Source organism: Lygodium microphyllum, unplaced genomic scaffold, assembly GCF_053477565.2.
Source record: "Lygodium microphyllum isolate KBCC unplaced genomic scaffold, Lygodium_microphyllum_v1.1.10 scaffold_231, whole genome shotgun sequence".
Lineage (NCBI taxonomy): Eukaryota > Viridiplantae > Streptophyta > Polypodiopsida > Schizaeales > Lygodiaceae > Lygodium > Lygodium microphyllum.
The window spans coordinates 2565-74653 of NW_028229714.1; the positions used below are offsets into that span (position 1 = coordinate 2565).

The following is a 72089-nucleotide window of genomic DNA, read 5'->3' on the forward strand; positions in this document are numbered from 1 at the left end:
AGGGAGCTTTCAGGGTGAAAGCATCTGCAATTGCAGATGTATCAAAGCACTGGAAGGGTAAAATTTTAGCTCTCATACAAAGGAATGTTGATTCTCACCTTGTAACAGAGGTGTTTGTACAACATGTATTCATGCAAAAACAAATGCACATTGCGCCCACTGTGTCCTTTCAATGAAACATTGCAAACAATAAGTATTTGCAACTCATTGAGAATGAGAACTTTCATGATACCTATGTAACAACTTGTCTTGTATTTACAGAAGTATACCCTTTGGATTGCTGCGAGTGGGAAAATGTTGAGAGTTTCAAAGGTTCTTTTAAGTGTTACCACCTCGAAATTGGTAGATTGCTATTTGAGGAGCGTACAGCTAAGCAGCTCGCAGAGGATCTTGTTTTTTTCTATGACTCCAAGTACATATTACCCAAGGGGAGTCAAGAATATGGAACCCTTGAGTATATGCACATATTGAATCTCAATAGCATAGAATGGCCATTGTGTAGTAGCGACATTTTACACATGTGTAGCACAAAAATTTCAGTATACATATTGAATTCTATGAAGCCAAGCACCGGCTCAAAGAATATACATCTAAGCTAGTTTATACCGATTGCAAGTTTTGCACACATGTTCAAGGAATGTAAGGGTTTGAGACGTACCAAAAGCATGTGCATCATAAGAAATACATCAAAGGATTATGTAACAAGGATTCTAGGCAAAACTTGGACATAAAAAATAACTCACAGTCCTGACACAGTGGAGTGTCGAGTCACAACAAGGGACATGGATTTCAGGTAAAAATTTTCTCTCTTAGTTGACTGTTATCTTGCTTTGGGATGAATCGGCTAACTTTCCTTTCCAATTACAGGTACTTTGTCGCACGACAAACTTTATGCCTAGTGTTTAAGTATCGTAGATGGAGGATGCTCAAGGGTAAATGGTTGTGCCTTAATCAAAACATGCGTGAAAGTACATCTGTGGATGTTACTGTCATTTGTGAGGGCCGCAAGCCCCAAGTGTTGCAAATAGAGGATGATTGGCCCTTGAGTATAATGCACCAGGAAATTACAATGTTAATGCAGAATCCACCTGTTAGCTTCTATTTTAAACTAGATGGTAAGAAAATTAGAAGTCGAGCTCAGGATATTGTTACCAGCAGAAAGTGTGTGGCTCCTCATATTTTAGAAATTGTAGAGTCTCCCTAAAAATCCCAACACCACAAGTTGTAATATCAAACACTTGTAAATTTTTGGATTTTTTTTGCCAATAAAATATTATCTCTTATAAATTTGCAATATTTAAAAATTATGGTATTTATACAAAATCATACACTTGTTATACACTTTTCACATCAACACATTTACATATGCATGTAAACTTTACAAAGATGTAAGTAAAGCCATAGCTAAATATCGTATGCGAATAACCCTTAATGGTTTAAAACTTAAGGTTTTTAAGATAGAACTAGTTTAGTTCTTGTTTCATTATTTCATTTCACACTTTCTCTCTTCATCTCTTTATATCCACCACATCCCTCCTACCTACTACGATGGATGCTCGCACACATTTTGATGAGTGGATTCACGAGACTATCTTTGCCAACCAGGGTGACGAGATATTCCAGGTTTTCTCTAAGAACTTCAACCTAGAAAGCGTGCTCTCATCGTTGGATTCCCCCCTTTAGGTTTTGGAAGACTTTGTGAGCACCATTGCTACATACACATACTCCATCGAGGGATCCGACATGACTTGGGTGCCTTTGAAACAACTCATGGTATTTCAAGTAGGGAAGAATCACCAAAGAGTGGTGAGTAGGTGTTTGACCCATGTGGATCCTTCGCATAGAGTATGCATTGTTCCCATGGGAAGTGCACCAAGTACATCACCTTTGGATCTCGTGGAGTGTGATTGCGCATTGGCAATTTACCTCCTTGCATTGGATACACCCCTAAAGGAGGAGAGTGATGAAGATACAACTCCACAGGTTATTTCTATCACATACACGGGAGAAGAACCGATTGAAGAGCTCATAAATGTTGAAGAGAAACATCGAGTGGTGTGACAGAGCAAGGGTTAGCTCTCATGGTGCCATCTTCTTCAGAACAGCCACAAGTTGACAAACCCAACCTTGCCTCCTTGACACTCATTGAAGTAGATGGTGTACAATACTTACTTCTATCAAATGTACTGCAATACTTGGAAATGAATGAAGAAGAGTTGTATTCTATCCTAGTCACGGATTCAATGGAAGACCTAATCGATTATGATTACATGGATGTGCATGCAACAATGGCAAAGATTGGAAGATATGATGGCACAAGCTTAAATACTGTGAGTGCGATCATAGCAGTACAAGAGCATATAACCTTGGTTGAAGAAGATTACCTTATGCCCGATGCTGAATTTGAAGCACTACAGCATGATTTGTTCGGACCAAGGCCCCAACTTTCTACCAAGGAGTTTGTAGATCTCTCTACCCCAAGAGGTGCCTCCCTAACACACGAGGAAATGAAGATACAAGATGATCTGGAGAAGGTGAGATTTTTAACTACCATATATTTTTATGCAATGAAACTTGATGATAGGGTGCATCGGGTCCCCTGGAGTCCACCGGTGAAATCTTGGCAAAAAATGATTCCTACAGCTGCCCTGTCCGAAGTCTGGCGTCTCGGGCCACTTTCTGGGCTTGATGGTAGGGTGTGTTGGTTCCCCCAGAGTCCACCGGTGAAATCTTGGCCAAAAATGGTGCCTGCAGCTGCCTTGTCCAAAGTCTGGCATCTGGGGCCACTTTCTGTCCGACAACTTCATGGATCATTTTTTACCAAGATTTCACCGGTGGACTCCGGGAGACCCGACACACCCTAGTCAGAAAGTGGTCCTAGACACCAGACTTCGGATAGGGCAGGTGCAGGCATCATTTTTTGCCAAGATTTCACCGGTGGACTCCAAGGGACCCGAAGCACCCTACCATCAGGTTTCATTACTTTTTAATAACTCTAGGTTAGTCGCTAAATATATTGTTTGATTTGACTTCGTCATTCAGGACATATTGTATATAGATGACTTTGCATCAAGGCAAGGAGGAACTTGGCATGCGGACCGATGCAAGGATTCAGCTCTTAAGGAGAATATCGATAACCTTGTTATAGATTTGGTGGTCTTCCATAAGAATTTCTCACCAGGAGGACAAGAAATAATTATGAAAATTCGAGCTTTGACCAAGTTTGGACCTTTTCGAGAGATACCTGTGACATCTAGCTTAGAGAAGGTGGTGCTAATCAAGCGGTCAAAGCTTCTTTATTTGTTTGATCAAACGCGAGGTGGAGCTATGTTTGTGCTTGCGACATTAGGCTACCTCGCTAAAGTGTCGGATCCGCTTCTCTTGGAGAAAGAGGTGAAGGGGGAGCGCATCATTTTTGAAGCAAAGAAGGAGCTTCTATTTTCATCGGAAGCTGGCCCCTCCTCTCCACCAAAGAAAAAGCCAAGGAACAATTGAGAGTTCTTGTTGGCTATCGGCTTTTTGTATCTACCATCACTAACAACCATCACATGTATTTTTCTTGATGAATATAAGATACTTTACTTTGTCCCTGCAAATAAATATTTATTAAATAAATATGTGGTTCGTATAAGTGTGACGATAATGTGTGGTACGTAAATGATGCATTCGCATACGTTAACATAATTCAACACGTAGTACTACACTTGCGATTGTGTAAGTGTGATGATAATGTGTGGTATGTGAATGACACATCCGCATATATTAACATAATTCAATGTATAGTATTGTACTTGTGATTGTGCATAAGCAATAACGTAACTTATATCCATATGTATTACTACTTTTGTTGCGTTCGTATGTTAAACAAAAATTAAGAGTCATGCGTTTCAAGCAACAAAACAAAACAACTTTACTCAATTATTTGAATTCAGTACACATCGCACGAGATATTATGTATATATAAATAAATATTCCAATGTGGCAGAGTACAAATTTTTTTGGGCTTCCAAGATGTTATGGCACTGTAACACCCATTACAAACCTTGCTTCATTAATCTAGTAAACTATGGCGGGGTCCCCTTGCCGTGTCGAAGCCGAATGATAAAGTTCATATCTTTGTCTGTGATTGTAACACGCTTTGCATGGATGGCTGCAAGGTGTATATCATCGAACAAGTCGATGAGAAACCCCTCTGCAGAAGCGGTTTGTAGGGCCTCCATGGCTGCAGCAATCCACCTTCCTACTGGTGGGCCATCCCGTACTCGTGCCCAAAATCTTCCCATCCCTTTTAGCTCCAAGTCTTGCATGACTTCTCGAACAACTTTATGATAAGGACTTTTTGGGGTGAGAAGCTCATATCCGTGTTGGATTCTCCTTATCTCTCGAAGAGCGACAGTGCCCGGTTTCCATCTCCTCTTCTTCTATGGTGGTCCTTGTGCTCTATGGGAAGCACCTGTTGCCGCATTAGAGGAGGCTCCACCTTGTGCTCTAGGTGGCGGGCCTTGGCGTGATGTCTTCCCGGGGCTAAAATGGCGACATGCTTGCTTGGTCCGTGCCATGCAAGGAGGGCAAGGTGGAGAAGAGACAGAGATTGGGGATGTGAAAAAATGGAGAAAGCAAAGAAATCAAGATGTGAAAATGAAAAGAAGAATGAACTTTTAACCCATTTAAACCCCAAAACCGGGTTAATGGAGCTTCATACACACTGTCCATCGTGTGATCGTAAATCCATAACCTTGTATCAAAATGCGATGAAACTTCACACGCGCACTCATTGGGTGGCCAAGAGGCCTTTTTTTTTTGAAAAAAAAGTGCCTGCAAACCCTTGGTCCGAAGTCTGGCACACCTAGAGTCACTTTCCTGCAAACCCCTGGTCCGAAGTCTGACACCAGGTACCAAACTTCGAACTAGGTCTGCAAGCACTTTTTTTAAAAAATAATTTGGTATCTTGGCCATCCAACGAGTGTGCATGTGAATTTTTGTCGCATTCCGATACAGTTTAGTATTTTAAAAATTATCCCACATCAAAATTATAAATAGATTGATAATTGAGAAATCAACATCGCGATTATTGGCCCCTAGAAACTTCGCACCACATAAACTATACAAAGGCATTAGGAGTAAAGTCTACAATAAGAAATAGCAAATTTTTGCATGTTATTCCTATTGAAATTGACAGTGCTAACAAAACTGCAAGTAAAAATTGAAAATACAACGAAGATGCACAGTCAAAGTTGAGAGCGAATGACAAGTGTAAAATTTTAATTCATATTTTAAGGGCGCATACAATAGTTTTGCACTGGGACATAGTCATATGTCCAATGCATGAGGATAACACTATGCCAAAAAAGATAACATTGCAAACTGTGTTCATTCCATTGGAACGAATGCATCCTTCACTCCTTGAAGATTTCTTACAAGTTGGAAGTCCTTGGGAGTTACAGTGATGTGCTTCGCATGTATTGCACAACGTTGAGCATCAGTCATCAAGCCAACTAAAAAGGCCTTTGCAGCACACTGTAGAGCATGAAGACATTCTTTTATGAAGCGATCAGGTCTATCTTGACCTTATACCAAAAACCACCTCCTGCTTTCTGTGCGGTAGAGGTCTTGCATAATCTCGCGAACAAGTCTCGAGAAGCTCGCCTTCGGAATGATGAGATCAAAAGAGTGGTGATACCTTCTAATTTCTCTCAAGGCCACTGTACCTGGCTTCCACTTGCGTTTCTTGTGGGGATGCTGAGGAGGACCCTTGTGAGGGCGACTTGAGGAAGGTGGATTAGGTTGAGAAGGGGGTGCATCTAAGCTAGTAGATGCTCCAAGGGGCTAAACACGATATGGGGCTCTAAGCGGAAGCTTATTTGCAACTGCCTTAGACCTAGCCATCTTTCCTACACAAGAGATGTGAGAACTCAATGAATAAGATAGAAAGTGAAACCCTCTTTTATATAACCCTAAACTGTGAGACTCATTCACATAGGTGCACACTCTCTCTTTCTCTCTTAAACTATGAATTGCATTCACACTGACTCACATTGGTCATCTTACTATCTTAGCTCTTTTCGAACCCATTTGCTGCCTTGTCGAAGCCTTGTTTCTAGCCACTTGGCATGGTTTTCTTTGGCACTTGAGGCTTCATAACACACTCTTTTAGTGACACGAAGTGATTCCATCATGTCTGCAGCCGATTCATCAGCACTTTCATTTCCTCTCTTTTGCGAGAGTTTAGCTTCATCCGCTACTATAATCCTATACCACCAACATAGCAATTGGATCATTGGATTGCTACCATTCACCCCTCCACCATGATCAGTTTTTCTTTGGTATACACCACGCACTATCCAATGTGAATTTTCCATCCCTTGTTTGGACCAAATTCCAATGCTTCCCTTTTCTGCAAAGTATGGCCCATGTGCCTCAAGGATATGCTAAAAGACACATATCACACATGAGTAAAACTATGCTCAATAGTTTATACAATTCATACAATTTTAAAATATTAACTTAGTATGCACCATGTAATGTGTGATAGAGCTTTTGCCCCATGCTTCCACCATGTTTTCGTAGAAGCTATGCACGGCATTGATAAATTCTTGCTTATATTCATTGTTAAACACCATCTTACGAAGTAAGGGAGCCAATTTGTTAAGACTTATCCAAACCTTAGCTTTGGCCAATCTTGTTTTTCCTCCATTACTGCGATCGGGAACTGCAAAATGTAACTTTTTCCACCCATCGTAGTCGTGCGACCTACGAACCATGACATTCCCTTCCTCATTGATGGGTACTGAGAGAAACTTCCTAGCCTTTGCTCCTCCAAAGCAAGGCTTTTTTGGCAAGTTACCAGAATTTCCTGATCTCTTCTCATCTTTTTCAATTGTCACTTGATGCTTGTGTAGCCCAATTTCTAATAGCACTCGCTCCACATTCCTACACGTTGCAATGGCTTCTTTTTCTAGTTGCATCCTATAAGCAAAGAAAATGTACTCATATATAAGTTTCTCCATGATTCTGACAAAAGTATGCAATGAACAAATGTGAATACGATCCAAGGGAATGTTGAAGATGGGCTTCCAAGTGGGATCTTCTCTATTGAGCGTCGGTCCAGCACTTGTCACCTTTCGCCAATTCTTCTTTCTGTCCTTTCCTTCCACCCTCTCTGTCAAGCAATATAGGCATGGATTCTTTGTATTTGCACCATTGGAGATTCCACACATGCATTTTAAAGTTTTCAAGTCTTCTGCAAGATGCCATTCAACCAAGTATTGACCATACCCTTCAACTGAGAGCATCTCACCATGTTCTTGACGATCGATGATGCTTGGAATGCTTGTGTGCATAAAGAATAGCTGCAACACCTCAAATGTTTCCTTAGGAACTTCAAATGCAGCGAGCCACCACACATGGCACTCACATTGAACACTAAAGTTCACTGGGTTGTTCTTGTCGAATTGTAAAGCTCTATTCATCAGAGTTACACTAACTCTTTCAAGCTTTACTCCTTTGACGACCTCACTTTCATCTAATTTTATAACAAACTACAATTTACCATTACATTTCTCAACAGACATATTGTAGTACATTACCATTGCTGACTACACCTTGTTCAAATCTAAATAGTAATTATTAAGTTTGGCGAACTTCACCTCATATGCATTTTTGGTCCCAACCTTTAGTATTTCCACACATTGAACATGCATGGGACCTCCTATCAACTCCAAAACCTTTGTATTAAGTTGCGGTCAGGCCTCTATTAACTTTGAAGGTTGAGGAAGAGGCATGATTCTATTTCTCTTCAGCACACGGCCAAACCCAGCCTTCACACCTTAGAATATCTTTGAGTAAGTCGTTGTGCTAATGCCGGCCCTGTCACAAATAGATTGTGCATCCACAGCTGAGAACTCATTTGACACATCTTTTAATGTGCACTCAATCACCTTTTCCTTCACAGCCTTAAACTTACAATTTCTCAAAGCGTTTTCCAGTGTACTTGCCTTTAGCGATCTACTAATACACGATCCAACCTCACCCTCACCTAGGTTCTCTTTCTAAGCTACCTTACATGATTTGATACGTTGCTTCCACTGGCCACTATTCACAATTCACTCATTGATTGGCTTCTTCTTTCATTTGTGCTCCTGTATTAGCTTGCTGTTGATCTTTCTCAAGTCTTCTAATTGTGCCTTTGCCTCCTCATATGAGATACCAATGTCATGGATAGTGTCCTGCATTGAAATAATTTGATTGTTTTGTTGAATTACAATGTCATTCAGTTGTACCACTTGTTCTATGAGCTGTTGTATATGAAGTTGATGTGTAGCGATCACATCATGGCAATTTTTTATGGTTGCCTGGCAAGTTGTAAATACTTTGAATGCCTGATCATTGAGCCGCCTAGTATAACCAAGTAACCCATTTTCACCCTCGCACACATACTTTGGAAAATTTGTGATTCTTAAGGAAGTTGGAGGTCTATTGTTTAAGGGGTCAATTGGGTAGATTTCCCCATCAACCCACAAATCCACATGTTTCAATCCCATTTGCCTGTAACTCTGCAAAACCTGATGGTTGACACTGGTATACTAGGTTCTTTTGAATAATGGAACATATTCAATCTCTGCCTCAATATGCAGCTCCTTTCCTGTATTCATTTTACTATTAATAGAAACGGGGAGCCTACTTGGTTGTCACAAGAGGTAGAGTGGAGATACACAGAGAGGCACACAAAGGTGCCAAGGGAAAGGAGGGTGTAAGTAATTCACTATGTTAATGAAGGTTGCATAAACAAAGAGAAGAGGTCACAATAGAGCCATGAGAGAGTATAGATATGGGGGGAAATAGTAGGGATGTCCAAGACTTTTCGTATTTTAGATCTTTCTATTTTGCCTCCAAAAACATGGTTTGTTTTTTGACCAAAAGCTAGGATATAAAAAATCCCCAAAATATCTTAAAAGAAACTTTCGAAATTTTATTTTTCTTGTTCTCAATTTAAAAAACAATTACCTTGTATCTACTAATCATTTTGCATTGAAAACAAAGCACCACACTCCCGTAACTAACTCCTTTTTTAATATAAAATTTGGTTGAAAAAGACTTCTTCAATGAGAAGAGAGAAGGAATCTGAGTATATCTTTGTAGATAATATAAAAAAGGCAAAATGAGATTGCAAAAGTGGAGAGAGAGGAGGATTATTTTACTATTCTTCTCTCCTCTTTTCCTTGTTTTAAGGAGAGAGGGGGGGCAAAACTTGGAAACCATGAAGTGGTTGTTGAGAGGATTGTAATGTGGTTTCTATACTACTTTCAATCCCAAATGGGGTTCAAAGTGCAATCTAATGGCTTCAAAAGTGCTTGTATAGAATTGAATGTCTCAATTGGATAGTTAGATACCTTAGGTTCATTAGTTTTCAACAAAACAAATGTCCAAGGCTTGTAAGTATGTTCACATAATCAAGTGTCCCAAGTTTCAAGATAGACAAATAGTGTGAATACAGGCCCTAACCCTAATTTTCTTTGCAACTCAAGCTATCTTCTCTCTAAAGTGTATTTTTTAAAAATAGCTTTGGCTTAGCCTTGCCTAGACCCATTGTGCCTATAGAATCCCACGATTACTAATATATCTTGTTGCACCAAACACGCATGTGCAAAGGCTGCTTATGCTTTTTTCAAGTGTTTTAATTTCAAGCTTCATAAGAAAATAATATAAATATCTAAAACATGATAGAAATAAACAATGCATTTTGAAATTTTGTTTTTTGTCTGTGAGAAATGGACCATTGACTAGTCATTTGCAATTGACCATAGTTCCCAATGTCATAGAAATATTTTTTCCCCAACATGTGTAAGAGTTAGTCAAGGAGGTGTATATATAAATAGAGTCATTATTAAAAAGTTCTTATCTACCATACATTTAAAAAGGTATTTGAGACATGTCATGTGGTAGCAAGACAATGTTTTTACGATAAAGTGTTTCTTAAAAGGAGAAAGTTGAAGTATAAAAGACCTCTCAACAAGCTATCTAAGTTATTAATATCATTAGTTTGATAGGATATCTAGGTTATTAATATCATTAGTTTGATTGCGTTGATTGTAGTTACACAATGCTCTCAATAGAGTAGTCCTTGTTATTCCTACACAAATGCATACCATGATTTAAGCATGTATCAAAGCTCTATCTGATGCTTACCATGATGTAGAGAGCTTGTTAGATATGCATGGAGAGGACTTATCAATTAGCTCATCAATAGTATATATGAATAAAGGTAATTTATCTATGTCACATGGTAGTGAGACAATGTTTTTAAGCTAGATTTTTTCTAAAATAAGAATAGTTGAATTATTAAAAGAACCTCACAAGCATCAAATTATCTAGGCTATTAACATTATTGGTTTGATCAGCTTGGTTGTAGTGATGTAGTGCTCTTGATAGAACACTCTTTGTTACATGCCATTAAGGATTTTTGCATGTTGTGTCATCAAAGCTCTCCGAATGCTTCCCAAACATTAAGCATCCATCCTCATCTTATTGTAAATGGCCCTTTTTAAGAAAAGTGGTGGGAGTTACATGTGACATCATGAGAGAGGGAGTTTTATTACCAATGTGAAGCATTAGCCTAGGTGTAGAGCGCCTGGTGATTTATGAGAGATTGAGAGTGTAAGTTTTTGCCCATATTGCTTTTGATACTACATTTTTTTATACATTTTCCTTGCACTCTTTTATTTTTGAAAGTAATCTGCATTTGCTTTTCTTTAACAAGTTTTCCATCACTTTTCTATGTATGTTTCTGATTAATCGCCAATCCTTCTTCCATTCCATCCCTTCTATTCACCCCCTCCTCTACACAGCAAGTTTTTGCCCCCCCCCCCCCCCCCTCCCAAAAAAATATATATATTTGTTTGAGTGTATCCAAGAGTGGTGCCTTCTTTGTATGCAAATGTAATATGAACTAGCATATAGAGTGTGGAGAGATGAGGATGATGATTTGGAAGGATAAGGATCCATGTTGGCAAGTCAAACTAGACCAAATACAATGTGCTTATTTGCCTATATGAAGAGGCACAAGCAATGCAATAGGAATGAGGCTTTTTCCTTAAAATGAATGAATCGCTCACCTTTCTTCCTTAATCTTTTCATGTGGTATCAAAGCCACTCAACTCTCTCTTTCCTGTCTCCCCCTCTTCATCCTTCTCTCTCTTTTCCTTTGGGTTTTTGGCATTTGTACTGGCAAGTCGATGGTTCAATTGAGAAATTGTTTCCTTTCATTCTTGTCCAACGTTTCATCGAAGTAGAATGCAACAAACATGAGCCATGCATCACTATGAACAACTATGAAAGATAGCAATTCCTTTTGCTGCAAGCTATTGTTTTGTGTGCCTTGGCTGATCTAGAGGGTAGTGGCATCCTTAAGACTTGGGCAAAATCGACGTCATTTGAGAAAGGCAAGTGAAGGAGAAAATTAACATGTTATTACATGTTGGTTTGATCAAGCTAGTGAATGAAATGGCATGGTTTTCTCCAAATGTTGTTGTCAAGAAGAATAATGGCAAGATCATGATTTGTGTGGACTACAAGAAGTTGGATGCAATAGTATAACTCTATAGATGGATTTTTTGGACCTTATTAGATTCTTATGGCATTAAGACATAGATAAAACAACTTTTATCATAGAATGGGGTGCTTTCTTTAGTACAATTGTGAATTTTGGATTGAAGAATGGTACTTTTGAATTATAGGAGAAAGTAAAAAAGCTTTTGACCCTTACTTGACTAGCTTCATGTGGATCTTAATTGATAATTTTGTTTATTTGGGAAGACTACAAAGCATTTGTGTCATTTCATGTTGCTCTTTGAGAGTGTAGGCAACTAGAATTCCTTTGAATCCATTTTAAATAGTGTCCCCCAAAATATGATTTCTTATAGGATTTCTCGTTAGAGGAAGAAATGGCAACTAATCCGTAATATTAGTGCTATTCAAAAGGTTCATCCACTAAAGAATATCTAGGAAGTAATGAGGTTTATTAGTTAAATAAAATGGAATGGAAAGTATTTGAGATACCTTTCTAATATTCGTATTCCTTTGATCACACTCACAAATAAAGACATGCATTTTTTCTAGTGGAAGAATTAGAAGAAAGCAATTAAGGTAAGCAAAAGTGGTGTTTAAGAATAGTGCATTCAATGTTCTGTATGAAACTTTCCTAAAACCCATTTTATCACCCAAGAACAATCACTTTAAAATCCCATCACACTTTATGATATGCTTTTTCAAGATCAAAGGTGGCCAAAAAATGTTTGGAATTGTAATTAAAAGCCAAACACCCTTTTATGTTTGTATGGATGCTTTTGATGTGGTTGGAGGTGCAATCTCAATGCAAGACAAAGTGAAGGGCTAGTTTAGGCCTATGTATTATGCTAGTACAAGAGTTAGCTCAATGGAAAAGAATTACTCGATTACTAAAAGGCATGCCTTGGGATTCATGAATGATTTTTGCAATGTAGAAGTTTTGTCAATATTTGTGGTCTTAATCAAATGTGATTTCATAAGGTTCTTTTCATTTGTGATTAATAAGACTAGAATTACTAGAAGTTTAGCTCAATGGCTCCTATTCCTATAAAAATATGCTTATATAGTGGATCATACTGTAGGGAAAGACCGTGACCTAGTGGATCCTATGGATCTAGAAACCTTCTCTAATAGAGGATAATGCTCTAGCAAAGGCCATGATCTAGTGGGTTTTCTATTTATATCGAAGGCAGATGATGATCTAGTGGATTTTGTATTCATATTGAAGGCAAATGATGATATAATGGGAATTCATGACCGACTACCAAATGCCACTTTATTCAAAAGTGAAAATTTTAAATCCTAATTCCTATCATGATCAATTGCTCCATTTTCCCAGTTTGGTGATGATGCTTGAATCCATGTCCTCAGATCACTACTACAAGTTGCATTTGGACAACAAGCCCTTTTAGGTTATCATGCAGCAGTTGTATAAGTAGTGACCCAAGCATACCACAAAGGTGTGTACTTGAAGAGGAGCAATGTGTTTTTCATAATGATGTGCACACAAATTTGTCAAGACGTCGTTTTTCTAGTGACATTATTGGAAAGAAAATTTTCCAAAGTTGTAGTTTCCAACAATCCTCAAAGATGCCCATTGGTATTCAAGACTTGCTTAGTTTGCTTGAAGGTGAGTCATTTGGAATCAAGGAGTAGATGCCCAATCCTCTTCTTTCACCATTGGAGCCTTTTCAAAAGTGAGGGATTGACTTTTTTGGTATGATCTAGCCTCCAACATGACAATATGGTACATGTATATTTTGGTTTATAGAGAGGATATTGTTGCGAAGTTTTTCTAAACTAGTGTCATGATAAGACATGATTGTCCTATTGAGTTGGTGAGTAATCAAGCCAAGAATTTCCTTAATTAGGTGATCATTGAGTTGACTAGTAGAGATATGATTCTTCATACGAAGTCTACTCGTTATATGATTTGCAAGAAACTAGGCAAGAAAATAGCTCTAATAAGATTTTAATGCAAATATTGGAAATATAATGGATGAGAAGGGAAAAGATTGGAATGCAGAGCTTAATTCAACATTGTAGGCATTTAAGATGGCTTAAGAGATCACTATGTACACAAAACCATTCAAATTTGTATACGGCCCAGTAGCTGAAGGCTAAAATGACAGTTGAGATGCAAGTATTTACTCAACATAAAACTAGCACCAAAGTTGAAGGAATGCTTAATACAAGGTTGATGCTTTGTTGGAAGTGAATAGCGAATTCTTCAAGGTTTGTGTGGAAGTTGAAGAAGCAATGACCAAACATTGATTTGAGTTACAATTTGGTTGATGTCTCAATCAGGCATTGAATATTATGCTTGCAAGAATGAGTCTAATTATTCAAATGCCTTATAAAGTCTTACAAGGCTTATTTATTTCTAAACCACTTGAAGTAGTAATGAAGAACTGAGACAACTAGCTAATGCAAGTTGGTGCATTGCAAACTAATATGCAAGAGTTGAAAGACAAATTGTAGGCATCATTATAGGATAAAATTTTTGTTGAGGAGTAGTTGGCAAACATGTTGGTGCAAAAGGAGCTAATGCAAAATGAGCTATCAATTGAGCAAGATTTGTGTAGGTATTCTAGTCCTTGAGCAAGGCAACTTGAATGCTGCTCATTCAAGAAATGCAATACCCAAGAAATTTGTCATTTAAGTTGATGCCAATTAAGTTATTGTCGTTACTTTGAACTGGAACATGGCGAGAATTTCACTGTAGAATCGATCTAGAATAATGTAGTTGATGCACGCAATGGTTTTAGTGAGGGAAATGGTTAAACAACATCAAGTACCATTTTGTCTTATAGAAATTCACATTCCTTGGTTGGAAATTTTGGACTTGCTACTAGGAGATAATGTTTTCAGTTTTGCCTATTTTTTGTAGCAAACACTTTATAATTTTGAATTCAACCTAATAGTCAAGACATAATTTGGTTCGACAAAGTGACCTTGAGCTCCACAATAATCAAATGCTTCTACTTGATTCCTAGTACTAATGGTTATAGTTTCTAAAATATGATGTCCTCAATGTACAATTTTTTATAGTTGGTGATTATATTAACACTCTTCACATTTTGCATTTTACTCAACATTAGCCATCAAGTTCACTAGGACTAAGTATAGGAACTAAATCTCAATATACTTATAAAAGAAAATCACATAATGTAGTAAGTTTTAGTGAGTCATTCTTTTTTCATTCAGTATATGAAGCATCACTAAACCATTAGACAAATTACCATATGTTGTAGCCTCCTATTGATTAATCACATGGAGTCCAAACATCATACCTTCTTACATGTAATATATAGTGTACAGTTTTATTTAAATTACATTTTAACTATCAAAATTAGCTTATTTCAAGGTCAATGGCCATTATTAAACAATGGGAAGGGAGAGCCATTATCATATTGAACTAATACAAGGATATGGCTACCAACAAATTGTCACAGTTTCATATCGAAAAGTGAGTCATGACCCAATAGTCATGCTTGCAAGCTTTCACCCTCGCAAAGCCAAATGTTTCTATTTAGTAATTACTTCCAAACATAATGTGTATTGGTATAGTAAATAAATCACAACTAGCCAATCTGTTTTCATGAGGCACCCTAAACCTAGGCATTATGCTAACCCGCTACAAGTCAATGTACCGTGCCATGCTAGTCATTATGTTTTGCAAACAAAGTATACTTTATGTTTCAAAGTGAATCCTAGTTTACTAGGTAAGCTACTTATGTACTTGTACTAAAGAAACCGTCGAGTATTACCTAATTAGCCTACAAATTCCCATCCTAGTGTGTTAGCCAAGTGTATAGTTCTACACATAATACATTCTAAGCATCTTGTGTTATATGCTTGAAAAGGAGGTCCATAATCTAATTAAATTATCAAGTTTCAAACTCCTCATTATAATCATTGGGCATAGAGCAATGTAAGTTTCATTCAAAATAGCCAATAATCATAAATATGTGAACAACGTATATTTAGCATGTCTATGTGCATGTTACAAGTAACATAGCTACAACAAATACCTACCATAAAATTTTTATTTCTTAAAACCCAAAAGAAGATGTTAATGTGCAGTCCGAAACGCAAAAAGTGTCATAAAGCAAGTGTACAATCATAATTCTACAAGGTGCAATAGATCCCCTTTCTTTTGTAGGATCTCCCAATCCAAAACTTTACGTTTAGCTAGGTCCCTATTATAGAATCCACAAACTAGAGACATGAAGGCCTAGACTGGATGAATATAGATCAGTAAACATTTTTGTCCTCAAATAGAAAATTAGGCTTGCTAACACAACTACAGTATCACATGTTCAAAATGTAGGTTTGCCCATTAATCATTCCAAGGGAGTACTTTGCTTTAATATTGATGCCACATGAAAACTCAACCTGTCCAAGTTTTTGAAGGAGAAATAAACCTTAACTAACTCAAGTAGGGCAAGCTTAAACAGGGTCATGTTAGCAACCCCCTTTATACACAAAGTAGAGGTGCATTCTAATTATCTAATTATTACATATTCATAAGTCATGATATGCATGTGCATATTGGTTTATACACAACGAATGCTTGCATTTTAATTTTTAATATTCCAAAATATAAGGCATGCCATGCAACTTTATTCAAAATAATAAAGATCCAAAGGCTACAATGATTCACGTTTGCTTTCACAAAGTATATACATGTATCCACATATGCATTAGACCTCCATGTGTTGATGTAGAGAAAGGCTTGCATTTTTACCCACAAATTTAGTCAATAGAAGGCATTAAAAAAGATAAGCAATGCCTATTCATTTAGACATAGAGTAGGCCTTATCAAAAATGCAAAAAAAAAAAAAAATCAATTCAAGTAAACCATGTTTAATTCACATAGAAATATTGTCAAAGAGTTTGATATGTAAGAACTATATGTCAATGGAACCAGGGCCATGTTTATGCAGACTACTAATGTGGATCTACGTGTAGAACTTGATGAAGAATTAGTAGCAAACTTGGAAGCCAACAAAAAGAAAAGGGAAAAGCATAATAGCTTCAAAATTGCAAGCATGATTTGCAAATCTTGAATCCTTGCATAGAATCGAGGGTGAAGCGCTGCAATTTTTTGCATAATTCCATGAGAGAAAGAGGGAAAGAGAATACAATCATGGGGCAATATTTCACAATAAAGGGAGTTTAGCAAGAAGGAAAAAAACCTTCTCTTATCATACTAATGCCCATAATGGAATTTTTTGATGGGTAAATGCAATTTGTGTGTGTGCACATATGTGTTTTACATTGAAATAAACTAGAAAGTTGTGAAGGTTTAATATGTGTGATTGTGTACATGGGTGTGTTTTATTTTCCTAATTATGTGGAGATGAATGTGTGTGCATGAGTACGTGTATTTGTGTGTCCATGTTAATAATTACTTTGAATAACATGTGTGTGCATGCGTGCATGCGTTCCTAAGGGTAGGGCCACAAGGTGGAGAGTAGGCCAACCAATTGGCCCTACTCCTTTCCAAGTAACACAATGACATCTTGGATGTTAAATCTTAGCTCTAGAAAAGTTCATTTACTTAAGAATCTAGTGATACACCCCTTGATATTATGACTACAAAAGGCATTCTTCTAAAATAAGTATATGAAAGGCAATAAATCTCGACAGGCAATTGATGCAAAGGAAGCATTATACAAATTGGTAGAAATTGAGAGACATACCTTTTGGGCCATTCTCTTAGGCCTATTACTAAAATCATGAATAACTTTATACTAGGACAAGGTAGTTTATCATTTTTCCATACTGTACTTGTATGAAGTCCCCCACAATGGAGGGCCACTTGAGTTGAATTTCTATATTTAAGCACGTGGTTCTAGGAGCATTATATGTGTTTTTTATAGATATAATGTAATGGATACAAACTCAAATGGGCATCTTTAGATAAATGCCTATCAACTTTTAAAAACTCAATAATAAATGGATTATTTATTAAACATAAATCATCCATATTTCTATAAGTTAGTTTGGAAGCTAAAAGCATATCTGACTTATTAAGTTTAATTATCTTTTAAATGTATCATATTTCAAAGAAGCAAAACTATAATCAAAGTGGAGAACATGGATAAGCCATCATGATACCTTTAATTTGTTGTTTCATGGTTTTTCCAACACTAATAAACTAGTACTTGAGGGCCGCCTTATTAAGGTTAATAAAAGTTTTCAAACCAATTTGGACATTCTTGCTTTTTTTTACTAGTTTAAAAGATTTTTTAGATTTCGAAAAAACAATGTAAACAAGCTTTTTTGCAAATTCTAATAACCCTATGATTGATTCTATAAGATGCTAACGTAGAGTATGCATCATTTATAACTTGATTATCTATATGGTTTCTCTTTCTCTATCACTAACTATTCTATCAACAATTGCATTGGCAAGTGTATAATTAAAGCTGGTGAGCACAAGACTAGAAGATTGATGATGTTCCCCTATGAACAATATATCTAAGAACTCTTTGGATGTTGTTCAACAAGTTGAGAAAGTTGCAGAGAAGGGGGCACAAAAGCCCTACATACATGATATGCCACTGCATCTTAACTTACACATACACATGCGTCGAGACCACAGAAATCCAAGCTTGCTGGTTTCGCGAGAGAACCATGCCTTGATGCAAAAAAAAAAAGTATACTTTCACATAAATAATGAACCTTATTTATAAATGTAAATTGAGTAAGCTCACAAATTGGTGATATCATGCTTCTTGGAGAGGTAAGCCAGGAAAGAATCATAATGTGTCGGTCTATAAATCGTACAAGAGGGGGGAGGCGATAATAATTATTATGGCCGATAACCTTTACAACCTCAACGTGGAGAAACCAGCATGGCAGATACCATTAGAAAACAGGGTGGCTACTACTACTATTACTACACTGCCACACTGCAGCACATTTCTCCCATGAGAAAGGGAGAGGATTATAAAGCTAAGGATTTGAGTCGCGCTAGTATACAGTCGATTTACAATTACTGGCTCCTCACCGTAGACAGCCCACAACCAGATGTTGAAATATAACCAAATTGACATGATGGTGTTATAGCCACAGGTAGCCTTGCAGAAGCATATTAGTCCTTCAGAAGAATGCCTCAGGAAACTGGAGTCACAAGAATCGCCACCTCTTATGTGCAGAAAATAAAACCTGAGTACCAGTCAAAAGACATCGGAGGTGAAATTTGAACTTGCTTCAAGTTCATCCCACTCTAACGCTTCCTTTGACTCTGCATCTGGATCCTTCCCAGTGAACTCCAAAGGCGCTTCTAATGGAGGTGGAGTCTGTTGAAGAGCAACACAGTATGGCATTTGGATTGTTCCTAATGAAGTAAAACTGTGAAAACATATAAGCTGGAGCTTTGGGGTAGGGTGCTGACCATTCCTCGAACAAGAGCCCAGTTGATTCCTCGGAAAAAAGGGTGCTGTTTGATTTCATATGCTCCTTTTGTTGAACCCAACCTGTTCGCAGGATCTCTATGTAACAACCCGTTGATCAATTGTCTTGCAGCCAAGCTTGCCTGCAGTCGTACATCTCAAATTTTCAAAAACAGATTGAAGTGGGCATTTTTACAGATGAGATCCTGCTGCTGTAAACCTTTGCTCTGACACGTAGATTAAAAAAATAAAGCACAACTCTCTTACAATGAAACAGAATCTCACAATTCCCAAACTAGAGTTAGAGAAATTAGTACTGGTAACCATATAGCAGCTCATAACCTGTCTATTACCCAGCAGTTTAACACAAAACCAGGCACATGAGAGCACTAATGGTCATACAGATATTCGTGTGTTGCACACGGATGGAGGAGCCCTTGAGGAAAGGCTTGGTCAGAACAACTTCCGCAGCAGTTAGCAGTGAGCTGACCGAGTTGATTGAGGCCACTCAGACATGTCAGTCACGGGCTCATTGGTTACACACAGGCTTGAAGCTACAGGCGCATTGGTTACACACAGACATCAAGTCTGCTAAAGCAGCAGCACGATGGCATCTACAACAGTAAGACTATTTGCCAGAACTTGGGGATCCAGCCAGCCTTAAGGGTCAGACAGTCAGCCTCAAGGATAGAACCAGCTGGAGATGTCCAGCCTTTGCAAATCACATGATGATGCGTCCCTGCCCAGAATGTGAATCACAAGCAAAAGATATAAATCACTTAAACTTTTAGCTTCTTTTTTGTTTCTCAACCTGCATTTGAGCGATAGATTTATAGAGTACATGGCAATTAAGATTTCCTTATCAGTGTATGCTTCTCTACCTGTAATATAAAACAAATGGTGATCAAGATTCCCTATATCATGTTTGATCAGTTCATGGTAAAGAAGCATATCACAAATGAGGTAAAGGAAAAGAATGCAATATCAGAACTTGTCAAATTAGCAGTTGAACAATTGAGGCCCTTGAGACCTCCAATTTGTGAGATACGTACTACACGTAAATATGGTGCATCTGCCCTAACCAGTCTTATATTAACAGCTAGTAAACTTTAGCACACAATAAAATAGAGGCAAGCAACTGAGTTCTTACTGGAATACTACTTGGGAAAATAAGGTCCTTGTGAAGAACATTTGCAAAAGTTTTTTGCCTGTTTTTGCCTCGAAATGGAGTTCGTCCATATATCATCTCATATAAAAGAATGCCTGCTTGATGAAGAAATGGTAGTCAGTTATGGTATCCTTAAACTGAACCCTGATGCCACATTGCTTTATGACACACAAACTGCATGACATCTTGACTATAGAATGCAGATGAGGGATGATTTAACTGATCAAATCACACATGCGCTTTCTCAAACAGCTGAAATCTGTTTTCTTTGCTACAAATTACCCTTTCTTCCCTCTCCTTTGGTTTGAGCACACCGCCCACCCCCCCCCCCCCCCCCCCCGGCTTCAGTTTGAGCTCCAGATCGAGAGAGATAATTGGGATGACTTGAGCTGAACTCTGCAAACTAAGAGATCTTGCATTGCTTACTCAAGATCAGGGCTGCATGGGGTTCACCTGGCACAACAGGCATCTGGGAGGTACACGTCGTGCAAGCTATCTGGATAGATTCTACGCTAACTAAAGCGCATGGTGGGTATGTGGAGGATTCAAATACAGAATGTTAACCCATGTCACTGCTTCTGATCATTTGCCAATCTTATGCATTCTTAGGATTACATCTACTAGCAGTACTAATCATGGCCCCTCCCTTTCTTATTTAACACATCCTTCCTCAAGGGTGCCCAGTTTGTTGATTCACTCAAGGCAGCTTACCAGAAGGCCCATGACCATACGTTCTTCCTCAATGCGCTAAAGCTCAAGCTTAGAAAAGAGATGATTCCATATGTGGAGAATGAGCAAGGCATCCGGCATGCCGATGATGTTGGGATTGCGTCAGTATTTACTAACCACTTGTCTGCCATTGTTGGCTTGAAGCCTGATGCGCCTGATGACTATGAGGTCAAGCTTTCAAACTTCTTTCAGAGAGTCGCTACATGATTGCCATCTGAAGTGGCTCTTCAGCTGGAATGCCCCTTTTCTATGGACGAGATCAAACAGCTTGTTGATGCCATGAAACATGGCAAGTGTCACTGCATTATCTCCTGAAGTATTTCAACCCATCTGGGAGGAGTGTGCCATGGATTTGGTAGACTGCCTGAATTGGGTTAAGGAAACTGGCACCCTTCCTGAGAGCTTCAATTGTGGTATGGTCAAATTGAGTCCAAAGATTGTCGATAGGAGTAGATCAAGCCATTGGAGGCCTCTCACCATGCTCTAATTCTCGTATAAGGTGTTAGGAAGGCACTACACTAGGTTTAAGCATGTTTTGGCCCGTGTAGTACACCCCTATCAGTTCAGCTTCATCCATGGTCTTACGATTCATTTTTTTCTCAAGTAGAATGTGGCTGATTATATTACTCAAAAAAAAACTGATTACAACAGAGTGCTCATGCTCAACAGAATAAACTGGAGCTGATGCAAAGTCACCACTACATCATGTATACAAGCCTCTCAAGGCAGTCTAGGGGGGATGGGGGCAAGAAGCCATGGAGGAGGGGTATATCGCCAAACGGGACTACCTGCCTGCATCACGAAAAATAGGCCCTGGCCGCCCCAAGTACGCATGAAGTGACCACGGAGCTCCTGACAAGCCCTGGACTCACCCTGCACCTGACCCCATCGGCCGCGGAGGGAGTGAATGATGGAGGTCCATAGCTCTGCTAAGGTCGTAGGTGCTGAGAGTCTCTCACCGCCGAAGGCCACCTGGCATCGCGCCTTCCAGATATGCCATCCAGTAAGACTCCCTATGATCTCCCATATCTCTGAGCGGTCTGATGTGGGCTCCAGTACCTGTCGGATAGGTAAAGCTTCCAGACCAACCCCTGTGCATGACCCTGCCTCGATCATGAAAATCGTGTCTTGCATCCCGGCCTCATACTGAAGGTGACGGCCCTGGCTAACTGCTTGCCAACAGAAAGCTCCCCATGAAATATACCCAAGGCTAGGGGCTATACGTCGAAGGATACGGCACGCTCCTCTCCACACGAGCTGCGCCTCCTCACAAGACCAAAGGCAATGCTTTGGGGTTTCTAGAAGCTGCTGTGTGCAACACTTACAACCTCCATAGTCTACCCTCCCAGATCCAAAGTCGCCACTCCTTGAGCTCCATCCAGAAAACATAGGGGTCCAGTCGCCAAGTCTTCCCCTGAAGACCCACCACACAAATCCTCCTCCATGAAAGGATAGCAATCTCCTCATCATGTTGCCCTCAATCAAGGGCCAGACGTCTCCCCTCGTGAACGGCAAAGAAGGTCCCCTGGGGGGCGCCACCCACTCTACCTGCCACCTGAAGAGGGATGCCTGCTAGAGAGAACCTAGCTCCCCATACCTCCCCGGCCTCTATCGATTCTCATATCGGGGGGGCAAGCCACTCCGGACGTATTGCTACGTCTATCTCTCTTCTCCTCAACTCCACTCCTCTCGTGCACCCTGATACTCACTGTAGCACCTCCTTGTCTACCATCCTATACACCTCCCGCCATGTCCTAATGGAACGAGCCGGGCCGGCCTCCCACCCAGCCCACTGGATGTGGGGGCACTCACCTATCTCTACCCCTTCCCTATCTTTGACCTGGAGGTTCCAAATCACCGGCTAACGGTCTATTTCCTCCTCGCAACCCGGGGGGCTCTGGATTAGGGCCTTACGAAGGCCCTGCCACACGCAAAGTAGGCTTTGCAGGAAAGGTGATCTGGGCGGGGTAATCTGGGCTGACATAAAGATCCATCTCAAGGACGGCCTCCACTCCCCGCCAAGCCTCGGTTTACAATCCTGAAGGCCCTCCTGCAGTAAGACCTTCCAGGTCTACCCACTTGGTGTGAGACCACAGACAACTAACTTGCCCAAAAGGGCCATACTCTAATATTCTGGGTCTATGATCCCAAGCCCTCCCTCTGATCGATGTCGTATGATGGTCGCCCACGCCACCGTGGCCCTGGAGTCTCTGGAGCCATCAGACCCCAACCAAAGGAAATTCCGCACCAGGCGGCGAAGCTGCCCTACGCACGATGAGGAGAAACACCAACACAAGGCGATGTACCAGGCCGTCGCTAGGAGGACCTGGTTAACCACCAGGGCTCAACCGGCTAGTAAGAGGCGAGCCGTGCTCCCGTCGGTCAGTTTCCTCCTAATAGAATCTAAAACAGGAAGAAACTGCTGGGCAAGAGTGATTTCAATTCCCACCTGGAACCCTAGGTATCGAACGGTTTGGCCTCTGCTCACCCATCTAAATCCCAAGTGGACTCCCCACTCCGTGCTGGAGTCCGGGTCTATGAGGAAACCAACCGACTTTCACCAGTTGATTTTCACACCCGCTGCAACACAGAACACCTCAAGAGCCAGCCTCATTATTTCTAGCATCACCTCATCGTCCTCTATGTAGAGTCCTATGTCATCTGCGTACTCTGAGTCTAACAACTTAGTCTCCTCTCTCACTGGAAGTCGGAGACCGCGTAGTCCGCTCACACATGACCTAAGGAAGTGGGACATCGCCTCTGCGAAGAGTAGGAACAGGTACGGGGCCAGGGGGTAGCCTTGTCGGACCGATCTCTCCAGCCGGACCTCCTCCCCTCGCCTTCAGCCTATGAAAACCCTGCTGGTGGCTCAGGACGGAGACCCCGCGAATCCAAGTGTGGGGAAATCCTAACTTCACCATGGTACCCTCTACGAAATCCCAGTCCACCCTGTCGTAGGCTTTCTCGAAGTCCAATAGTAGTACTGCCAGTCTTTGCCCACTGTGCTGAGCCCACTCTATCGCCTCAAAGAATGTAAATACATTGTCTAGGATGCTCCTATCCTGGACAAAGCTTGTCTGTGTGTCATGAATGATGTCTGGAAGCACATGGCGTAATGATCTACCAATCATCTTTGCCAGAGCCTTATAGGCCACTGACAATAAGGTGATCGGTCTCCACTCGGATAGCTCCAACCAGTCTCCCCCTTTGAGGAGAAGACTAATAAGGCCTGCCGAGAGCCTCCCTGGCATCTATCCTGAGGTGAATATCTTCTGGAAAGCCCTCAGTAGGGGATCCTTCACCACCTCCCAGTAGGTAGTGAAGAAGGCCTTAGAGAGGCCATCCTCCCCCAGGCGTTTTTGCCCATCCTGTGTATGGAAAGCCTCCTCTAGTTCCTTCTCTATGAAGGGGACTAGGACGGCGTGTCCTGTCTCCTCTATGACAAGGGACGGGATGTAATCCCATACCTGCTGTCTGCATCTCTGTCCTCTAATTGAAGCTGTCTCCTGCTACCAGAGACGTGTGTAATAGTCGGTGGCAATCTCCATCACCTCATCAGGGCTAGAACCGATCCTCCCATACTGGTCCCTAAGGCTGCATATCTGCTCTCCCGCGGTGCGGGGCTGATGCACCTAGAAGAACTCCCTGCACATTGTGTCTCCCTTCCGCGCCCAAAAGGCTGCTGAAGTGTGGAAAGAGAACTCGGAGCGCCTATCCTCTAGGCCAGCAATGGCTGCACGCGCGCGCACCTCCTGTGCGTGGAGGATGGGGTCCCCTGGTGCCTCCTGCAACAATCTCTGCGTAGCTGCCAGGTCCCGCCAGAGTGCTCTCTCCTCCTCCCAGCACTGCTGCCTAGCCTGTAGGGCTGCCTCTTGGCAAATTCTGCTTGACTCGGCTAGGACCTCTGCAACCTCCTCTGCTATCATGTCCCTCCTAACCCACTCTCTGGTCCAAATCTGCTCTATCTATCTCGACACCTCCTCCCTCCTATATATCGAGTCAGGGATCTGACAGGATCGTGTATCTAGGGCGGATACTGGGGGATCAAGTGCCAGGAGAACCGGGCAGTGATTGGATAGTGTGGTGCCTGCCAACTGCTCAATCTGGCCTCTGCAAGAACCTCCCCACTCTCCCACATAAAACCTGTCCAACCGCTCCAGCGAGGCTCCGCCTAGCTACCTGTAACCTCAAGAAAAGTCCAACGACCTCTCCCTCCTGTGGAAGGCACAGTCTTTCCAAGCATTCCCATGCTCTAACTGCAAGCAAAAAGACCTCCCATGCCTCCTACTCCTCCCCAACCATGCCCTGGTAGTTTCTTCCTTTGCCTTGCTGGTCCTCCAAAGCCTCCAGATTGTTGAAATCTCCTCCAACAAACCAAGAGTCCACCTCTGGGAGTCCATCTACAATCTCCACCCAGAACCTGTTGCGTGCCCTAACCTCCGTAGGGGCACAGACATTGAGGACTCCAATACACAAGTCCCCAATATCCAGTCTGATCCATAGAGCTCTTCCTGCCACTATCATCCTGTGGTCTCGTACACAGGTGGTGAGACTTGGGCCAATAGAGGTGCATACGCCTCCGCTCCTGCCGTGGGCACCTATGGCTTGCTCCCAATAAGTATGCGAGCTGCCCGGCAGTTCTTCCCAATCCGCTAAGCCTGGGCAAGGGTGAGCTTGTGCTCCTACAGTAGCTAGATGTCTATCTGTCCGGCAAGGGCAGGCTGCAGCTCCTGCCGGACAATCAACTTCCTCGAGCCACGCGCCCCACTGTAGTGGAGACTGTTCACATTCCAGGATGCAAGATGTAGGCTCATGGGGAAACCTGTGACTGACCGAAAAGACATTTGTTCGGTGTGGAAACTACAGATGAGGAAGAGAGACTGCGAAGCATGCAGGTGCATTTTGCCACCGGTCTGGATGGTGAGCTCCAGTCCCCCATGGTGGCCCTTAGCCGGACCATAGGGGTGATAGATGCTCCATGTAGTACTATCAATGCATCTATCAACCATGCTGAAAACCGCAACTCTGTACACTGGTAGAAGCGGGCTGCCTGTGCCGGGGGCCACTCGATCACGTCCCTCGGTGCTCCCCACTGTGGGGGGGCTCAAAAGATAATGCTCAAAGCGGGACGTCGGTGCCAACCCACCAGTTAATGTCCATCATGCAACCTGGCCACTGTTGTGCGAACAGTGCTAGTCCTTCATCTCCCATCCACTGGGAGATGTGATCTGCCACTCGACTCTTCAATTCCTCCTCAATCTGTATAGTCGTCCACTCCTCTAAGAAAGATAACTGAAAAAATAAAGCGTAGTTTGGTCCATCCGATGATGCTAGTAGGTGGACTTTGCCCCTCCTTGACTTACGAACCACAAAGATCCCCACCTCTAGAGGTAGTGGAAACTCTCCGCGCTCCGCAACTCGCAGGTAAGACCATGGGCCACTGCAAAAAAACTCTTGTGGCAGCAGCTGTGCCTGTCTCGGGAAAGTATGGCAGGTGGCAGGGACAAATGAGCTGGTGGCTGTGTGGACGGGGGGGGGGGGGGGGGGGGGGGGGGGACTGCTAGTGTGCAGAGGAGGTAGGCATGTGTGGCTCATCACCTCCTGTGAGAGAAGGGGGAGTGGGTCTGGGGGGGCTCACCTGACCTGGGTGCGGATCAGGGGGAGTGCTCGGTAGGGGGGGTATGGGGGGGATCAGTCCTGTCGGGTGGGGCAGATAGGGGGGGCTGTGGAGTACTCTGCCGAAAGGGGGGGGGTCGTCCGCCATCACCCTGCTGACGAGGCTGGGCCTGAGGGGCTGGCTGCGCCCCCCCTTGCCGTCTCCCGCTCTGTCGCCTCTGGACCCTTGTGAAACCGTCAACGTCCACCTGCGGATCTTTGGGCAGAGCCGCCTTGGCTCCAAACCGTGTACAACCTGCTGCCTGATGCCCAAAGTCGTGGCAGCGCAAGCCCTGCCCTAGTTGCCCAATCACAATGACCTGCTGCCTAAAGAAATGCCTGCCTGCCTCAATCTCTAGGAACTGTGGGATATTCTTAACCTCCTTCACTGCCATCTGCACCTTTGGGACCCCTACCGCTGTCACTACATCCGCGAAGGATGCGGGAAGGACAGTGCCGAAGAGCCTCCCAAAGTCTTCCACCAACTGATGGTACCCAATCACCAGGCCGGGGAAGAGGAGGGTGACCGGGTGCCGAAGAAACCTATTGTGGAGTGCAAACGCCTCCACAGTGAAGCCGCTCTACCAAGGGACCATGTATATGACCCCCTTCGTGGATGCATATGGTGAACTGGCGAGTAGCTCGCGCGTCTGCTGAGGCGGACCATGAAGATCCCTTGGCCCAACAGGACCACCTCCATAATCTGCGCCGTGTTGATGCTCAGCGTGGAGTGGAGCCAGTCCCGAAGCTGGGCCCTAGCTGGGGAATGTCCTACTACCTGACCATAAATTGTTGTTTCCATTAGCTCCAGCTCCTTAGCTCGGACGGCTAAGAGCTGCTCCTCAAAGAGGACTACGCGCAAGGTGTTCGACTGGGGGGCACTCGGTGAGTACGCCGGCGTCTGACCAAAGGTTTCCATTGCCCGTCCCTTCTAGGAGAACCTACCTATCGCACTACTGTGCTGCTGTTGAATGGGGAGTTGCTGCGGGGGGGGGGGGGGGGGGGTGGGGGGGGCGCGCAAGTAACTATTGACGGGCAATCAGTCAAATGGCGCATAGTCGGGGCAGGGGGACAGCAGGGCGACGTGACGGTTTGGTTTTTTTTTGGATTAGCACAAGGATTAGTTTCGGTCATACGATTCATGACCTCATCCTCAATCTCATATGTTCCATTGATTCTGTTTTAGCATCCCAATTTGATCATCTTGCCTAATCTTGATCTAGGAAAAACTTACGATCGTGTAAGCTGGCACTTCATAATTGCCACTCTGCGCTCCTTTGCGTTTGGTCCCGTCTTGTTGGTGCCTTACTTAGTAATGTCACTGCTTCTGTTTATACCAATGGGCTGCTATCTAACCCTTTTTTCTCAAGCGGTCCATCAGGTAGCGCTGCCCACTCGCTCCCCTAATCTTCGCACTTATCACTGATCCGCTGCTAAAGGTGGATCGTGAAACCCAAGAAGGGTGCTATAGAAGGGGTAAAACTCCCTAGAGATCATCATTTTGCCTCTCAAATGTTTGTAGACAACAACACAAGCATACTGAAGGCTGAGAAAGAATCACTGAATTCCCTTCTTAGCATGTATGGGGAATTTGCATTAATATCTCCTTCCCAAATCAGCGATCCTATTCGTGAGATGGGAAGGACCCCGAGTGGATTCTCAACTATGGCTTTAGGTTGGTCAAGTTTGAGCAGGCCTTACGATACCTTAGGTGCCATGTTGGTGTCACAATAGGCAGACTGGTTCATGACCAAGTGGCAAGGAGCACTGCTCACATTGGATGGTCTTTGCCAAATTAGGTGGGATACTCTACTGTGTCTAGGTCTCCTCAAACGAATCAAAGGCGCCTAAACGTGGATGATCCCAATTCATTTCTGGCTGTCTAATGCAGTTATTGTGGGCTCCACGTGGCCAAGTGTAAGATGGCAAGATGCTTTAACAAGTTGTTGCTCCATCAGAATATTCCAGTCTCAAGTTTCTCAAGTGCTAACAAATGCATGGGCTGATCTCTTGAAGAAAACTAGCTGGTCGCCGTAAAGCTAACTCATCTTTGCTCTCCAGTTTGGCTTTTACCCTCCATACACCGTTTGCTCCTGCTAAGGAAAATGCAAAACTCTCCAGAGACCTACACATGAAATGCATAAGAAACTGGCCTAATGTCTTGGACAGGGAAGCGTATGTTCGGAAGGACCCTGCCTGGATTAAGCAGCATTTCGACCTCTCTGATAAGGAGATGGAGTGGATTAAACACACACTGCAAAGCCTCAAACCCAACTGGCCTACCTCCTAGGAACTTGGTGACTGCCAGCCGGCCAATTTACGAGGAGGTGCTGATGGGAAAAAGCTGGTCCAATGCAACAGAAGACATGACGTAATTGGTCCATCTTCCAGGGTAATTATGCAAGTCTGGTCTAAGTGTAACAAGCAGTTTCCATTGGCTAGGATGGTATCTTGGAAAAGAAGGCTCCGCAGGGTTTGGAAGGCAAAACCTACCAACAAACTGAATTTTCATCTATGAAGAGTGGTGAGTCATAAACTCCCATCCCATAGCAGACTTGCCAAGGTTTTTAATATTGCCCTTCTTTGTGCGCGCTCTGCAAAACGAGGAAGCGCTGGTCCATCTGCTATGGGATGTGTCCAAGTTTGCCCAGTTTGGAATCTGGTCAAGAGCTGGTTGAAAGCTGCTAATCTTAGGGACAATTTAAGTATGAAGACAGCTTTGTTTGGTGATGTGGCAAACCCTGATGTTCAGACCTTGAAATTGATTCGTGTGGTCAGGGCCGTGACTCTCAAATTCATCTGGAAGATCAGAAATGAAGCTTCACTGGAGGGAAGGTAATGGTGATTCCTATGGATAGGAACAGAGAGCTCAAGGATACTCTTAGGACTCTAGCCAGGAAACTTGGAACAACTCAATGGATTTTCAAGCCTTTCTTTCGTAAGAAATTGGCTAAGGCCTGATCCACGGGTTCCTTTTTATTCCTGTGCTTGTAGAATCACGAGTTTCCTTTTAAAGGTTCGGCATTACTTTACCTTCGATAATATATGATCGACTCACGTTATTAAAAAAGTCTTATAATGGTAATAATGCATTCAAAAGTGGCAAATCATTCGAGAATCAATTGTGTACCTACAGCCCACCAATCAACAGCACTACTATGACCTGCTCCTGTGATGACCTCCTGATGCATCAAAATGACAATTGTTAAAAAATGCTGCATTGATATTTAAATCCATTAAAAAAATAAAAGAAGAATATGTGACATTGTATAGCCCGATAAATAAAAGACATGAGCTGGTAATTGAAGCTGTAAAGCCTTGCACAATTTACATGCTAAATGTCCCTGCACTACATGAAATGTACACAAACACGTGCCAAACAATTTCTAAACATACTTACTGGAGCAATATACTCCTCAGTTCCCACAAAAGAATTTGAGGTGTTGATAGGCTCTGCCATAAAATATGGAGGAGGTAGAGGTTTATTCTTTCTGCGCTTTCCTGGTGGTCTGGTGGGCCTAACAAACTGCACAAGCACGTCTACATTGTAAACTCTTGTTAAGATTATAGTAGCATTCCAAGACCATCCCCACAAAGCTAAACCAATCATACGGATCAATTGGAAGGAATGGCCTATGCTGCGCTGAAGCCTAATATTATACTACAAGACTTGGATCATTCCAGCATAAGCCTAATATTATGCTACAAGACTTGGATCATTCTTCCTGTCGTTTGCGCAAGTGTACAGGACAAGTCTGGACTTTTCCCCATAAACAGTCTCAAAAAGCTTTCCTAAATCTACCCTCAGTTTGTATCATATTTCTGAACTGACCATATAAGATAGTCAAACCTCATCATGCAAATCTCCCTAACCTCTATATTGACAAGTACTTTGCAAAAATTAAAAATTCTCATACCTGCGGCTTACATGAGGTAATAAATGAAAGATCAAAATCGGTAAGAACTACGTGGCCATCCTTCTGAAGTAGTACATTTTCAGGCTTGAGATCCCGGTATACAATACCTGATTCACCCAATAATAATTACTCAAATGATGACATCCTTACTCCTGGAAGAGTATGATGAGCTGCTCTACAATACCACCTCTAAGACAAACTTACAAGTTATGACTTACCCTGACAATGCAAATATTCTATAGCGAGCACAATCTCGGCAAGATAAAACCTAGAGAAATGATACAAAGTGCAAATATCAGAATGCAAAGAGTATCAAATTCTTGCTTGTATTTATTTGAACTGTAATAGTTCCTTGCTTCTGTGGTTACAAATAAGCCCATAAATTTCCTAATAAAAAATAAGCAGATACAATTCAGTACCTTGCTGTTTCTTCACTAAACACTTTCATTGGCTGCCTGTCCAAAAGCAAGAAAAGCTCCCCACCAGGACAGAAATCCGTGATCAGGCATACATGAGTCCTTGTCTGCAAAAAAACATGCATCAGAACCTGAATTGTAAACCTTGTATTACAAGAATGAAAGAACCAAATCTCAAGTATTCCAAAAAGACAGACCCATTCAAACTTTCAAGCACATTTAGTAGTCCGAGATGGAAAGAAATCATTTAACTTTCGGTGAAGAGAGATGAATTAGTAAAAGACTAAATGTGCAAGGGCCTTCTGGCCAGTAAAACTAACCACAGACCAAAAACCTAAGAAGACAAAAAGCTACTATTTTGGGAAGACGCACAGGAGGAGGGAAAGAGAGAATGCCAAGCCATGGAGAAGTGACCTCTCAAAGCATGATAACAACAGAAACAATCGATCCAACTTGCCACAGCAACAATCCCCATACATGACCAATATGACCATGGATGTCCGTAGCTGAATCAAATATAAATGCATTTCGTGTCCTCCAAATATGTCAAAGGCCAATCAAATGCAAAAAGTGCAAGACATTGGGACATTTTGTCTGCAAGTGGAAGTTGATGGCATTTTACCCAAGTTCCAAGAACAATTGGTGGTATGCTGATGTGTTACATCCATGCACACTCAAATGAAGGATATCTCAACTGAAGCTGTCCACCATTGTCTTCTACCAGCAGGCGCTTCTTAGCCATTCCTTGCAGATTCGGACCATTTCCAGCCATCCCACCCTACCATCATCAAGATGGCTGTTTTCTGCACCTCAGAGTTTGTGTTTATCACTGCACACTCCCTGAAACTCGGCATTTGGTCCAAAAGTGCAATCACCTACAACTGGCGACCTCCAAACTACTTGTATTTTGCATCATCTGCTGCCACCCAGCCTCAAACGTCATCTTGGAGCTGTGTTTTGCCTGCTCTCCTGTCAACTAGCCTGACTGACACTCCCCAGTGCTGTGTTTTGCTGATGGAGGCACTACTAGGGTTTGCACTGAGGAAACACAAAGTGTACGACCACAAAAAAAGCACAACAAGACAAACACAGACACAAAAAACAAAACTCAAACCCTAAACGCAAAACTCAAAACTCAAACACAAACAAAAGAAGGGATAGAAAGAACACAACTTTGAAGTGAATAAATGCTGCAAATGAATGTAGGAGTATACAGTGTGCCCAAGGGTAGAGCAGTTTGTCGAACGGTGACATCCACCGAGAACGGATCCCGTGTTGTGACCACTAGTTGGAGTGACAGAGTGAGAGAAACACCAAACATTGATCACCAAAGTGTGAGGAGACTGAGGTGACTGTAGAGGATGATGCATGATGACGTGGGTGAAGCAGCAAAACATAGCAGTAGAACGCCATAGTAAAATGACGCAGTAGAACGGCAATAAAATGCAGTAGTAAAATGCTGTAGTAGAATGCCGCAATAGAACGTTGTAGTAAAACACGGCAGTAAAACACAGTAGAGGAGCAAACGAGGTGATGATAACAATCGTGAAGGATGGACTATCACATGGTGGGAGACTAATGGCTGAGATCTACACACGAGTGGAAAACCTGCATGAAAGAGATCAAACTGAATGGGGGCAGCCTGTCCATTCATAGATGAGGATGGACCCTCTCAAATTAGGGTTTCATTGAACTCTCTCGAACCGCTCCCTATTTTAGGGTTTTCACTAAATTAAGCTTGTTTTGGGACTGTCCCTCTCTCAACCTAGAATGGCAACACCGAAGGAGGAAGAGGAGCCAAATGTCGGTCTTCATGTGGTGCCGAGAACCATGATGAGAAGAAATATCCCAACTGGAAGAGAGAGGTAGAAGTCACCACCAGGATAGCATCAAGAGAGAGACTGTACAATCCACCTCAAGAGGGAAAGCCTCCATGCTGGTAGAAGAGCAAAACTCCTAGGAAGATGAAACTATGAATGAAACGGTGTGCATCCCATGTCTCTAGCCCAAAAAGGACGAGACAAGCCTATATGTTAGCCCTACATTGAAAACAAAGTCTACAAAAGAGTAAAATCTGCAATCACAGAGGTCGGTGGTGAGATGCTCTGAAAAGAAAACAAAAATGAAATGAAAAATAAACTAAATGGGCAATTGCAATAATGCAAATGTGTATGTGTGTGTAAATACAATGGAAGACTTGAAAATGAAAGGCTAAGTGTGTGGCCATCATTGCATATAGCAAGGTGGGAAAGAAGGCTTAGAAGATGCAATGGAGTTCCTAGGAATGGATGCATAAAGTGAAATAGGATCAGTGCTAGCAAACCAATCAATCAACCCCTCAAAAGTAGAGTAGGATGGCCACTGAGGTTGTCCGTGAGTCACATGTCCAACAATCGTGGGGGTTAAAGGAGCAAATGGGGCAGCAACGAGAGGCATAGCCCCACTAGACTATATAGTTGTAGTACTCTAATGTGGTTTTCAAGGAGGAAGACCTTGGGCCTTGGTATGACACTCCTCGTCCACATGGCCCAATCTCTAGTAATGTGTGCAAAATCTATTTTTCTTAGGGATTTGATGCCAAAGGGATCATGTGTCTCTATTTCCATCGAAGGAAGTAGTGTCACCCTTGCTTTGGCTTGCCTTCGCATCTTGCAAGTTCTTGCCAATGTTGGTTTTCCCTCCCAAAGAAGAGGCAACCAACCCTCGCCCCTCTGAATAGATATGACTGGAGGACTTCTTGTGGACTTGATCATGTAGCCTCGCATAGCACAAGAATTGATACTCAAACTCGTACAAGGTCAGCAATCTAGGCAGTGAGATAATGCTGGATAAAATGGTAGTTGAGCAACTTTTTAAAGAAGAACATGACTGTCTGACTTCGAAAAGCCAGTATAGCAAACTCGGCTAGTAACTGCTGATATTCAGCCAACTTAACTTTTAGATCATCCCCTTCCTTAATGAAAATTTCTTGAAGCTCAAAGTGGATGTCTATATGCTGAGTACGATCTCTAGCCGCATAGCAATCAATAAGATGACTCCAACGTTCAAATGCAAGAGGGAAGTGTTGTAACTAAGAGTGAAACTCAGGAAGCAAACCCTATATCAGCTCGACGTTGGCTATGGCATTGCGAGCTCTCCATAGATGGACATAATCAAGGTGCGATAAATGAGGGTCAAGCATAGGCTCAATACCAACAACAAGGTCCCAAAGACCCTGAGACTCGAGCACTTGTTGCATATAGTTTGACCAAGTGATGAAATTCAACCCATTGAAATGAGTCTTGCCCGTGAAGGCATTCTTGGCCAATGCAACAGGAGTGGTAGCACTCGGATAAGGTGGATAGGGTGGGTATTGTAGTGGAAAGGAGTACACTTGGGAATGGGTCCCATAGTGCCCACCAGGCATTCAAGAAGTGTGCACGATGGATCCAAATGTGTGTATGGGATGATTAGGCATGGGCATTCTTGCACATGAGGACCCCATGGTGGAGGGATAGGGATATGTGGAGCAGAGTATGGAAATCCCTGCATAGGAGTGAACCACGGAAAGTGTGACCGTGCACCATAAGCAGAGGATGGAGATCCTTGCATCTGAGAGGTCATGGTGTGGGTATAGTTGGGGGCAATGAGGGGGATGCCTATCATAGCCATCCCAAGTGGAAAAGATGTGTCTACATGAGGAAAGGTAGAGGGAAATATATTAGAGGGTAGCATTCCCTATAATGAAGTTCTATAATGCAGAATGGCTTGCGAAAAAGGGTAGGTGATAGTGTTAAGAGGTGGAATGCCCCCTAACGAGGCACAGTGATGTGAATATGGAATAGAGAATGAGAATGTGCTAGAAGTGAAGATAGAAGGTCCAATTCCCAGTGTGATAGAGGTGGATGTGGAATGTAAGCCGACATTTTGAAATGAGTGTGATATGGCTTCAAGAGAAGAGGGTAGGATGGGAGGGAGAGAAGAAGTGTAATTGACTTGCTCAAATGAAACACAAGATGTAGCTATACCTGATTATGAATGTTTGCTTCTTGAACCCCCTCTATTGAGATTTACATACATTTGACCATCTCGATCCTGCACACCAATAGGCAAAACAGGAGAGGGTTTTGATTCGAACAACTTATGCCCGTGCCTGGCCGCCCATGGGATATAATCAGCATGGATTTCATTATGGAGCTCCCCGAATCCCATGGATACACCATCATCTTTGTAGTGGTGGACTATTTCTCTAAGCAAGCTCACTTCATCCCTTCCAAAACGCCATTGAATGCCAAAGAGATAGCCCGCCTCTTCTTTACGCGTGTTCAAGCTACATGGCCTATCCTTAGCCATAGTGTCAAATAGAGATGGAAGATTCATGAGTGACATGTGGAAGGAACTCTTCAAGACCCTGGAAACACAATTGCGATTCTCATCATCCTTCCACCCCGAAATAGATGGGCAAACAGAGTGAGTCAACCAAGGCATTGAAGATTTTAAGCCTTCCCAAACAAATGGCCCTCATCATAGGCCCAGTAGCGCCTCCACTCCTCAAATGTACTTGAGTCGAGGGTGGACTCGCATGGTAACCCAAAAACAATAAGCCCCAAGAGCCCCTACCAAATCTAGATGGGTAGACACTGACCAGCTTGCTAGAAAAAGCTATGTTAAGATCCCCAAGTCCTAGTGCGATAGACACTAGCCAGTCTGATAGTGTAGACTGTGTTAAGACGCCGCGAATGTCTCACCAAGTCCTAGACCGGCAGACAATGGCCAGCTTGTTAGCAAAAGTTGTGTTAAGACCCTGGATGAGTCATATAAACGCTACCCTTAGATTGCTGAGGACAACAATCCAGTAAGCAGGGGTGAGTGTAACGGCTTTGTAACTATACCATGGCATTATCACCGAAAACACCTATATAGAGAGTAGTAGTGACTCTGAGCCCTGCTTGGTTTCCACTCTACGTGTGATTCCCTATACCCAATGGTGAACCCTCTTATGTGCCACATCACGAGGGTGTAGTCCTGGGATGTACCTATGTTGTACCAATTCTTTGATTGAATAATACAAGAGTATACCTTGCTCTCACATATCGTGTTACCTTTCTGTGCCGTGTTGATTGAGTAATGAGTGCAGATGCATCACACTTAGGTCCACAACAGGGCTAGAAAGAAAGGCCAACCCACGTTTGCCCAAGGCGTCCCACAACAGGGCTGGAAAGAAAGGCCTAGGTTTGCCCAAGGTGTCCCACCCCAAAGCAACGAGTGCAGGTGCATCACACTCAGGCCCACAACAAGGCTAGAAAGAAAGGCCAACCCAAGTTTACCCAAGGCGTCCCACCCCAAAGCAACCAGAGCATCAAACAAAAGGTACACGATGGCTGCCCAGTGGCCTATCAAGACTATAGAGGTAATGGTTATCTTAGCAAGGGAGTCCAAGAAGTCAACCCAAAGACGACACAATAATGGGCAAAGGGTGCTATCAGCTGCCCAGTGGCCTACCAAGTCTAGCAAAGGCAAATGGAACCACAATGAACTTTTTTTTTTTTAAATTATAAAAGCGCACGGGCGCGCGTGTGTGTGTGTGTGTGTGTTGGGGTAAAGATGTTTTGAGAGATGGGTTGTAGTCGATTAAGTAATTATACCATATGGGAGAATGAGAAGGAATGGTTAGATCCAACCCATTACCAAACAAACAAGCTATCCAACCACTTGAGGGTGTCAATGACGAGGGAAGGGAGATGAAGGAATGATGATGTGGTGTACAAACCGCTAGCAGAAACAGCTTAGGATCCATCTAGTGGTGCTTTGCACAATGAGTATGCTACATGCTATGAGATGCTCATGCAACAAGTGCCACCTGGACAATGTCCCTCTTGGGGAAATTGTTCACTTCTCCAAGCATCGTTTCCAAAGATGATGAAAATCACGCAATGCAAAAGGAGGAGGTACAATAGGGGGGAAAAGACCAATGTCAAAGGCAACTGCCGAGAAATGTAGAATGCCAAGAAGGGTAGCAATTCCCTGGAGGACCAATTGAAATCTTTCATGAAACCACGAGGATACTGGAGTAATGCATTGTAGTGCTACCTATGTAAAACAATCCGAATCCATGGCATTCAACAATTCTACCTGCTTCAATGTGACTCCCACCCCAAAGCTGATCCCAATTACTCTCATGTAAGACATGCCAAATTTCATGTTGTTTGCTATGAGAGCAAACATTCCAAGTGGCAATCTTTATATACTAGCAGAACAAATATCAGTTTCAAGGCTGATCCTGCCTCAATTGAACTTTTTCTGCCAACACCTCAAACACTCCATCATCTAGAATATCAGCTGGCGCTGCAAAGGCATTCCACCCATGACACTCAAACTTGGATGAAGATGGCTTACCTCATTTTTAGAAGCTAAGTGTGGGTATCAGCAATCCCAAGGAGTAATCACCTTACCCTGTTTGTCAAATGCATGACGTGCAAGGGAATCCTAGGGCTGCTCAGCATGCGATCACAAATTTGTAGGGAGCTTAGAACCAAAAATAACCATACTGGATGCATTTGGCACTGAACACTTATGCTTTTGACACACATACACACAAAAGAAGTCCTTGGAGCTTGCGAATGAGCCAAGTAGCTGCTCAACAACCTTCTTGCCTCTTTTATTCTGAACATCAATCCATCCTAATTCCTCTGAAACCGAAGATAGTGCAAACAGCTTACCCTTAGCCGAATATCTTTGAACTGGCTGGTGCATCAACCATCATGCTAGTATCTGTACTATGGTCAGTCCTTACATTTCTTTTTCCTGAGCACTCAGCCATGAACTGACCAAGCTTGCCACAAGAGAAATAGTGGCTAGCAAAGGTGTCTCGTTCAAGTCTAAACCTCAACAAATGCATACCAATGCAGTTCTTATGCAACCAATTGGGCCTTTTTCTTACAATATCCCATAGCATGCACAACCGATTTCCACTTGCTGCCCTCGTACTTTGAGAAACCAAAATAGGGCCAATAGCTGCCATTGCATCCTTTCACAAAGGCAGTTTTCAACCTCAATCCATACCAGAACACATATGCAACATTCTTATTTAAGTGAAAATTGAAAATCAGCCATGGATCTCCATGTCACCACATGCACCAGCTGTCTATCAACCTGCCCAAATGATCATCCTGGTTCTTTAGCTGAAACATCCACATAGGATCCAGCCTATACATGAAGACACAACAGAAGGTCTCTCTCTCTCTCTCTCTCTCTCTCTCTCTCTCTCTCTCTCTCTCTCTCCCCTTAGATCAAGATCCATATTGTCAGTGCTTCTATCTCTCTCAGCACACACAACAATAAAAGAAGCAGCAATTGAGACAATAGATGCTACCTGAAAAGAGGCATACAAGGACGGAAGAAATGGGTGATCAAGCATTGCAAGAATTTCTCTTTCTGCACATGCACGATGAACCTGGAAATACAATCCCATTAGATGTTAAAAATGCTCATCTTTCCATATATTGTGCAGTATAACTGTACTTGCATAATGATACAAGTAGTAGAAGTCTAACCTTGTTTCTGTTGAGCATGACACTTTTATCCATTGCCTTCATTGCAAAAAGTTCTCCTGAACCACGTAGCTCCACCAAGTGCACACTACAAAGTTTGCAAGCATGAAATTTTGACATTTTAAAGGCTGCTATTATATCAGAAAAAGTTTCATCCTAGATTGACACTGCTTGCCTTGAAAGGAAATGACTACCTGCCAGTATCCCCAAAACCAAGAGGCTTGATGGGACAAAAATGTTTTAGCCCAATCTTCTCTCCTTTTTCACGAATCTTAAACAATACTCTTACATATTAGAAGAGAAAAGGAATTAAATCAAACAACAAGATGTAAGCAGTACATATTCACTCATCAATCGCTCGAATACTGGCCTAGCATTTTCTAATCCAATCAATAGTGATTAGGAGGAACTCCAATTTCCCGAACTACATCCAAGATACCTTTTGAATAGCCTTCCACAGATCACTTTGTTTCTTGTGAGGTTTAGGCAGAACAGTTTTCGAGTGGTTAGCCCACAGGTCATCAGGTGTCTGAAATGTGACAGCAAAAAGAATATGTAAAACTAGAAAGCATTAGCACGTTAGTTTCTAGTGCTGACTTTCTTGCAGTGTCACGGGAACCATTTGTTGCAAAAGATACATGACAGAACACATCAATAAATCATTGTTGTCAAATTAACTGCCATTCCAAAGAAACTAAAAGAATTCACTAAGCTGTTATGGAATCACACATTATGTAGAGTATCAGCTGCTATTTTTCTAGCAAAGAAAGCATATAAACGGCTGCTTTAATTAGAAACCTGTATTGTTATATCACGCACACATTAGCCCAGGTACAAAGATGATTAATCATGTGAAATTTCAATTTAAGTCATGCATTGTTTGAAGTATCAAAAGCTCCAGAAGAAAACAATTGTACACCTCTTCCAACACTGTCTTGCAATAGCCATAATGAGCAACGAGCACTGGACAACAAGGTGGGACGTAGAACTTTAGTAGGAACTGATTAACACAGATTCAGCATAAATATTGGAACACTCTTGAGGGTTCTTACACAGGGCAGCAAACATGTGAACGGAGACAACAATAACTCCATTTGCATACTAACAGTGGTTGGCACAATTTTCTCAAGAAGCATATATAGAGTACTTAATGGGTCCTTCACGTGAGTCTGAAAACATAAACTTTCAAAAATCATCAACTGGAAAAAAGGAAGAATCAGTATTATGATGTATCATGATGATTGGCACCAAATATGAAATATGGTACAATTGTACTAAATCTTTGGTCAAGTTATCTAACCCTAAAGAAACTACATCTTCATCCCTTCATCCTAAATACAACAAACAGCATTCTTAGCTAGGTGAGCACAAATATCTACTAAGCAATGCAAGATAGAAAAACACCAGCCTTGTTTAATTTGTAAGGCATGTGTACTTTTTTAAGCCTTGATTTGTATTCAGAGATCAATCATGTGCAATCAACTTAAAGTGTTAGATGTTATCTCAATGTAATGTCTCACCACCGCTAGCTTTCATATTCTACGATTAAAATGTGATGTTTAGGACAGTATAAGCAGATCCAGCAATCTAAACATGGCAGAATCATGTAATGAGGACCCAAGCAAAGTGTGACTTATGGCAACCTTCAGCTTATTATTACGTACCAAGTTTGCATCTGGAAGCTCCCGGACTGCCTCATCAACATTTAAGGCCGTCGCTCGTACCTGCAATATCCAATGAGAGTTGTCAAGGCATGCAAATGATTATGCAGCCTGAAATTACACCGGGAGAAAGAAATAGAAAACCAGCTATAACGTACAATTTTGGCACCCTCTTTCTCTGTCTTCTCAGAGAGTCTCTTTTGAATAGGTTCAAGCTGTTCACTACCATCCAATTGAACTCCGATAAAATATTGCAGCTCTCCCTGAAATCAACAAGAAGCAACAACCAAATGAGTTGAAGAAAATGGAGAAATAGACCAAAAAAGCTAAACAGACTGAGTAGTACTTTTTGATCACGCATTGGCTGTAGGTGGAATAGATTCCAAAATCGTTTTCCTGCACATTGAATTCGCCATCAAGCTTCAATAAAATTGGCAGTTACAAACAGCTAAGTGCTTTGATACGAAAGAATACACTACACATAGAAAAGAAAGATATCCAATGGCCTAATACAGAATTACACTTTCTAAATAAACAAAAAACTTTCCATGCCTGACATCACGATGAACTATCACCACTACAAGAAGCTAACAAAGAAGCTCAAGCGCATTTAAATAAGTGTGATAAGCAGAGGTACATATTGGAGATGTCTAAGAGCTGGAACGGCTCATTGAAAATTGAGCAGGCCATGTGAGCCTCAGTCACAAGCTTAGCAGCACGTGCTTGTGCTGTCCTGCAGCTGCTGTCTTGCCATGGCTGCGGCATGTGTCCAGTGCCTGCTGGAACATATCTGTTGCAATTGCACAGCATATCTGCTTCGTAAAACATAAAGAGCTGCATGAAATGAGGTTATCCTAGTTTATAAGGAAGATACAGAATCATAACAGGCAGCACAAATGAACACAGTAGACACAAACATAAATGCAGCAGGTCAATTGTGCATGAGCTGCAAATTGCAAGCTCACAAATCCATGTTTGTACTGCCCCTCAGCTCACCCCCCTTTGGCCCACTTGTCCTGTTCTCTGCGTTTCCAAGGATTATTTGTACTTTTCCAATGCTTTAAAAATCTTGCCTACCTGAGGTTTCATTTAGACCAGGAAGTGGAAATTATAAGCAGGCTCTCAGTCAGTAGAGTCATTCATGTGTATGTTACATGTGTGTCTCATTCAGATTGTGTACAGCTGATTAGGTGCAGCCCTCTTCCATTCGCACTCTCTCTTTCACGTGTTTTCATGATGCATGTGTTCAAGGCACTAGGAAGGTAACCCAAGCATTTATGTTTCTTGGCCCTCCCATCCTCGTGTGCAAGATAGCCTCCCAAATGCAACAGCCTCTACTATTTCAGGTTGCATACAGCTGTGTTTTAGTAGTTACTAGCCTTCTCAGTCGAGATACAATGTGTGCAAATATCATCTACTTCAGATCAGTCCCAAAAATGCATTTTACTCTTCCAATGATCTCAAAAACCTAAGTTCAGTGCCTAACTTCTCTAATTTATGCTTTCTCCTGCTACATTTTGGTTCCAAGACAGAAGCTAGCCAGTTTATCTTCAATTCCCCCCCTCACTTCAGAACCACCTTGCAGCATTTCATTTCCATGACAGCAGACAGCCAATTTCCTCACTCCCTCTTCCTTAAACCAAGCTGGAAAACTTGTGCTTTCAGTTTAGTACAGGCTGCCAACAGCAGACATGTATGACTTCTTGTTTCCACTAAAGATTTGCTAGTTGTAGAAGTCAACTAACTAGTTAACTGCACAAGGCCTAGCCCTTTTCCAGGTTCACTGATCTTCTCTCAAAAGGCCTCTCTAGAGGGTTGCATAGTAGTCCCAATAGATACACCCCAAAAAATCTTAAAAACCGCTTGACTCCACATAGAGTGATCAAGTCACCAAGGAGGTTCCCATGCCACTCGTACAGCCGGCTCTCCAAACAGGCCTCACAATGAGGCTACATGCAAAATTCCCAAGTCATGTTCCCAAAGGCATTTTTTTCCCCGATCAGGAACTTAGACCATGACACTTCTGAGAAATTCTTTTCTACAGTTGATCATCAGCAGACATACTTTCAACTTCAGCTGCTAATGAAGGGTTCCATGGTTCGCCAAGAGAGCTCAAGTAAGCCTCAACTTCAAACTTCAATAGGAGAGTGCAGCAGAGCAGACCCCAGACTCCCTAGTTATTCAGTGCCAGTAGGGACTCCTGGTTCAGATCATGGGGTGTTGTGCAAATTGTGCTTCTTACTTCAACCACACCAATGATATTGCCACCTTCAATACGTCACTAAGCACAATTTTAGAACTGTAACATGACATTTTGTTATCTCGTTTTGAATGCCATTTCAATAGATACTTCCTGTGGAAAGGATCATAAGGAAAACTTGAAGCACATTTTCCAGCTGTTGGCAACCAACAAGGTCTCCATCAATCAGAAGATGTCTGATATTTTCATGGATAACATCTCTTACGTTGGCCACATTCTCTTTTCCATAAAAATCTGGATTTCACCAAGGTAATTCCTATCTTCAAGTGCTCACACGTCACAATCAGGCAGAACTGCCATTCATTCTAGTGTTTGACCATGGTCCACATTCCACTGTGATTTTGTGGAGCACTAGGCCCGATGACAATCCCCCCAAAGTATTTGACACATTCGCAATTGCAAGTTCCTTTCCGCTGTGATCCAGTTCAGCAAGTGGCTTTCTAGAAGCTCCAAACTACTATGGCTTGAATCAAGTATTGCGGATCTCAAGGTTCAATGTCATGTGAGCGCCAAAAGTCCACTCCAACTGAGAGAAACATTGTACTTGCCAACAAGAGTTGCTTGCAATGGTACACACACTCAACAAGTCAGAAGCATTTTTCTCAGGGCCCATTGAAGAGACCAACCATCAAGCATGCTTTTAGGCTTTCACCCAATCCAACATGAACATTTTTCCTGGATAAAGCAAGTGGTAGCACTCTCTCAATATTGTTATGGCAGTGAGTATGCCCTTGTCGGTAGAGAGAATCAGGTAGGGGAATACTATTTTTGTTGATAGCTTATATTATAGGGATTGCAAACAATTTGGACAGTCTGTAACAACCACTGTTATACTGAAGACTGGATAAAAACATGGATCTTGCCTACAAAGCTTTATAAAGACAGTTTCTGTTAGCTGCCATACGCTCAAACAGATATTACAAACACCACAACTTGAACTTGAGCTGTCCTTAGTACCTGATTTGGTATAATTTAGCAGTTGAACTGTGATTTCCCTTTGTTCCCTTATTGCGTCTCTTATTCTGGCCACTGTAGAATAGTCAGTATCAGGCCCCTGAAGAAATCTGCAGAGCGATCAGAAGTCATTAGAGAGTACATGGCTTTAAAATTGCAGACTTCTCATAAGATCTTTTTTTGGAGAGCCTTTCTATTTTCCACCAAATAATATAATCTTCTCTTCAGGAGTACAACCAACTTGTATAAAACCAAAAGACTGTGCAAGAAGCCAAAGCAAGGCATATATGTACAAGTAACTTAGTGCAGCTTCCATTCAAGCAAATTAGTATTAGCAGCCTGTGGCATTCATATCCAGATCATTGACAAGGACCAGAATCAATTAATTCACAGAACAAGACTCTGTATGCACGGTTAGCACTCTCTCCAGCTGGTGTGCAGATTTGAAAATCTCTGGTTGATAGCAAGCTGCAATTATTGCACATCATCCATTTATAAAACAATAATTATTTGCTCACAAATCCAGAGCAGCAGCTTGTATTTGATGATTAAGGCTAGACGTGACTGCATTCCAGTAAACAAAGATAGAAAACGCGTGCTATAAAGATATTTCTTCTCTCAAATTGGAGGTGTACAAGTACAGTACTTGCTAGGTTATCACAAGGTATTTGTCTCATTCATGAAGCCTTCCAAGTTTTGGAATGTTTACAGTTGAAAGCCTCATCTAGCACATGGTACGTTGTTTTGCAAAGCTCATAGAAGAACCAGACATAGAGGACAAACCTGCAATTCCTTCCAAGGATCTCTTCCCTAGTGTACTCAGTTAGCTCTAAAAAACTGTCAGATGCAAAAATCTGCCAACACCAACCAAGTACATAAGGTGAAGATAGAAGAGGAAGAAGTACAAGTTTAGCAAATCTACAAATGACAGTTAAGGTATCGAAAATCACAAAAAGTTCAATCACTACAAGCCTTGTATCCTCTGACATACAATGGGATTGTCAGGTAGCCTTGGATCAGTTATCACAAAGTTTTTCTCGATCCGTTCCAGTGTGGTTGCCAAATCAATACCCCTACGAATTTCCTGCAATCGCTCCTTATCATCGAGCTCATCCAAACTGTCAGACCCTTCTTCATCCCTGGTCATTAGAATCTCTGGTTCAATAAACTCGACTGGCTCCGGTTGACTGGCCTTTCCACCAAACTTGTCTAACCTAAAGAAACACAGAAAACAATACCAGGTGAATATCACACAATCGTGTAATAATCATCATACATTATTTAGAAGACCACATCTAATGCCATTATCAACCATATCGGGATTACCCAATCAATGACCGAAATCCAGACGATCGATGCCTTTTAGGCACACCTTCAGGAGTTTGCTCTGTTCTTATCATTGTTTGAGATCCACGACTATCAGCTGGTTTAGAAAGAGGCTCATTAGGGGCATTCACAACCCCTCCTGCATAGTTTACTGATGCAGGGGGCAGGTGAGGGGATGTCAAGCTTGAATGATGGGGGTGTTTAACAGCCTGCACCAGCTCCGTCACCTGCATCACAGCTCTGTCCTTTTGCCTGGCTGCAGATATAAGAACCAAAATAATACATTAACTTTTTTTTTGTGGAAGGTCTCTCATCAATTGCAGCAGTATAAATATCCACTTTGAAAAATGAAAACAATAACAGGGTTCAGTTGTATCAACAGAACAGCCAAAAACGTTACCATCATATTTGATAAGTGACTCTGGAAGCCCATTTGGCCTCAAAGCCTTGTCTTTATAGCCCTCGGTGTGTTTGCTCACCTCTACTTGCATTCTGTCAAGTTCAGTTTAAATGTATAAATGCAGCACTACAAGATTACAGGTCCAACAAAAGTCTATATAAGTAAGATGACTGACCCTATAAACTTGAGAACATTTCCCTGCTCATCCTTAATAGGAGCTATAGTGAGAAGATTCCAGAAGGCAGTTCCATCTTTTTTGTAGTTTAAAAGGCGGCCACAATAATTTTTTCCTTCTGCTAGTGCTTCTCGAATCTTTGCTACATCTTCAGGGTCTGTATCTGCTCCTTGCAAGAACCGGCTACAACCATCCATTCCAACAAAACAGATGACTAAGAATAAGAAAGAAAACATCTTACATATCCTCTCAAAGCCAAGGGTGGGCAAGACCGTTTGAACATAAACACATATATACATAAACAAACAAATGTATATCGCATTAGTATTAGTCAACTTTAACAGCAATAGACATGACATTCTGCTTTGAAGCTTTCACATTCTACACACTGCTTGTCATCATCTAGTTAGTGTTCCACTGTCCTCCCTGGTTCACGGACAAGTCTTAAATAGTGATTTTTAACAAGATGTGTTTTCTGCTTGAACATTCGCATCATCATTGCAGATCTTACTGAATTTCTGTGTCTTTGTGCATGTGCATAGTGAACTCCTTGGCCGTGGCTCGTTTTAAGTGGCATCCTGATCAAATCTTTTAAAAGCCCCTTATGAAAATTGTGCACATCTGTTGTTAGCACGAGATTGTGTTTGTAATCTTACAACTTGCTCCTACCAGTTCAACACAAGTACAAAAGGTTGAACATTAAATAGAAGTGGGCCTGTAGCCAAATATTCTTGTACTTTAAAGAGTATAACCCTGAGGAGCATTTGGACACAGACTTACAAATATGACAATAAGATCGGTCCAAACTTAACAGCTCTCAAACTTCAATTATTACATGAGCACCAAGAATGGTGACTCTCTTTAACCACTACTTGGCACCTTAAGTGAGATTGTATTAACCAGTATGTTCTGTCCAGCTGCCTTTTCCAGGGACACAACTATTTATTGAATAAATGAATTTCAGCTCTTAGTTGGGTATTAAATTAACCAGCCACAACATTGCACTTGACAACAAACAGGCCTCCACAGCATACTATCTGCAATATGTGCCTTACATATCAATGATTGCTCCACCTACCTATTTCATTATTACTTCCCCTCAACGGCCACCAGGCCTCATTTAACACACGCCATGAACCCACAGTGAGGAGACCATTTCACAATGAGATTCTTTCCTGTGTAAATGACTAACACATCTACAGATTTGTTTACGACCCCTGACAAATATGCTAGCACTGCCTGCAACCTTGTCATATTGACTGGCTACAAAAAGATAACACCAACCATGTATGACTGAAACAACTCAAAGGACTTACTTGCCCATTACTGGCCCCAACATTTCAAATTACTAGCTACAATGAAAAGATAAGGCATCCAAGTATGTTTGGGAGTCTCGAATCATTAGCCCGACATTGTCTTGGTTTTGCAGATGAGTAACAGCTTTCATATCCTGTCAGCTAATTGATTTTCTTTCTAGAGGATGTTTGCATTGGTCTTTATTGTTCTCCCTTTTTGACATCCTCTGCATTCAAAATTATCCAATCACCCCCATGTGATCAACACTGTGCTCTGAAAGATGTTTATTCTCCCAAAGCCTTTGTGGCACAGCATATACCTACTACTGAGCAGATAATGTATCATCTCCTTGACAATTTCCATGATGGTGCCAAAAGAAGGAAATTTTGATTCTAGTATCACGTGTCTGGACCAGACATACTCCAGTCTCCAGAGCCTGAGTTCAGAGGTTTTACAAAGAAGTTCCTTGCTTTCTTTTGAAAACACAGAAATTTATTGATAACTCTATTGAGCTGTGAGTCTTTTTCCATCGTATCTTTGTTTGAAATGACAAAGTAAACAAGCAAAGGAAAACTGATAAGGAACTGACCAGTTTCTCCCAATCACTTCCTTTGAACTGTATCCTGTCATTTTGAAAAACCCTGCACTCGCATACAAAATTGGATAATCAGGTCGAGTTGCATCTGAAACAACAAATGTCTGCTGGAAGGTTTCAAGGGCATCCTTCAAGTCCTTGGACACCCTGGGGATGTACATAGCTACGCCAGAGTCTTCTGACGATCTCATAGATGTGTCTGAAACCCTCTGTTGACTGCTAGATCTCCTCTCATCCCCAAACTTGCTAGGACCAACACTGGGTCCTCCACCTGCACCAACATTGCTTTTCACTACCAATCCCCATTCTGCTGCCCTCTCAGCCATGCTAGCCTCTGACATCACTTTTCGGCCTCCACCCGCAGTTTTACCATTTTTCTGAGTGATCCCTTCACCAGCCTTATATGTGGGCGCATCCTCCAACCCCTCAGGCCAGTCAGCTTCAATTTCCTTGACGCCCTCTCCCTCCAAAGGGAACTCTTTCACCTCAAGCTCTGTGACAGGGCACAAGGCCACACCAGGTGAGGAGGCGGTACCTACATCTAGGGGGCTCTGCGTGCTCGGTCCATAGCTGAGGGACTTGTTCCACATGTCAACCTGCTGCTTAACTTTGCTTGCTTTGGGATTCGGAATGGACTCGTCCGCAGGGTCAGTGAGGCCTCGTGCCAAATTGGATGGCAAGGTGGGGGTGAACCCAGAGGGATTGAAAACCTCCAGGGAACCACGGGAATCGCGAGGGAGGGTAGGGAGGCCTGCGGCGGATGGGTCATAGGGAGGTCTGCGCATAGTATATCCTCCTCCTGCACCATTACCACCGCCAGAGCGGGCTTCCATGGTGGCGAGAGAAGCAGGGCAAGCTGCGGGTGGAGGGAGGGCAGAAGCTACACAAAAGGAGTCAATTGGAAGGTGATATAAGTGACATGTCGATTGCCTGCATCTACGAATGAGGATGGCAGGCGGCGGAATTTGAGTTAAAGCACAAATGCGTAATCAACTGTCTAGCTGTGAGTCTACCATAGCTAAAGCTCGCCAGGGCCATTAAACATCATCATCGGTTATCAGCATCATCATCATCATCATCACCCTATGAATGAATGAATTTTGGGGGGGGGGGGGGGGGGGGAGGGCCTTGTGCGAGCGAACGAGCTCATGGAGTAGATAGATGGAAGAGGGAAGAGTGTTACTGTAGACGATCGAATGACGATAATTAATTTTTTCCCTCTGAAAAAGCCACATCCAAAGAAAACATTTCTCTAATTCGAGTGAGATTTTCGACCAATCCTAGCGCTCCGTAATAGATTTACCCTTTTTGAAAAGGAGATGACGTGGAGCTGGGGATGTCGCGGGATTCGTCCAAGTGGAGGGTAGCCCACGTGCCTATCTTTTTGGCTCCTGCTTGGCGAGCGGGGCGAAGGGGGTTCATGTCAACACGTCCTTTACAAGTCTCGTGGCTTAGCGACATTGCGCACAACACCCATTGGAGGGACCCCCGCCAGCGCCCTCCTCCTCCCCTCCACAAAATGCCAATCCCTGGGACCCGTACCCCATTTAATGTGTCTTTTATTTTTGGAGGGTTTTTCCCCTACCATCGGAAAATGTCTTGAATACTTATATATATTTTAGTACCTTCCTTTCCGCTTTGAATTGCTGTATGATCATGTTGTACGAGTTTACGATCATGCCTTTTACTATAATCTCTGACTAGCGTTCCGCACGCGCATAGAATCCTAGGCTACCTCGAAGCGGCAAGCGAAGTTGCCGTGCTACAATCCATTTCTCATCTTTCTCTCTCCTCTTTTTCCTCTCTCTCTCTCAAATTTCCTGTCTAATTTTCTCTCTCTCTCTTTCTTTGCCTTCTATTTTTTTTTTTTCTCTCCTGGTTCTCTCTCTCTTTCCTTTTTTTCTCCCCGCCTGTTTTTTTTCTCTCTCTCTCCTTTTATTCTCCCCCCCTCTCTCCTCTCTTTTCCTTCTCTCTCCCTCTCCTCTTTTTTCCTTCTTTTTTTTCTTCTCTCTCTCTCTCTTCATTCTCTTTTTAACTTTTTTCTTTTCTCTCTCTCTCTCCTTTTCTTCTCTTTGCACTTTTTTTCTCTTTCTCTCTCTCTTTCTCCTCTATTTTTTATTCTCTCTCTTTTTAAATATTATCTTTTCTCTCTCTATAATTATCTCTACATGGTCTCTCTCTCTTTTTCTTCTTCTTTCACTTTCTTCCTCCCCCCCTCAGTCTCTCTTAAAGTATGTAAATTTTATATTTTCCTTATATATCATTCTCTCTTTATATTTATATTCTCTCTCTTCTCCTCTCTCTCTCTCTCTCTCCGTCCCCTTTTCTTCTTCTTCCCTTTCTCGTAATTTTCCTTTTTTTCTTCTCTCCCTCTCCCTCTCTCTCTTCCCCCTCTCTCCTCTCTCCCTTCCTCTCTCTCTTAAAAATTTATTCTTCTCTTTTCTCTTTTCTCCATCTCTCTTCCTCTTTTCCTCTCTTTCTCTTTTCTCTCTCTTAAAAAATTATTCTTCTCTTTTCTCTTTTCTCTTTTTCCCCATCACTCTTCCTCTTTTCCTCTCTCTTATTATTATTATTATTATTATTATTATTATTCTCTCTCTCTCTCTCTCTCTCTCTCTCTCTCTCTCTCTCTCTCTCTCTTTTTTTATTCTCTCTTTAACTTTTTTTTCTCTTTCTTTTAAATGTTATATTTCCTCTCTCTATAATTCTCTCTGTGTTCAAATTCTCTCTTCTTATTTTCTCTCTCTCATTTTCTTCTCTATGTCTCTGTCCCCCCTCTCTCCTCTCTTTTCCTTTTTTCTTTTCCTCTCTCTCTCTCTCTCTTAAAATTTATATTTCATCTCTCTATAATTCTCTTTCTCTCTGTTCCCTCCCTCTCTTCTTTCTTTTTTGCTCTTTGTGTATGTGTGTGTGTGTGTGTGTGTGTGTGTGTGTGTGTGTGTGTGTGTGTCTCTCTCTCTCTCTCTCTCTCTCTCTCTCTCTCCTTATTTTAATTTAAAAAAAGTTTTTTTTCTTTTTCTTTTCTCTTTCTTTTAAATTTTATCTTTCCTTTCTCTATAATTCTCTCTCTGTGTTCAAATTCTTTCTCTTCTTCTTCGTATTTTCTCTCTCTCATTTTCTTCTCTGTTTCTCTCTCCCCCTCTCTCCTCTCTTTTCCTTTTTTCTTTTCCTCTCTCTCTCTTTCTCTCAAATTTTATATTTTCTCTCTCTATAATTCTCTTTCTCTTTCTTCCCTCTCTCTCTCTCTCTCTCTCTCTCTCTCATCTTCTTTCTTTTTTGCTCTTTGTATATATATATATATATATATATATATATATATATATATATATATATATATCTTTATTTTAATTAAACAAAAAGTTTGCATTAAAAAGTTTAATCTGAGAGAGAGAGAGAGAGAGAGAGAGAGAGAGAGAAGAGAGCCTAGGCCCTACGCATGAGAGAGAGGGGGGAGGGGGAGAAGAAAAATGTTTAATTAAAAAATGACTATTCTCTTTCCTCTTTCTCCCCCTTCTCTCTGTGTCTTCTTCTTTTTATCCTTCTTCTTCTTCTTCTTCTTCTTCTTCTCAAAGTGTGTGAAAAACTATGTTCGAAAAACTTTAAATTAAAAAAAGCTTTTAAAATGTTTAATTAAAAAAGTTTAATCTAAGAGAAAGAGAGAGAGAACCTAGGCCCTACACATGAGAGAGAGGGAGGGGAGGGGGTTTTAATTTAAAAAAGAGAGGTAAGAGGGGAAGGCTTTAATGAAAAAAGGGAAGGGGAAGAGAAAATGAGATATTACACGTGAGAAAGAGAGGAGGGGAGGGGGTTTTGATTAAAGAAATGAGGTTTGGAAAATGGGGTAGATTCGGGAAGCCCTTTGGAGGTTCGGGGCTTTCCAAACCTATAGCTAAAATAATATAGTAATAAGATAAATAAGAGTTCATATGTGTTAATTTGCTACCTTAAGGTACAATGATTACGATTTGGAGAATATTATTCATGAGATATTTATAGTAAAAGGCATTATTGGAGTGGTTTTTACTCAAGAATTTCATGGTATCAAAAGATGAAGAAACTCTATTGCTATTTTGGGAATGAGGACTAGAATAGTTATCTTTAAGATTGTCTTCAGGAATTGCAAGCAAAGCATGCACTTAACCTCGTTAAGGGCTATGCCACACACAAGTTTATTGATCATAGAGTCACCAATTAATACTATGTGTCTGTGATGCCATGAACCTGGATGACATCAAAGGCCACTATCAATGCGATTTTGGAGAATGAGTCCAATCAATCAAGTACCTCCAAAAATGGAGGTCCTCCATCGACTTCTACATGGTACATTTTCATTAGCTATTGGTGCGCTAATTTCGAATTCTCTTGCTTTACATTTACTTCTCTCACATCGACTTCTCTCTCCTTGCCGCACTTGGGCTCCATTAAGTTTCATGAACCTATGTATGGTTGCAACATGTGAACTTGCCAAAGTAAACACGCAATTCCACTTACTTGAGTGTGCCCTAGCTCTACTAGGCGTTATCGAGGTTGTTTGTGCTCAAGAATTTCATGGTATCAAAACATAAAGAAAATATATTGCTATTCTGGGAATGAAGCATTATTGGAGTCGTTTTTGCTCAAGAATTTCATGGTATCAAAAAATAAAGAAAATATATTGTTATTATGGGAATGAGGACTAAAATAGTTAGCTTTAAGGTTGTCTTTAGGAATTGCTGGCAAAGCATGCACTTAACCTCGCTTAAATGCCAACAGGGTTGTAGCTCAAGTGGTTTGAGCATGTGGGTGTCTACACCTTGGGTAGACCCTTGCAGCATCTTTAGAATTTCAAGCCTTTTAACAAAAAAAAGAACCTGAGTAATATTTTATATTGCCTATTGTAGCATAAAATTATTGTGCACACTGGGGTACAAAGGTATGGGGCTAATAAAGTTTATGTAATCCTCACCCCTAGGTAAAATCACATTTTCCATCCATCTAATTGGCAAAAGGCACCAAACAAATACTTGATTTGTTCAATTTGCACTTGTTTACTATGTTTCTTTTGCTCATTTTCAAGTAAGTTTTTTTAAAACAACATCATTTGTAACAAATTTTCTTATGAGAAATCAAACTTAAACACCATATCTATAAAGATTGATCATATTGAAAGTTGACGGCACTACATTGGCCTTGGAATCCTCTGATGGGCACTTAAATGCATGCCCTTTTTTGTGAACACTCATAGTTGGGTGGCAAGTACATACAACATGGTGGAAGGGGTTTTCATAGGCAATATAATAGTAGCCTATGGCTCTATATATAACCATCTTTACGACATACAATTTTCAAAATGAAATCCACATAATTACTTCACATGTTGGTGAATTTTCAAATACTGGATTCAAGAATGATTATTAAGATTTTGTTCCAATTATACCAAAGAATCTAAGGTTTATTTCCTAAATTGAACTTTTCCTTAACACTAAGCCATTGTTATTTGAAAAGCTCCTAGAATATCTTTGCTCGGTGAACTTGTGTTTTTTATATTTTCTTACTCTTACTACCAACCACTAACAAAAAAGAGTATATTTAAGTACTTTAACCTAGCAAGAATGTTTATTTCCAAACTATTTGACATTAGAACAACTTCACCTAGCCTTCCATTTTCCAAAGAGTGATGATTTTTTCATGATCGTGATCTAGAAGCATCGCATTCCCATGTTAGAAAAATCACAAATGAATTATATGAGTGGTTACCAGATTTTGGTAGTCATATATGTGAGCACACACTCAAGACCATCAAGACACTTTTTCCCCTCACTAGGAGGTATTTCCCCTCCGAAGCACCCATCATCCAAAATGTAGGAACTTTTGTGTGCTTATTGCTTTTTTTGCAAGTCTTATTGAAGGACAAAGGCTAATCGGTATGATTGGTAAAATCGAGTAGATTGTCACATTGACATGATCGTGAGGACCGAAGAAGTGAAGATCATGATTGTGAAGACCAATGGTACATATGCTAGGATAGAGACGATCATCAAGAAGAATGTCACAATCAAGAAGATCAAGAGGATCATTGTGAAGACTGAATAGATCTAAGATCTGAAGCAGATCAAAGATTGGAGTGTGCTTTAGACTATGATCATGCCTCCATCCCCACCCCACTCCCTTTATGTTTCTACCTTGGAAGTCACTGAGGAACATCCCCTAACTATTCTAGGCCCATTTGTTTAGGTGTTTATGCTTTCTTCTCTTCTCGAGAAAGTACATTTGGATGGCTCTAGCTACTCCCTTTGGTCATGGAAATTGGAGTGTATACTTGATACATTTGAGTTATGGGGCTTGTCCCATAATGAATCCCCGTATATTGTTCTACATTGGATCTTGCAGCACTTTTGGACTACTTGAACTCTCAAGCCCATTCCTTTCTCTTCATGAGCTACACTTTGCAATTGAGTTATGGACTCATTGGCATCCCTTTACCATATTCGTAACTTTGCCAATCACATGACCCTAAAGATGAGGTTATGCCAACTATATGTAGCTAACTCCGCAACTATGAAGGGCCACATCAACAAGATGAAGGAGATGTGGGATGAGTTAGCATTCTTACCAAGAAGGTTTCATTTAAAGACATGGTTGTGACAAACTTGTCACACCTTTCATCTTTGAAATACAATATCTTCTAGGGGAAGACAAATTCCCTATGCTATTGGTTGGGCTTACTTTTTGGAGTTAAGATCGAAGGCTTATTCCCTATGTTATTGGTTGGGCCTACTTTTTCAAGTTAAGATCACAGGCTTATTCCCTATGCTATTGGTTGGGCCTACTTTTTGGAGTTAAGATCAAAGGCTTATTCCCTAGTGAGTGGAAGATTTTCACAGAGAACTAGACAACCTTTAGGGTTCAAGAAGTTTGAGCTAATCTTGGAGAAGATTTTACCTCGAATGAATTTGATACATTTTATAGGTTGCATGGGATCATGTTGGAGTTCTATCATACCTATCCACCATTTGAGAATAGTGTCATGGAGTGATGGATTCAATCATGTTGGAGATGACTCAATCTATGGTAGGGTACCAAGAGTTATCCCACACCCTTTGGGTTGAAGCTATATCCATTGAAATTCGTATGCACAACATGTCATCGATTGTTGCATTATAGGATATGACTCCCTATCAGGCTTTCTTTAGACAAAAGCCTTTTGTTGCTTTGAATGCAATGCCTATGTCCATGTTGATAAGAAAAATATGGGAAAACTTGATGCAAAGTCCAAGGGGTGTGTGCTCGTTGGCTATACTCACATATCCAAATGTTACAAACTTTATGATCCCAATAGTGGTGGCACAGAGAGAGGGAGGGAGGGAGGGAGGGAGGGAGCTATAGCATTGATTGTGAAAGGTGACGTGGTGACATTGGGATGTTGTCTTCAATAAGGACCTTGCCTGCTTTCAAACACTTCCCTTGATGGTCTTTAAGTAAGTGGGTCTTCTTTCACTCTTCTCTCTCCCCCACCCCAACACCACTCCTTTCTTCTGAGCTACCTCTTAGCATCTTCTTCAATACCCCCACCTCCCCTTCGCTCACCTCCCCCTCCTCCTATGGCTTCCATTCCTACCCCTTAGTCTTTTTGAGGGACATCCAACCACTAGATTGAGAGCCTCTTTCCCATGATAGGGTGAGCCGATTTCAAATATAGGTGCACAACATTTATTAGAGTCTTCTTAGCCTTCCTCATAGGATGAGCAACCCTATGTGATCCCTCGATGGTTTCAATAGTTCATCCAAGATTTTGGAGTTACCTCTTTTCTAAAGATGCCAAAGGGCCCTTGCCATTCAACCAAATTATAGCAAAGTGGATGTTTCACTATGCCCTCACGACCCAAATCTTGGAGGGCAAAGACTACCACTCTTTAAGGGGCTCTTGTACAAGAGATATGGCATCATGCTATTAGGATGAGCTTGAATCTATCAAGTGAAATGAGGGGAGTTGGTTCTAGGGCAACTAAGGTAGAAAGTTGTTGGTGTGAAACGGGTCTATATACCAAATACTTGTCTACTATATCACCTTCAACAAGCATAAGGTACGCTTGTTATCAAGGTTTCGCTTCAAAGGCTAGTTTGGATTACTCAAAGACCTCTGCTTAGACTACCCGAATGTCTACCATTGAAACTATTCTTGCTCTTATAACCCATTATCACTAGCTTGTTTATTAATTGGGAGATAATTGGACATCAAGTTCACATTCCTTAACAAATCCTTAAGAGGAGATCTATGTGGGTTATAATGGGTTGACAACAAAAGTGCTCCTACTCTCATAAAAAGCCTAGTGTTTCATGCTTGCATGAAGCACATTGAGGTTCAATACAACTATGTTTGAGAGTGAATTTTGGAGTCCTAGTTGGAGGGTGTTTATTGTCATATTGCAAGCACTTCCATGGACATCTTGATGTTTTTGTCTCAAGCTTCAATGCTTCATCATATCCATATCATTAGCCTTTAGCCACTCCCACGATTTGAGAGGGGATTTTAGCATTTTCTTGTATTTATGCATGTCGTCTCTTACTTGTGAGCTCCATCAAATTCTAATGGAGATATCAACTCTAATAGCTTTAATGCATTTGCATTTCAATTACTAATATTTTCCTCAGTTTGTGGTTATGTTGTTAACCCTTTGAAGCATGCAATGAGTGGAAGCATCCACTAAATGTGCGCTATACCTTTTTTGGGATCATATGTCATGTAATTACCCTTTTGATAAAAGACATCGACCATTGAAAATGAGCATAGGCTCACTCCCATTCAAATTCACACATTATTGTTTAGGAAATACCCAAGTGAGTCCATATGAACACTAAGGTGCATGCAAATTTCGTGGTCATGAGCCACAAAAGTGGGCTAGGTGCCCAAAAAATGTAAAAACCCTAAAATGGGTGTATAAAAAGGATGAGAACCAATGAAAAAACCATTCATGTGTGTGGCAACTTTTCTCTTATCTTCTTTTGTGGTTCATGTGAGTGTGAAGGAGAGGAAAAGAGGATGGGAGTGTGAGATAATGAGGGACAAGGAGAGAAGCTTTTTCCCTTCTGGCCTTATCTTCTTCTTCTCATTCCATATTAGAGAGAGAGAGAGAGAGAGAGAGAGAGAGAGAGAGAGAGAGAGAGAGAGAGAGAGAGAGAGAGAGAGAGAGTGTGTGTGTGTGTGTGTGTGTGTGTGTGTAAGGTTGGGAGTATGAGGGGGTGAGGGATGTGTGTGTGAAGCCATCTTTCTCTCTTCTTCCTTTCTACTTATCTACAACTCATCACGCATAGCAACCATGGAAGCAAGGTAGCGAGCAAGGAGCATTGTGTATGGGTCATGGAGTGACACATGGCCATCCCACGGCCATCCATTTGCAACTACAACATGGTAATTGAAGGTAAGTGTGCTTGATACACCATAGGTTAGACCATATGAGGGACACAATAGACCATATGAGGGGCATTGTGTTGCACACATGAGGGGGCCTAAACCTTGAAGGTTCGGTTAGCTATTGAGAGGAGAAGAGTTTCGATTCCATGGGGGAATAGGGGCTAAGCTTCCACTTTTCCTTTATTCATTTATTTAATTCCATTGTTTCATTGTTGTGCCTCGTTCCCTACACCTCCTCATTCTCATTCTCCTCCACCCTTGGCACCCTCTATCTCCATCCTTGCACTCCCCCGCTTGCACCCACCGGGACCCTCTCTACCTGTGCCCTCTCCACCCTTTTTGATGGTGCCTTCTTCACCCATGGCACCCTTCCTCTCTTTGCCCTCTGCCTCCATCCTTGCGGCTTGTCTCACCTCGTGTGCACCCTCTCCATCACCCCCCTTGTGCCCTACAGCCTATGCCTCACCACCACCGCCTGCCTACACCACCTCCACCCCCATGCTCTCTCTCCACCTTCTCTACCCATTTGCTCTCCATCTCCACTGCTTGCATACGCTCCCTCTCCACCTTCTTTGTCTATGCAATCCTCCCACCATCTCTTCCTATTACCACCAAAAGCCATGTTTTCTCTCTCCTCCATCTTCTCTCCACCTATTTTCCCTACCTAGCCCACCATCGATTGCCGCATCTGTGTCACCATGGAGGAGAAAGATTCTCTTATGTATAAGAAAGAACCAACAAGAGGAAGAGCAAAAAAGCCACCACAAGGAAGGAGGAACCACCAGTGGTAGAGAGGTAGAGGAAAAGTAGCAATCACTTACAAGAGGAGTTGTTGACAAGATTCATTGCTGTCAACACTGCCACCGCCACTGCCACAAGACAAAGTTGCCATTGAAAGAGGACTCATTGCCACTCCATTGTCGATAAGAGGAGGAGTTGCCACGCTACCAAGAAAATGAGAAAGGTAGATTTCACACCATCCATGATCTAATATTTTTTAAATGAAGTGCTTGCACCATGCATAAATCTTAAAGTGGATAGCATTGTGTGGGGCATTGATTGAAGTTGGTTGCAACAAAAACCGGTTGTGAAAGGAGTCTGTTGTGTTCAATTGTCCTTCTAGGGTTGGTTGTTCGCATTAAAATATTGAAAAGATTCCCTTGTAACCATCTTGCCAGTTTTCAGTCCACTTACCCCACTCAAAACTTGTCAACAAGTGAAAACTCATCGATGGGGGTAGAAACTCATTGACAAGTAGAAAACCTATCAACATAGGGAAACTTGTCAACACTAAACCAAACCCATCAATGCAAAACTCATCAACACCAACTTAAACTCATCAACATGCAAAACTCATCAATGTGATACAAATTCATCAATGATATGGAAAAGTTTTAGTTTGGTGTTTATAAGTTTTGTGCCAACATTGAACCCATCAACATTGAAACAAAACTTTTAAACACCAAACTAAAACTTTTCAATATCAAACTTGTCGAAAGTGAAACAAAACTTATAAACACCAAACTAAAAGTTTTCAATATCAAACTTGTCGAAAGTGACAAATTTGTTAATGGATACAAACTCATCAATGTTCCAAACTCACTAATGACATAAAGGAAACCTATCAACAGTTCGAGACTCATTGATGGTCAATGTTAGAAACATGTCAATTATTAGAAACTCATCAACAGAACAAAACTTGTTGAAATTTGTCAATGCAAAATCCATCAACATCAAACACAACTCGTCATAGAAACTTGCCAACACACACAACTTGTCAATGCTCAAAATTTCTCAATGGGAGGGAAACTTGTCAACATAACATTCACAAACTCATCATCAATAAAGACAAAACCACGTCAACATTGAGACCAAGCTCGTCAAACCCACCAACTAAGAGAAACTTATCAGCAACAAGGGAACCCTTGAATAGTTGGAAAATCATCAATGGCTAGAAACCTGTAAATAGGTAGAAATCTACCACCAAGAAGAAACTCATTAATGTTAGAAACTTGTCGACAAACTCATCAACAATGACAAAGTTGTCAACAAGGACTTGCCCACATTAAAAGCCTGTCAACATGAAAAACTATCAACGTGACAATCCATTAATGTAGAATATAAAAATTTAAATTTAACGGGAAAAAAGGAAGAGAATTCTTTAGCTAATTTATCAAGGTAGTAAAGTGAAAATTGTCAAGTTGTAAAAACCTTTTGTTTGGGAACTTACATTCCCTTAAAGACTATAACTATTGTGTGGTTTAAGAAGCTTTGCAACATTGGCTACCTACATAAACAACACACATTTTTGGAGAAAAGCAAAAAGCCTGTTTGAACACTAGCACTCACCAAATAATTATTTTGCAATTGTCATGTGCCAAAAATACGAAAACTCAGTTGTGCGTAAGGCACAAGTAGTTGAAATAATGTTGAGATGAGTGTAGCATAGGAAATGCTTGCTGCATTTAAGCAACATTAGATTGAGCTAGCAAAGCTGATAGATGCCCTAAAGTAATGGTGGCCTTATCAGCCAAGCATTCAGTGCATGCACAGGGGTGACCACCTCCCATATGAATGCTCCAAACCTCCACGTGGTTGTGTGAGCTGTAGGTGTATGGGGCATGATGCAACTTATTGTCAAGATCCAAGATGCCTACCCTATGCATAGTTGTACAATAACAACCCATACCAATAAGAAAATAGTGCACCATACTACCCTAGGCCGCAACAACTATCCTTGACAAGCCCCCCATGGGCAAAAGCCAATAACTCAAATAGCAAAGATTAACCCATCATAAATACCTCAACGTCTAGCCCCAATAGTCACATCCTCCAAGCGACACTCTTGCACACTACATTGAGGAGTTGATCAAGGACAAGGAAAATTCAAATCCCTATGTGACTTATGACAAGCAGGGTAACATAGTCCTCATGGACTACTGGCCCATTCCGATCATGATATTAGGGTGAGGAAGAGGTAGAGCACTAACCTAATACAAGGATCCCATCAAATGCTAAGATTGTGAGTAGCCAAGTCACGTGTCCTCAAGACATCCCCAAAAAGTAGCACCTTCCAACAATGGTTAAGTAGACCAACGATGCCCCGAATGTGGAATAACCATATGTACTTTGAGTGTCCTAGGAGAAGGCCAACACAAGTAAAGCCATCGTCCTATATGTGCCTCCCATGTTCTTTGACTACATATGATTCACAATGAGGACACTATCCCCATACTTGTTAATGCCATTATGAGGGCTAAGGCAAAAAAATGGTGTCAGTATCCCATGCCCACCTGCCACCAATGGATCTGTGATGGGGAAAAAGAATGCCAAGAAGAGAAGGAATAGAGAAGCAGAAAAACTCTTGTTGCAAACCAAAGGAATTACAACATAATTGACAAATAAAGTTGTGTCCAGTGTTGAGAACACAACCATTGTCCTCACATCAACAAGTTGGAAGCCTCTGAAATCAAGAAATATCCCAATGCCAAGAATGACAACTACATATGATTAAGAAGGCCAAGAAGTGGGTGCAAGAAGCTCAACAAGATGAGCAAGCACCAAACCCTGGTTTAAACATCAGTGGTGTAGGGTTGTTGAGCACTGCACTAGTATCTAACCCAAGACAAGGGATTGAGGCAAAAAGGCTAGCCTTTGATCCCACAAGAAGCCAGAGGGAGCCAGAGCATCACAAGCCTTGAATAGTCTAGGAATCTACCAAACTAATGGTTTCATTGCAAAAATGTGGAGTCTGGCCTTGTTGCCACCCTACTCTCAACTCATGTGATAATAGCACTTGGGCTATTGATGCATAGTATCTCTAACCTTTGGAAAGCCTTTAAAGGTTGGATAAAGGGCAAGGTGGAACCACAAGAACCACCAATCCATAAGACTCATGGAAACAATGCATATGTTGAAGCATTTGACTCTTCTCCAAGAGCTCTTGGGGTCAATAGCTTTTGGGAACCGTTGAGTGTCACATTGTTCTTCCCATGGAGGCTCTAGGTGACTTGTTGAGATGAGGGATCATAGACACTAGTGCCAAACTCAGTATAGCAAGCCAATCAGTGCAATAAGTTTGGGGAAATCTACCTATCAAAAACATGCTTTTCAATTTAACATTGGCTGACTGTTACAAGGTTAGAGTGCTCAACATATTTGAAATATTAGCTCATTAAAATCATGAGTAGAAACTTCATAGTAAACTTCGTAGTAATGAAGGGAGTAAACTATGACTTACTTCTAGGTCTCCTTTGGATATGGAACACCTAATCATTGTGAGAATTGGGGTAATGGACTGGTATGCTTAGGCAACTGGCAAGACATCGTGAGGATAGAAATGAAAAGCTAAAAAACGATGCCCCCGCTGACCTTGATGCCATGTTGAACATACTTAAAGGAGATGCAAGATGTATTGCCACCATGAAGCCCCTAAACAAATACATGCCATGCCTGAACAATGAGTAAGATTAGATGGACATCCTGAGCACAATCGACTTATCATTCACAAAAGAAGAGGAGTACATGAAAGAAAACGAGACACTAAGTCAAGCTGATGAGGACAAGCCTTTTGCCCATCTAATCCATCCTAGTGACTCCAAACTTACAACGCCTGTCCTCATGATAATCCCAAGAAATTTTTGACCTAATATTGTGAGACCTAATATTCCCACCAATCATTGCAAGTTTAGAAAGATTCTCACTCAATGGTACTGGTGTTTAAAGGACAACCTCGATGTAAATTTTTTGGTCTTCAAAGTGTTGCTTCAACAACATGAGTGGAAGTGGACAAGGTTACACCAGGTGTTGTTTGATTCTCATGCAATTTGGTCACATTCTTGATGAAGGAAAGAGAATCAAAAGAACAAGATGATGGTGGTGAGTCTAAAGAAAGTTTCATAGATGGTGGAACTAAAGGCAATGAGGATAACAAATCTAGAGAATATGATTTAGATGGCAATACAATCAAACAAATCTTGGTAGATCCCAAACCCAAAAAGGTGGACATGCTAATTGTGGATGGAGGAGCTATCAAAGCTAAAATGGCTTGAATATTTGGAAGTGCTCAATCATGAACAAATAGGAATTTAGCTTCCAAACATTATCCAAGCTAAGCAATCGAGGAAGTGCATGACAATGATGAGAACTCAATTAGTGAATTAGAATGAAAAGTTCAGAGTTAGACAATAACATAAACTTTGACCCAAAGATTCCATAGCCCACTCTAGCTAAGCGATCCAATATAAAATTACCAGGGCATTCGAGGTAGAGGAGGTTGAAGAAAAACCAAAAGAATGTAAATTTTGATGAGAAGAATTAGAAGAAGCCAAAAGATCTCCCAAAGGGGTTTATTTGCTTCAAAAAGGGGGACTGTGTGGTCATTCTACTAGGAACAAAACATGAAGGAAAATCCAACGAATTAATCGAAGGACTAACAAGAGTTAAGGAGATGAATCTTGTTGATGAAGGAAAACCTACAAAACGAGGATACATTATCAATGACTTTGCGAAAGAGGATGAGGCAAAACTACTTTCACTTCTCAAAGAATTTTGAGATATGTTTGCTTGGAATTACAATGACCTATAGGGAGTGCCACCACGTGTGCTTACACACACCATCCCAACGGATTTGAGCATTAAACCAACAAAGCAAAGACCATATCCAATAAACTTGAGATATGCACATCTTATACAACAAGAGTTTGACAAGCTTCTCAAGGTGGGATTCATTTATAAAATCAATCATTTAGATTGCGTATCTCCCATTGTGGTAGTACTCAAGAAGAATGCCAAAATCTATATGTGTATAAACTACAAGAAAGTAAATACAACCATTAAGAGGGAGTGCATGTGAGAAGTGAGCTTTTCTAGGCAACCTCCATTTCTTGTTCCGCATAGTCCACTTATTCCTCCTCTTCTCTTAGGTATATATCAAGTACCACTACTACCCCCCCACTTCCACCACCATCTCCACCACTACCACCACCACCACCTCTATTGCCACCTCCACTGTCGTTGTCACTACCACCTCCACCACTATCATCCCCACCCATGTTAGTTACCTCAAGTACATGTCTCTCTTTCTCTATCTCTCTCTCTATATGTCCCCCATCTCCCACCAATTATTCTCTCTCTATTTTTCCTCCTCTCCTTCTCTCTCTCTCTCTCTCTCTCTCTCTCTCTATCTATCTATCTATCTATCTATCTCTCCTAGTCCCATGTAGCAATCTCTCTCTCTCTCTCTCTCTCTCTCTCTCTCTCTATCTATCTATCTATCTATCTATCTCTCCTAGTCCCATGTAGCAATCTCTCTCTCTCTCTCTCTCTCTCTCTCTCTCTCTCTCTCTCTCTCTCTCAATTAGCAACTTCTCACTTTCTCCCTCTCTTACACTCATACACACTCTGGCTTACTCTCTCTCTTACACTCTCATACTCTCTCGCTTACTCTCTCTCTCTCTCTCTCTCTCCCCTTATGTTGCTCACAAAGACACACACACACACACACACACACACACACACACACTCTCTCTCTCTCTCTCTCTCTCTCTCTCTCTCTCTCTCTCTCTCTCTCTCTCTCTCTCTCTCTCTCTCTCTTCCTCCCCCCTCTCTCTCTCTCTCAAATAGCAACTCCTCTCTTTCTCCCCCTCTTACACACACACACACACACTCTCTCTCAATTAGCAACTTCTCGCTTTCTCCCTCTCTTACACACACACACACACACACTCTCTCTCTCTCTCTCTCTCTCTCTCTCTCTCCCCTTGTGTCACTCATAAAGACGTACACATACACACACTCTCCCTCTCTCCTTTCCTCCTCTCGCTCTCTTTGTCTCTGTCTCTGTCTCTGTCTCCCTTTCGATCTCAAATAGCAATTTCTCTCTTTCTCCTCCTCTTACACACACACACACACACACACACACTCTCTCTCTCTCTCTCAATTTTGCAAGGGTCATCCATCCATTTTGCACAACCCTCTTAATTTTGCAAGGGTCAAGGGTTTGCATGAGGTCCATTGTCTTAGACACTTTTAGTTTTTAATATCATGACAAAAAGAATATGACATTGTTTCTCCCACATGCATATATATATTCATGTATCTCTCGTGTTTATGTGCATGATTTGCCATTACACCTTGATATATCACTTTCATTGTTGCACACATAAGCGAAACTATATCACACATATTTTTGCTACTTTCAATTGAGCATTTTTGTGTGGACTTACTACAAGAGGATACGATATCAAACATTTTGTTACACTTACTGCAATAATGTACACTATCTATTGTTTTTCACAATGTTCGAATAGTTAATATCAGGACAACAATATTATCTCATTTTTGCTCAATCCACTGCGCACATATACATTCACATGCGTGCATGTATCTACACTCCACCCTTCCCTAGATATTTTGTATATGCTTTATTTATATATCTTATAGTATTGCAATTTAGCAAATGCATGTACACAATCTCCTTCACTTGCACATTCCTCTCTCTTTCTCCTCTTCTCTCTCATCCTCATTTCATTGCGCTTGTAAATCAACACAATCAAATAATTTTGAAAATACATGTTCATCATGCACATCAAATATTAATTAAGTTTCATTGCTGGAGGGTGGAATTGATGATTCGTACAACAAACTTTAGGACTGAACCATGGAAGCATGCTTGCTTGATCAAGTAGGGAAGCATGTGCTCCAGGAGGATTGTCCATGGGATTTTCCTCAAATGGGGGTGGGCATATAAAGGCATTGGATGGGTTCCTCTGCATCTTCTCCATGCTATCATCCACAAATAGTATCATTGTTGGGCTGAAATGCGGGGCCAATCAATGTCATCAAAACATTTCAAGAAAAGGGGCTTTGTGTAACTGCTTTTAGAAGAAGTGGCTGTGGGAGTTGCTTTGCATTTTCCTTGTCCATATTGAAATACAAAGGTCGATGTGTGCTTTGATGACTTCACACATTCACTTCTAACTAGTTAGAGTTGCTCACTTAAGTTGTCTTCGTTCATGGAGCTCCAAATGGCAATATCAAACAATGTGGACATTTCCTTTAAAAACCTTGTGAGCCTTGGTCGCAAAGTCACCCAATACTTGTCCACTTCTAGGAGCTTCATCGATAATGATCCCTTTTGCTTTGAGCACCTATGTAGAAGCACCCCATTCACATCAAACACAATTAATTTTCGGGTTGTGGAAGCTAGTTGTACATGTGTGTATGGAAAGGTGAGCACCCATGTATTGGCATGACGAAAAGGAGCGCTACATATCAGTCAATATATTGTACAAGTTTATGTAAACATGTTACCTTTGCTCTTAAATATCTTCCATCTTTGACAAAGTGATACATACATGAAATTTGTCTATTGGAATAATTTAGCACTATCGACGTAAGGCCACCACATCCTGCATTGCAATCTAAAATGGCATCACTTTCTTTTGTGTATATTTGCAAGAACGGACTTCAAAAGCCCTGCCATGTTGCATGCCACCTACAACATGTGGTATTCATGTAAGGGATTAGGAATCTACTAGATATCTATAAAACATCTTTGCAGTAATTTAACAATATTAAATCTCATACTAACCTCTCAACAGAAGCAGGGATCCTGATGTATCTTGTACCCACTCATTCATAGTAATATCGTCTTTTGTAAACTCCAAAGGAATATATCCATTGCAAGCAACATTCGAATGAATGTATTATGGGAGCCTTTTCTCAACCACCAAGACCCACGGACCGCTTATTGTTTCAAGCGTTCCAAGTCGAACACTAATAGCTACCTCTCACATAGCTGATAAGCCATCCATATTTACGGGCATAGTGAGCTTACCTCCGTGCCGATCAAGTTACCTCCTCTCCCACGCACTCCGGTAGCTCCACGATCCAAGTGCAAGCTTCAAGCAAGCTCCATCCTCAAGCTCCAAGCTCCAAGCTCCATTGCTGCAAGCAAGACAAGAGAAGGGAAGAGAAGAGAAGAAGAGAGGAGAAGAGAATAAGAGAGGAGAAGATGGAGAGCTTCTCCTCCTCAGTCCCTCACCCTCACACACTCACTCCCTCACACTCTCACACTCCCTCTCTCAAGCACAAGCTGAAGCAAGCAAGAAGAAGAAGAAGAAGAAGAAGAAGAAGAAGAAGAAGAAGAAGAAGAAGAAGAAGAAGAGAGCCACTTTTGGCCACACACAAGAATGAGCTTCTCATTCACCTTTCAACTTTATATACAAAACCCTAAATCCCTTTTGGGCGGTCATCCCCTTATCCCTTTTTTTACATGGCCGGCCGTGGCCTAGGCCCTTTTTCCCATTGTCATTCTATCTTCCTAGCTTCCTTTCCATCGCCCGTCTACATTTACAAATTGCAGGGGTGAGATTCGGCGCTCCTTAAATTAATTCATGATGCGCTTGCGCTCTTTTACAAAAGTATTGACTTACGCTTTTCCTTGTGCGCCTTTTTCCCTTATTTAGGAGTTTTTTGCGCTTCTTGTGTTTCTAGATTTTTCTTAGTGCGCCTTCGTCTTCCATTTCACTTTGCCTTGGCCTTTGTATTCTGCTTTAGCTTTTCTAGATTTTCCACCTTGTTTGTCTGACTGTTAACATTACCCAGTCCCATGGCACTCACCGTCATAGGTAGCAGGCTTTGGCCTGCATTGAAGACGTGGGTGAAGGGACATCGGTGGTTGCCGTGGAGGAGTGTTTGTGTTGATATGGAGGAAGGTCGTTGGGGGCACGTTGGTGGCCTAGGTGGCTGGTGGTAGGGTTGTTTTTTGTTGGGGATTGCATTGATGGCCGGCACAAGTGTTGGTTTATTGGGGATTCTGCACATGATGATTCTTGGCGGGCTTGCAGGATGATAAAGGATAAGAATTCAAAGTTGGGTGTCGATGAAGAGCGAACAACACTTTCATTGGAGTCTTCAATATCTGCAATTGAAAACCTCTCATGGTGGTCTCTCCCTAGGGGTAGTGCTAGTTTTCTCTATCGTGCAGAAGACATAGTTCAATTAGTTTGGGAGACAGGTCGAACTCTAAGCAAGCTGAGAGTATTGTCTTGCACTTGAGGACCCAAATTGTGTATATATTTTGGTGCAGATATTATATGAGTTCTCATGTATACTTAGATATTACGTAGTTAGAAGACCGCGGGCTGGTTCCTTGTAACAATGTGTGGATGAAGCAAAGTTTTCCATGTTGAGAAGAAGTACACGTGAAAGTGTATGAGACATCCTTTGCGTTGTGACTGCACGACGTAGCATAATTGAACACAAGGACACCGCACTTTCGGTAGCTGGGAGCTATTGGACTTGGGTTTTGAGGACGGTGTACTTTTCATGGCCATTCGTGCGGTGCTTACCACAATTGATTGCAATGGTATTAAGGCAGAGTGCAAGAGGGAATCGTGCGAATGGGTCACGGTGACAGGTCTAACCATAGGCGAGACAAACTCCCTAGGTATGTCTTACCCTTGATGTGCCCTGAACAATTGTGGGTGATGCTAAAGGGCTAGGGGACTACGGACGGAGCCAGCCGACCAAGTCACTGGACGTACCTAATTTGAGGACCCCTAGATGCTGTGCTGTGATCGCGGGTGCTTCGTATCTTTTCATTCTTTTCTTTTCTTTTTTCCTTTTCTGTTTTCTTTTTCGTTTCTTTTTCTTGTGCTTTTTTCTTTCTTTCTTTCTTTCTCTTCTCTTTTCTCCTTTTTTTTTTTGGACTTGTCTAAGTACAACCATTGCAATATGTTGAGGCTATCAACCTTTCAATGGGTTGGGAAATGTCAAGCTTCGAAGGCTCAGGAAATGGATATTACAATGATGATTGTGTCCTAGCCTCGTTGTTAGAGAAGCAGTTGTTGAGATGGGGAGATACACTTGAGATATTGCAACCCTCTTTGGAACGTGCGATATTGGTACAACTGGGGTAACAGCTGTCGTGAGTGCTCGGTGTTGAGTGCAACCCAAAAAGAGGAAGTGGTTAAGATCATGCTTGGGCCATGCGACATGGGCACTCGCAAGGGTGATTTTTTCTTTTGGCAGCGTGGCTTTGTTGCAGCTCTTTGTGAGATTGGTGGTCTTGCAGTGACTTGGGCATTAAACATGTTTGCACGAAGACCTATGTCGTCCTGCATCCACTTGTCACTTCATGAGAGTATATGCAAGTTGCATGCCTCAAGTACAACGAATAGATGCAATCATATCAAGTTATTACTTTATCAAATCCTATGATACTAATTGTGATGTATATTCCGGTGCTTGTTAAAGACGTGGCAAATATTAATAATAGGTAAGGAAAGTGTATACAGGTGGGGAGCCTGCCCCTTTAACCATTTAAAGACAAAAAGTTATGGTAGGATGGCCTTTGCTAAGCTGCTTATATATCATAGGGGCTACTCTATTTGCACGAGGCGGGGCGAGTTTGAGTGGTCAGGTGATTGAGGTTGTGCCAGTGAGGGGCTCCTGTGAGGCTGGGCAGGGAAGATGTCGGCTAGGACTCGGATGGTGTAGTCCCTAGCCGTAACTGTTTTCAGAATGCTTTTAAACAATGCGTCAAATTCCTGCTTGTCTCGAGCTGCCCTCTCCTCTTTCGAGCACCTGGTACCTGAGCGTTTGGTGGGAGCCTGCACAGCTGGTGTTGCCACACCCTATGTGCTTCCTTGAGCCCTCGTCCTCTTGGCTTGGGGGGTTTTTGGCCTGCGTCCTGGGCAGTGTCATTTAGGGACTCTTTTCAATGCGTTTCTCTTTAGAGTAGGCACGTAGCATTTTGGTGGGGGCACTAGTGCCTTATGCTCTTTTCGATGGTGGAGAGCTTCCTTGCATGCCAGCTGCACTATGTGGTCCATGGCTACTACCATAGGGGGCCTTGCAAAATGCCAACCAAGAATTAGGCCTTGAGGCAGGATAAAACTATTCACATGGAAGGGATTATACAATGGGTTATCAAACGCATATGACGAGGAGGGGAGAGGTGAGGCATGCAGTGTTTGTTGTAGAGGGATGGCCCCCATGATGATGTTTGTTTTGCCTCCAGCCATTAGCAGATCTTGTCTTATGCTAAGTTGCGTGGACTGGTTGTCATGGAGTGGGGCAGGGCTCATCCTCGAAAGGATAGACCGGAAAGGGGAAAGGTGCATAGAAAGGGATGGTACCCCGTCTACACCATCAGAGATGTTGGTCAGGGTTTCCTATGGTGGTAATGAGGGTTGCATGCCCTCCATCTGGAGGCGGGAATGGTTACATGACTTCTAAATGTGTAGTGAGAGGAGGACATGAGGAGCTCAGCTTGTCAAACCCAACTCTTCTCCCTGCACTTGGCTATCATTGCTTGTGTGTGTTGATATTATCTACACAGGGTCACAAAATTCATTGTTTATTTATGTACATATTTATGAATCCAAGTCACTTCGTGAGGATAAAAACTAATTGTAAAACTCATGATTGTACTGGAGTGTGGCACACACATTAGGTACCCGCGGCAACCTTCTTAATAACATCAGGTATTTTGCAACGTCAAGTACCATGGTACCTTGTCCGAGTCTACTTGCAATATGTAGCTCCTCCTCAGTGAGAACCTTATCAGCCAGAGAGTTCTCTTGGCTAGTTCCGGCTAAGTCCATACCCCGAATGGCAGTTCGTACTCAAAAGGAAGTCGGCGCCACATAAATTTGGTCTCTTTGAGACCGCCATTTGGCCAACCGTTCCTCTAAGACTGTCGGGCTCCTAGTTTGGCCATTGCAACGCGGTTTTCAAACCAATGTTTTTCAAATTAACTTTGACTTTCTGATTGTCACTTTAGTTGCTCTATTTCTAAGAGATTTTGTTGGCAGAGCATATCATTGAATGTTACGGTTAAGCGTAGTTCATCGGCTTTCTCGTCAGAGGTGAGTCGCATGCGTTCATGCAGGAGCCTGTTGAAAGGGAGAGAAGGACCGAAGCTTGGACTCGAGAGCTATGGCAGGAGAGCAAGAGCAAGAAAGAGAGAGATAAGAAATGGGAACTCCAATAGTCACAATGTGTGATTGGGCCTTCCTTTATTCAAAGTGTCACTAAAAGAATAAAGAATAAAGTGACGACGACGGGCGCCCGCCACTTGCAATGTGCAGTGGTGGTGACTGTCAGTGTAGTAATACATGGGCGGCTAGGCAGATGCGCCTTTACCCCCAACAACCTCCCACTTAAAGGCGAATTTGCCCCAGTGAGGAGTGAAAAGAAAAAGAAAAAAGACAGTACAACATGTACACATGTACAATAGGATGAGGAAAGACGTCATCTCATCCCACGCCCATCAACCTCCCGAGGAAGGCAAAGCGCTCTGTAGAGAGGCTTTTCGTGAGTAGATCTGCAGGATTCTGGTCAGTCGAGATCTTGACAAGATCAACAGACTTGTCCTTAACGACCCCACATATGAAGTGATACCTCACCTCAATGTGTTTCGTCTTCACATGGAAGACCGGATTCTTGGCTGGATTCTTGGCTAACTGAATAGCACTCATAGAATCCGAATGCAGTGTAGGAATAGCATCAATACCAAGGTCAGCAACTAAACAACCCAACCAAATGGCCTCCTTGCAAGCCTCAGTGGTTGCAACATACTTGGCCTCTGTAGTAGAAAGGACCGTGCATTTCTGCACCCTGGACAACCAAGAAACAACACCTCCAGCATAGGTGAATACATAGCCGGAAGTGGACTTCCTACTATATGCATGTCCTGCATAATCAGAGTCAGTGTACCCCATGACGCCTGTATCTTGGCTTCCATAGCATATGCACATATCTGCAGTGCCCTTCAGGTACCTCATGATATCCTTCATGGCATCCCAATGCTTTTTGCCAGGTGTAGCCATATACCGTGCCACAATACCAACTGCAAAGGTAATATCTGGACGAGTGGCTATCATGGCATACATAAGACTGCCCACTGCGGATGCATAGGGAATCTTGGCCATCTCGGCCTTCTGCTCTTCTGTCTACGGACAATCATCCTGAGATACCTTCACATAAGAAGGCAATGGACAGCCAATAGGCTTTACGTCGTACATGCGGAAGCGCTCAAGGACTTTATGAATGTACTCCCTCTGTGACAAGTAGAGGAGTCCCTAATGCCTGTCGCCTGTAATGTGCATACCAAGTATGTGAGTGGCATGTTCCAAATATTTCATCTCAAAGCTCTTCTTGAGCTGAGCCTTAAGAGTATCTAGCTCATCATGAGCTTTCCTTGCTATCAACATATCATCCACCATAACTGCTCAAAAGCACGTGAGACATACTCACTCCCATTATCTGTCCTTAGGCATTTTAGCCTATACCCAGACTGGGTCTCAACCAATGCAAGCCATCTCTGAAACACAGCCAAGACATCGGATTTCAGCTTAATGGGATAAGCCCAAACTTTCCGTGAAAAATCATCTATGAACGTAACAAAATACTTTGCACCACCCATAGACTGACAAGGCATGGGCCCATAGACATTCGAATGTACCAATGCCAAGGGCTCACTCATGCGTGGCCTACCAGACTTCTTATGCATAGACTTAGACTGCCAGCCATAAAGACAATGCTCACATGAATCAAAACATGCATAATTAAGGGGCGGTAAGTACTGCAAACCAGAAAGCATTTTTATTCCCTTCAAAGACATATGGCCCAAATGGGCATGCAAAGAGATATATGTGGGATAGAACCCATAGACAAAACATGATCAAGGGAAGAAGCTGATACAATCAAGGGGTAGAGCCTGCCAGCCTTGGCACCTCTTGCAATCACAAGTCTGCCACGAGTGATCTTCCATGCAGAGTCTCCAAAAGATACATGATAACCTGCATCATCAAGCTGTTCAGCTGACATGAGACTGCGTGTCAAAGTAGGTACATGACGTACATCTTGCATAGCAAAATTGCTGCCAGAAGGAAACTGTAGCTTAACATCACCAATGCCCACAATATCAAGAGAGCTGTCATCACCCAAGCGCACAGTACCCGAAACAGTACAGTATGAATGAAATCACTCTCAGCAAGGTGTCACATGAAAGGATGTACCTGAGTCCAAGAGCCAACACTGTGCATACATAGAGTGTATCTCTGTCATCTACGAAGCACTAGAAGAAGCTGCAAGGATATAATCATCATCATCAACATCCTCAGGTTGCATAACATTGATCTCTTCAATTTTAACACTGGACTTTGCAGGCACTATGCTGCGATCAGAAGACTTATCTTGCACTTTGTCTTTCCCTTTCTCTTTGCGCCTTTCATTGCGCAATTCATGGCATTGTGGCCTAATATGGCCATTTTTCCCACAATGGTTACAAGTAACATCTGCATTCCTGCCACGGGATTTGCTACGTGACTTCCCACGAGACTTGGACCGAGATTTTTGAGAATCTCGTCCACGGCCACTGCCACTACCATGCTTTCCATATCCATCATTCCTGCCTCTAACTGTCATAGCACGCGACACACGAAAGGCATCCAAATTCTTACGGTTAACCCCTTCTGCAGAAGAGCACTCTCAACATCAGATAATTTCAAGGTAGCAGTAGAGGCACATAATGCAGTGCGGAATACATCCCATGACTCATTAAGAGTACCAAGCAAGAAAAGAGGAGTGACATCCTCTGCAAAAGTGATGTCCTGCGAAGTCAAGTTCTTGAGTA

At 41.9% G+C, this 72089-nt stretch overlaps 1 protein-coding gene across 3 annotated transcripts; it reads right to left on the reverse strand.

The window, feature by feature from the left end:
- Nucleotides 1-18238: 18238 nt before the first annotated feature.
- On the reverse strand, nt 18239-48162 carry LOC148008239 (phototropin-2-like). 3 transcript variants are annotated; one of them, XM_087674367.1, is made up of 22 exons: nt 47044-48162; nt 45159-45341; nt 44984-45075; nt 44584-44839; nt 44249-44471; nt 44041-44111; nt 43261-43367; nt 40390-40439; nt 40202-40306; nt 40047-40106; nt 38822-38911; nt 38577-38602; nt 38386-38470; nt 38205-38285; nt 30857-30960; nt 30656-30705; nt 30438-30544; nt 29921-30046; nt 29651-29702; nt 20119-20231; nt 18971-19111; nt 18239-18875 (listed from the first exon to the last, which is right to left on the reverse strand). In XM_087674367.1, the coding sequence occupies exons 1-22, from the start codon at nt 47880-47882 to the stop codon at nt 18753-18755; spliced, it is 3084 nt and encodes a 1027-aa protein (XP_087530493.1). In that variant the 5' UTR covers nt 47883-48162; the 3' UTR covers nt 18239-18752. The 3 variants fall into 3 exon arrangements, 2 of the variants coding, with proteins under 2 accessions (XP_087530493.1, XP_087530492.1); XM_087674366.1 differs by having other exon boundaries at nt 38577-38653; XR_015690193.1 differs by lacking the exons at nt 18239-18875; nt 18971-19111; nt 20119-20231 and having other exon boundaries at nt 29680-29702; nt 30449-30544; nt 38577-38653.
- Nucleotides 48163-72089: the final 23927 nt, after the last annotated feature.

Coding starts and splice junctions, on each gene's coding strand:
- LOC148008239 (XM_087674366.1), bottom strand. CDS start 47,882: ATGGAAGCCCGCTCTGGCGGTGGTAATGGTGCAGGAGGAGGATATACT. Junction 45,342..47,043: donor GAAGTGATTGGGAGAAACTG/GTCAGTTCCTTA, acceptor GGATGGTTGTAG/CCGGTTCTTGCAAGGAGCAG. Junction 29,703..29,920: donor CTGAGGAGTATATTGCTCCA/GTAAGTATGTTT, acceptor TTGATGCATCAG/GAGGTCATCACAGGAGCAGG.